The following is a 60,948-nucleotide window of genomic DNA, read 5'->3' on the forward strand; positions in this document are numbered from 1 at the left end:
CTTTTTCTTCTGATTTTTCCACTCTCTGGCCTCAAGCCTCCAGCATCTCTTGGGAGGCGTTCTTATTATTCTCTTATGCAATTGTTTTAAAACCAAGCTAATCCAGGGTAGCAAGTTTTAAAGAAATGGTTTTGTCTCAAGGTGCAAAATATTTCATTAACATAAACTCATGATAGAGTAGTGACAGCTGTGACTGTCTGGGTTATCAGCCACAGTGAGAGTGGTCTGCCTTGCCATGTGGCATCACGGGATTCAAGCTGCATGTACTAAACAAAATGACTGGGTCCACTGTATCAGCTACATGTATTGGAGACATATATACTGCTATTTATCTTCCATAGCAAAATCAGCTGCTTGATATACCTTGCAGTCCATAAGAAAAAATTGCCAAAGTACATATTATATAGTTCTATTAATTTAATAATTTAAAATAGTATCACTTGTTCACAAAGAGTTCAGATAATAAGTATTATAAGGGGTCAGAATAATTGTAATGATAAATACTTTACACACAGGAGAAGTTTGGAATATTTCCCCAAAAGAAAGTTACAAGAAAATAATATGCTTTAACTTTCCAAAGGAAAGAAAAAAACAAAACCAAAAACCAAATTACTGCCATTTTATCTCTCTTAGATCTTTGTTAACTGCACCAAGAGAAGCAAAAAGATCTCTCTTCTTTTTTATTACTGTGTTCAGGTTTGATGCAATGGCTCAAGGAATGCAGCTCCCCTTAGTTATTCAGTAACTGCTTATGGCGGGTACAATTGTACACTTTGTAAGAAACTCATGGGTTTTATTTGAAAAAGATAAAGCTGTTCAATAAAGATTAGGGACTTTGCGGGAGTATTATAAATAGAGACAGTCAAGTACTGAAGTGCTACACACCCGCTTGTGTCTGCATAGTGATAAAACAGTGGAGAAACTCTGCATGGTAACAGGGTAAGATGTCTGTTGCTCTCAGATACCACATGAGCTGAATCCTTTGGGAACCACCCATGAATAAGCTGTCCAGATTTTGTGGAAGGCCATGGCTGATAAAAAGTTTCAGTTATTATTATGGAAAAGATGCTCGAGCATCTGTCCTATATGCAGCTGCTCCAGTTGAACAAACATTCATTTTCTTTCTTTCATTTTAAAAGTTATCATGATTATTGAACAGCATAATTATTCTGACTAATCATGAGAAGCTGTACATACAGTCTCATCCTTAAGTTTACTGAAATTTGATTAATTTTGCCAAATTAAGATCAGGGAACATGGAAGCTGCAGTAGTTTTTAAAACTATATATAAAATACAGTAGTTTTTGTAGGTATTGTGCACTGAGGCTTAGGTATTAATAGATACCAGAAGCCAAGAAAGAGTTCAGAGGGAGAAGAATCCATGGAGTTTTCAACTAGAAAGACTTTGAAAGAATCTTTGAAATTGTTAGTTACTGAGCTTTAAATTAATGTAATTACTCTTTTGCATATGGCTGAGTCACTTGTGAGCAGCTTCTAGTGCCCAGGCGTGGCTGTATGGAAATGCACAGGGACTTAGTCTGACCTGGCTTCAGTTTCTAACCTCATTCTTCCTTCCCCACAACAAAAATGAAAGACTTAGAAAATAATTCTGTCTTCAGGATAAAAAAAAAGGAGTTTAAAATTCTGTGGTTTCCTCTCTGCCTATCCCAGCTTTGAATTAACTCAGTACTAGTATATCTGTGCATGGGCCAGCACAAAGGAAAAAGCACAGAACAGCAATGATTGCTCAGCAGTCAGCACTGCACATGAAGCAGGGATTTTCCAGGTCATTTTTATCCAGTCCATCACTACAATTTGCTGGTCCAATTCTACCAAATCAGCAGAATTACTCCTTAAAAGAAAGCCAAACAGAGTTATGCACAGGCAGCACTCTCTGAGTTTGCAGTGTTTCTAGCATTTTTCATCAGAGATCCAATGTGAATTGAATTTTAACTAAGGCACAAAAAAATCAGAAAAATCTCAGTGCTGCTGGACATCTGCATATTCCCAAATCATTTTATAATATCTGATGATTTTGCTCAGTTGAAATAGCAATACAGTTCTTGCCCTCATCAGGCTGAGACATGACCTTAATACTACAAAAATATATTCAAGGAAAGGTTGCATCAGGTCTCCCAAGTTCTTCTCCACGGAGCTGCTTTACAGCAGGTCAGCCCCCAGCCTGTACTGCTACATGGGGTTATACATGCATAGGTGCAACACCCTACACTTGCATTTGATGAATCCCATTCCTCTACTCATAACCCTCCAGCCTGTCCAGGTCTTGCTGAATGGTAGTGCAGCTTTCTGGTGTATCAGCTGCACCTTGTTTTCTGTGCCATTAGAAAACTTGCTGAGAGTACACTCTGTCCCTTCATTGCTAAATATGTTGAACAAGATTGGACCCAGTAGTGACCCCTGGGGAACACCATTAACTATAGGCCTCCAACTAGCCTCTCCACCACTGATCATGACTCTCTGAACTCTGCCGTTCATCCAGTACTCAATCCACCTCACTCTCCACTCATTTAACTCACACATTCTAAACTTACCTGTGAGGATGGTATGGGAGACAGTGTCTCCATACCAAAGCAACAAAAACTTTTCTTAAGTTGAGGTACACATCTATTCCTTTCCCCTCATGTAACCAGCTAGTCATGCCATTATAGAAGGCTATCAGACAAAGAGTTCTACCCCCATCCTTAAGTACTCCCAAGGTGGTTCCACAGCCTCCCCAGGAGTTATTGTCCTCCAAACCAATTCTCTGCTTCAGGAGACTGGTACAGATACATCCCATGCAGAGGGAGATACCAGCTGATGGGCAGGGGGAAGCAGCCCACCTGCAGTCAATGCAGGCAGCCCTGGGTGGCTCTTCTTTGCCCATGTAGTCAGTCCATGCCTGGCAGCACACAAGGCAGCCAAAGTAGCTCAGAAAATGATCTCTCTGGGTTACCAGGACTGTTGTTGTTTTAGGTAAGTGCTAAAATGCCACTGCACTGCGTCTCCATAGTGATAAAAAAGTGGAGAAAATCTGCTGAAGCAGGCTAAGGCATGCAATAGTTTCATGTACCTGGTGACCTTTAAGTCTTTGTTACATACAAGGTGTTCTGAGGGACTAGGCTGTGCATGAAGCCTCTCCAGAAGCACAAGAGCTCTTTGAAAGACATATGGCATGTGTCACACTACTTTTCCATGAGTGTTTTGACCACTTTAGGGAAATCTTGCGTGTTGATGAAAGCATACCTAGGGGACAAGAAAGAGATCCTTGAAACAAAGGTTAAACCTGCAGGAGGAAGTAAATATCATACTGGGAGAGCTGGAGTGAAAGGGAAAAAAATAACAGTGTGTGACTTTCTCTGTGCCTTCATATCCAGGGAAAAGCCCTGAACTTTCTTTTTGCATAACATTGCTAGACTGCAATCCATTCTTTCTAGTCCAGATGGTCAGCTTGTGTCTTGTCACCATACCTTTTCAAGGTGGTGTTCTGAAATCATTACCCTGATGTTGCACACTAACTGTTTTCTTCTCCTGAGATTCCCCCTGAGACTGCTGACTCCTTCCCAAATGCTTCTCTGACCCTGTGATGTCTGACCTTGTAGAGTCTTTCTACACCTGCCCTTTCAATGACTTGCAACAGATATAATAGTTCTTATTTTCAATGCTATCAAATTAATAGTGGTATTTTCAAGCTGCACAGCGAGATTATAAAATAAATGCAAACTGCTGTTCACATAAAAGTTGCCCCTTAAAATAAGTCATCTCCATGCTGAAGCATTACAACTAGAATTTTTTCAATTGGATCTGATTGATAGTATCATGTATTTTCTTGTATTTGTGATGTATGTAAATTCTCAGAAATGCAAGCATCACATAAATCTCTTTAAATAGGTTTCAAATAAAGTTTCCCTTAAAATGACTGCAAGTGTGGACATATCTTTCTACCATACTGGATGCCCCTCTAATCATCTCAAGCTTGGTCTGAGTGTAAAGGTTCATCTGAGGGTTTGGGTCATCACATATTCAGATCCCCACTAATGCAGCCATGCTGGTCCTGGCATATTAAACTAGAAAAAATGGTTTAAATATAGGTCAGGTGTGGCTACAAAAATGGTGGCAGTGCAGTGAAAAGAGTTGTTGTTCAAATCTCACTGACAGCCTGGCCCAATATGTGTATGATAAGCTAAGTTAGAACACCAAAATAAGGTGCAAAAAAGATATTTATGTACAGCATGATGCACCAGATGTTTAATGAACACTTATTAGCAAGTATATACCACTTCTCCCTGATATCATTAATTTTTCTTCTCTGATTTTTACGTGCATATGTAGAAACCTGCTGATCCTTACATTGACCCTCTTGTCTCACAGAAACATTGAAACATTCATTGAAATAGTCTACCTAAAGTCTTGAATAAATTCTTTAATTTTACTCTTTCAGAACTTACATTATGTTCCTAAATAGTATTCATAAAATGCCTCAATTCAAATCCAAATCTGTCTGTTATTAGGTTATCACTAATGTTAACAACAATGTTCTCATATCTAACCATTCAATGCTACTTACTATAATGTGAAATTCTATTGCTAATCTTTTTTTTCAGATCTATATGGAGTTACTGCAAATAAAACAATTCTCATACAGTCCAGTGGACCTGAATCAATAATTCTGTTAGCTGATGGAATGGTCTTGCATGTTCCAGGTCTTCTTTCCTTAAACTGTGATATGTGGCCAGACTCTATTATATTGTCTACTTAGCTTGTCATAAACACCTATGCTATAAAAGTATGCTTTTGTAAATGTCCATGAAAAACTGGTCATAAGGACATAAAGAAACCTTTCCTTTTAAATAGATTGCTGGAAAACATTTCTAAGTAGTATTAGAGGTTCTTCTATTGGCAAAAGTTATTAAAGTCTTAATGGGATTGAAATTTCCTTTGCAATGTGCTCATTATGAGTTACTGTTGTTCATCTTTTGAAACAAAAATGCTAGCTTGGGAATGCTTTTATTTAAAATCTTTAAAAACGAAGTGCAGATGACAAAGTTCAGATAATTGGACAGAGCAGCAGAGCTGAAGATAAAAATGTTAGCTTAACATCATATAGACATGTGATGTCTTTTGAAATCTCCGTAGGGTCTTTTAGCTTACAGTTAGCCATTGCAGAACCCTGGACTATTGCAGCATAAAGGGCTTGAACTAATTTCCAGTGATATAGTTATCCTTTTTCAGCATCTCCTTTCCAGCACATCAATTCCTGTTCTGCTTGGTAAACATACAGGTTTTTACATACCCAGTCCAGAAGTCTGAAAATTATGCCAGAACTATAAATAAATATTAAAAGCCAGAAAAATGCAATTAATAGAGTATCAGCATGATCTGCCATTGAAGTACACTGTTCTCATTAGCACATTAAATCTAAAACTGGCAGAAAGCAAATAAAGCAGGGATTGGGGAAAAAGAGTGCTAAAAATGAGGGTCACTGGCATAAATAAAACAGAATCCCAACAGCTGGCTTCCTGACACACTGGGTATCTCTAGTAGACCAGTTTCTCAGGGGAATTGTGTAGCCTTTGATTAAAATACCTACTATCCAAATGTAAGGTTTAAAGTACCAAATTTTAAGTTTTAAAGACATTCTCCATGACTTACAGTCTGGCTGTTATGAACTTTGCCCCATTCCCCAAGCAAAAAGACCATCTAGGGACAGGCTCCTGTTCCAGCACCATTTTTCTGAACTAGGTGGAACTGAGTGGAGGGGAAAAAAAGAATATTGTTATGTTTCCACCTCCTAATGTGAACAGCTGTATTCCGTGTGTATTGAGCCCAGTACAATTTCTTTAATTCTTAAGTGAGACTGAATGCTGAACTTTACCAGGTATTAATCTGAAATTACTGGCCGGATGAACCTGCAGCGATATTTAAAAAGATATTGGTTTTGCAGCAACCTGGTGGCATTCCAAATAACAGACTGGTAAGGCTTGTGGGCAGATTTCACCCTATCCTCAGCAGGAATGTAATGTACAGCCTTTGGAATTTTGCTTACTACATCAAGCAAAGTTGTAACTCAATCAAATCTGCACCTCACTGAACTGAAAAATCTCAAAGAAAGTCATCTTGTTCAAGCCAAGCCATCAACAAGCTCAGCCTCCTGAGGTGATGGGAGCCTCTCATCATTGTAAGACTCACATTGTGAAGACAAGCTAAAGAGAGAAGCGATATATTTGAACAGCCATGAGAGTGAGAGCTGAAATTAGTATTTATTGCCTAAACCAGCAAATATGTTAAAAGAGATATAGGTATCCTAACAAGTTGGAAAGAATTGGCAACCCTATGGTGGCCAGTTAACATACATTAATTTTGTCTCCAGGAAACAAAAAGATTGTGTTATACTCCCTGTGTCCTAGCCTCTGTGGCCATATTTTGAAACAGGAACTCTTTCCCTCTTCTTCTGACAAGAAAATGAAACAAACAAAACAAAACAAATCTCTTCCTTCTTACCTGACTCTATGGTCAGATATTGAACCCACCGCAATAAATCCAGCAAGCAAAGCTCTGTCAGTCACAGAGAAGATTCTTTTTCACAGCAGTGAGGAAAACCACATGTATGCTGCTGTTCCCTGTGTTGTGCTTTTTCCATGACTGGAAGGCCATCCATAGCTTCCAAATCTGATTGCTTAACAGCTGATATGCATTCATATTGAAAGAAATGGGATGATGAGCTTAAATATAAAACAGGATTTTTTAAAAAGTAAGTCAGAAAGTCAACCAAATCAGGTTGGATTAGGATATGTGTGGAGAGTTTGGTTCAGAAAAAAAAAATGCAACCCTGAAAAAAAAAAAAAAGAGCAAACCAAGTTATTAGCATTTTAAAAATATTTAAAGACTGAATTCAATGCAAGGGGACAGCAATGAAAGTATAGCAGCAGATGTTCTGAAGAAATGATGTACTGAGAGAAAGTGCCTTCTGTGGGCAACAAATCTGAGGGATTTCTTTTACACATACTCTAGTTTGGCTAAATCAGGACAAATACACAGAAATACAGCCTAGTGCTCCTGAAGCAAGACTGAGGGCTTGATTCACTCACTGCTTCAAGCTCAGTTTGAGCAAAGCTGGAGTTCAAGCAGATCTGGAGAAGGCAACTGTAAGGTGAGACAGCTGGGACTAAAGAAGCACCAGTAGACATTCAGGAGTCACTGACCATTGTGTATTCATACAGTCACATGCCTAGAAGTGTCACATAAGACACCAATGCACCCTATAATGTTTTATGATAGAAGAAACTGCAGTGTATACCCTGTACAGACACAAGAGCAACTGTACAGAAACCAGCTACGGGGCAAGTGCTAACCATTGCTTGGGAAGGAATAGAAGGAAAGGTTAATTTGCTGTACATTTCACAACATCTGCCTTTCTCCTTGATGTGAAAGTGAGAGCAAAGTCAGAGCAAAGCCAATGGCACTGACCTTCTAATATCAAAGGGAGATCAACAGATTCTTAACAGTCTCCAAGGCAAAACAAGGGACACCTTGCAAACCTCTCTCTTTAGGGGTACTAAACAATAGCAAAAGTTCTTTCCCAGGGTTGAATTTCTCTGTTTCTTTGGCACATTTTCACTAAAGGGCTGGGTCCTTTGAGGTTATCTGCAATGTGCTTTTGCTCAAAGCTCTAATATGCCTCCTAGCTCTGTAACCTTAGCATACTTTTACTGTTATTAAAGAGTGATTAAAACTCAGAAAAAGAGAACCTCAGAGATGAGATACTGGACTGAGGTGAAGAAAAGCAAAGCTCTAGGCTCTTACCTCTTCTCATGCCACTTCAAGTAAGCAACATTCTTCACATTTCTATTAACCATATATACGTACTTCAGAAAACCTTTGAACAGAGATGATTTTTCCCCCTTTATCTGTAGGTATAAACCAGTAGCACAGTCAAGCAATGACCTAAGCCTGAATGCCTTGGTTTTTGAGAATACGGAGCATCTATATAAGTACATAAGATTTTGGCTGCACTGCTTCATCTGGGCTGATCTTCAAAAAAATAAGTGCAGATTTTCTTGTCCATGTTCAGAGCTACTGGGTTTGGATACAGCTGAGGAGCACAAGGGTACTTTAATTGCCTCAAAAAATGAAAGTAAGACTGCATTCAAGATTATGTCACCAGCTCTCAGTGTGCCAACTTCAGAAAGCTCAGGGGAAGACAAGGAAGACATTGTTAAATAATTTTAGTAGTGGATAATAAGTGCTATTTTGTACATGATATTGAAAGTGAATGGATGTGATATCAGTTAAAGAGTGATAGCCTTAGTAAATAAGTTACAAACTTACTGTCCATTGGCAACCACTTCCAGCCCAAAGGCAGAGCACAGGTATAGTCCCTTCAGCTTCAGGTCGATTCAGTACCTCATGGCAAAGTACTGCAGGACCACTGCACTTCTCCTCTCTGGACTCATCAAATGAAAATTCATGGAGGAGTTGTGGACAGAAGTTCCCTCTCTCTAGGCCACATATACGCTGGAAAATGATAGCAGAAGGCTCTTACAGATTTGCAGGAAAGGCCATGCAAAGATGCAGTAGATCATGACACAATGTTTGGTGAATTACTGTCAATGTGTTACATGCCTCACATTGCAATGCTTCAGCTATTTAATCTAAAAAAAAAAATTTAAAACCTGCTTTCCTTTTAAACCAGTGTACTTAGCTGACCTTTGTCTGTGGAAAAGTATCCACTTTATTTTGACATGTTATGCACGAAATTGATTCCTTTGCATTAAGGATGCAAAAGTGATGGAAGTGCACGATTCATGTAAGCAAATGACCTGATTTAAACCCAGCAGAACTACTCCTTCCTGTTCCAGTAAGCTTTCCACAGCTGCACAACTGCACATCAGTATAAGAAACCCAAATTACTGGATAAAATAAAGGGTAAGAATTATGGAAATCAGTAGAGTGAATCATCCTCGTGACATGGAGGGAGACTATGCAAAATAATTTATAAATTTAAAATACCATTTCCCTTATTTCCTAAATACAAGTCTGCTCATCCCCTTGCTGTGTGTACAAGCTGTGTTTCTATTTATCATTGCTAACTTCTCTCAGAACCTCTGCTGATCCTAAGATACTATTGATGGACAGATCAAATATGCTTCTTTAACCAGTTTTGTGAATCCTGGGCTCTACAGTGAAATCATTGTCTGTATGATTCACTACTCAGCAGAAACTGCAATTATTCAGCACTTCTACTGAATAAAAATTGGGCAAACAAACTAAACTATTGAAAAATGTTGTTTATCCCAGACTAAAATCAGCTCATCTACACGAGGTTACCCACATTTGAAATAGAAAGAATTGGCCTATTGTGGCAGCTGCACAAAAGCAATGGGAAAAAGAACAAAGTGTATCAGCACCAGGAATATTTTGATAGAACTAGGATTAAATTTAATTGTAACATTTTAAAAGATCAGTTTATCAAATCTGCTTCCTAACTCCTGGTTAAAACCCAGTCAGTATGCCTCTGGCTCTTTAAAATGGGAAGAGAGCACTTTTTTCACATGAAGGCAGGCAAAAGTAATTTCTGCTTTACCAGGAATAAACCATATGTGAGATGTGTTGCTCATTTGCCATTTCTTCCAGCCTCATCTGTGAATGTTTGTGGCTGTTGAAGCATGAGTTTATGGCAGCATGTTTCTAGGATGATTGAAACTGATGAGGCTGATGATTCCTTCTTTACCTTTACTTCTTTATATAGAGGAGAGTAAGAAGCCCCAGGTGTCAAACACCCTCTCAGAGTGTAAGGATCTCCTTCACCTAATCCCCAAAGGGCAAACGTGAGGATTTAATCAGTCTTTACACTTTTATATTTTTTAAATTATTTAACTTTTATTACTGTTGCACCATTTATACAATTACATATAATTTCAATGCATCCATTGTACATTTTGTTTTTTTTTCATTTGTTTCCAATGAGTGTGTGTTGGTGTCTGTGACACAGAATGGAAGAGAAACTGGAACTGCAATGAACGCAGACTTTTTCATTTCCACTGACCAATAAACAGAACTACAGGTGCACCCAACCACGGACATGCATTAACTCGTCATGAGAAATCTAGGTAGGCTAAGTAGGATGAGAATGCTTTTTACTCCCAAAAAATATTTGGAGAGGAAGAATTGGAGGATTGGCATTGAGAAATATGTGGACAGCTAAGTGGGTTTTGTCTGAAAGTTGGCATTCATCCACTGCATAAAAAAAATATCAAAATAAGAAAGGCTGTAAATAAAAAAACCACAGAAAATACTGCTTTCATAAAGATCTGATTGCCTTGGCACAAACCCAGTGGGCAGAATCAAACGCATCACTCCCAAACCCCATTACAGAACAAAAAAGAGATTTTGATACATTGGTGGAGTGCATTTACAGCAGTTCAGATACAAAAGATGTGCTGTACTTTCAGACATCCATTTATTTTATTTCTTTATTCATTTTTAATCCAAGACTTGTGTCAAGTTGGCAGAAAGTATATTAGATATTTCCCCACAAAAATACTATTTGGATTCTCCCCCCTCCCTCCCAACTTGATGGGACATCCTTTTCATTTTTTCCTTTTTCTTTTTTTTTTTTTTTTTTTTTTTTTCTTTTTTTTTTTCTTTTTTTTTCTTTTTTTTTTTTTTTTCTCCTTTTCTTTCTGGGCAATACATATTTGTTATTTCAGATCCGAAACGAGTTAGTAGAGCTGAAAAAACAAAACAAAAAAAAAGACACAGGTTGTTTTAAGTGGTTGTTTCAACAGGCTGTCCAATTTAATCTTGCACTGCTATGGTTTGATCCGAATTAGTCGCTGGAACTTCAGAAGGTTTGGCTTCCTCTGGTGGGCCTGCAGGGTCCGAGGCCTTAGCAGTGGAACTAGGGGCTGCTGTTGGTGCCGCGGTCTCCTTGGAAGAAGGCGCAGCCTCGCTGCTGCTAGGTTTTGAGTCTGAAGCTGGGGCCACTTCACTTTTAGTTTCTTGGGCTGCAGGCGTTGCGGGAGCCTCAGTCTTTTTGGCTTCCCCTTCCTCTTTGCTCTTGTCATCTGCTTTACTGGGAGCTGTGGCTTCTGAAGGCTGGGAAGCTTTTGCGTCGTTGCTAGGCTCAGAAGCTTTGGGCGCTTCGCTACTGGCAGCAGGAGCAGAGGCTGCAGTTGGCTCCTCTTGCTTGGGTGCCTGTTCCTTGTTCTTCTGTGGCTCTACTTTCCCATCGACAACAGACTCTGACTTCTCTGGTTCTGCTTTCTGGGTTTCTTCCTGGGTCACTGGTTTCTCCTTCTCCCCTTCTTTTTCTTCTGTCTTATTGGCAGCGACCTGAGTATCCTTTTCACCCTTCTCCTCCTTGTTGTTCTCCTTCACTTCTGTGGTCTCTGTGGTTTGCTGGGCACCCTCAGCCTCCTTTGGAGTCTCCTCTTCCTCAGTCGCTGCTCCTTCAGCCTTCTTGTCTTTGTCCTTAGCTTTTTCATCATTGACACTGTACCCCTTCTTCTTCTTGCTCAATTTGCCTCCCATGTTGGAGCTCTGCAATGGAAAAGAGGAAGAGGTGGTTACCCAAAGCCCAGAATTTGTCACCGAGAGACTCATAATCAGACCATCTGAGCTTCACGAGAAAAACTGCTGCTGACTCCTGAAAACAAGACTACAACAGGTTTGGTGAGACGTTATCAGCTGAATGCCCTGATGCTACTGAGCACCTCTGAGATCACATCCCACTCAGCCCTGCAGCATTTCAGCCAGCAAAACCCCTTCTGCCACATCCCTAGATAAACAGTTTTTCTCTGAAGTCCTCTAAATGTTCATTACTTTTCAGGAGGGAGGGAGAGGAGGGATTAGCAAGATGATAGAGGCCTGACACGTAACAGTGTTATGATCTGTTGTGTCCTAAGAAAGGCATATAAAGGCTGGAGGAGAAAAAATGCTTCATTTATATTCAGAAGGGGCACAAACTGAATTTAACTGTCAATCTTGCCATCCACCCCTGGATAACACAAAGTCCACCATCACTCTAGCAAAAGCTATGAGAAAGCTTTGCATGAAGGTTTGGAAAGATTAAAGTGAACCTAGAGACAGCGAGAAGGCTGCTGCTCTTCCTAAAACAGAAGACTTCATCTGCTCTAAGTGCCAGCTGCCCACAGAGCCATCTCCCACTGCATGTGCAAGCCTGCCTGCAGGGTTGATGGTGCCCACAGCCCAGCAGCGAGGGCTTCCTTCACCTAGAGAGATGCAGACACCATGGTCCAGCATGCCCAGAAGTAGAAGCAGCTCCCAAGGTACTCACATAAGGAGCCCCCACCCAGCCCTCTCCCACCCCACAGCCCTTACAAGGGATCACCTGCCAGGAGCCCTGCGTTCCCACAGAGAGCAGCCCCTCACAGTGGGATGGGCAACACTGAGCCTGAAACACAGCCAGCCACCCAGTAAGACAAGAGAAGCAAATACAGGCACTACTGAACACAGCTTATGTGTAGCATGTGACACTACACAATAAAAAGTAGGGGGCAGGGGAAAGAGGGCTTCATGCTCCGTAGCCTTTGCTCATGGTTTGCAAGCATAAGTGATCAGATACACAGTTACGTTGTTTAAAAGGAGATGAGCATCTATGTAATTATATCATTAGTTACATATCTTTGTGTGGCTGTCTCACCTACAAATACACAAATTTTTCCGCAGTACTTCCCAGAACAATTTTTCTCTTAAAACAGGAGACACAGATAATTAAATTTATAATTCATACTCAATGAGATGCTAAGACAAAAAAATATTTCCTGGTTTCATACCATTTGAAAACAGTGGAGAAGGTAATTTTAAAAAATACTTTTTCAAAAACAAATGTTTAATTTAAGAACTTTTCCAAGGGAGATGTTCTGCAAAGGTGAGTAGTCTCATAGGCCCTGTATTTCTCATAAACTTGCCGAAATTGTGAATACAAACCAGCAAAATTCATAGAAGTGCTCCTAGAAGGTTAAATGATAAATAATTTTTAATATCACTAAGAACTAGCTGTCTCTCAGTAGATTTTCTGCTACCACAGATACAAGGCACAGGCACAGCCCAACAGCAGATTTTCCATGACTTGGGTAAAAACGGTATGTTACAGTAAGCAGAGAGTTCTGATGTCAGTTCTCAGAAAGAATAACAATTTCCAAATGCTGTTGAAGAGTTAGCACATAGCTCTGCAAAATGGCAACCTAATGTTACTAAAATCCTATTTTTTTGTCTGAAATTTTATGGAGAACAGCAATAAAAGGATTAACTTCCACAGAGCCACAGTGAAGCAATCTAATCTCTACCTTCATAGCAGAGATACCAGCTTTTTAGGTATTTAGGGCAGCCTATGGACATTAGTTTGTTATCTGACAAATTTACAGGCTTCTTGATACTCCATAAATATTGCTTCATCTTATTTTTACATGTGGTTGAAACCAAATACTTTGAAAAAATTTTTGCAAGTCATCAGTATCAGAGATTTCTACCGAAGTCATGCGTGTATCCCAATTTGCAATCCCTAATTAAGCCTGTAATTTCTTCCCAGCAAAGGCCAGATAGTGTCAGCCTAATTTCATTTGTTGCATCTTTTGTGTTTTTCCAGCTTTTGCTATTTAATGGATAGTAGTAACTCAACATAATTTATATTTTCTTCCACAAAATCTTTTAATCTCAGATACTGCTGGCTACAGAATGTGTACACAAATGGGCCTTTAAGTATCAGAGGAACACGCATATGAGAAATGTGCTCCCAAACTATGAAAAGAAACATGCACTGTCTGCTCAGAGGAGTACTGTGAAATGACTGTGTCTCAATTTGCATCCCAGCCAGCTGGCTTGAGATACTGAAGCAGAGGATGAGGAAGAGGTTCAGAGAGACTCTCATTATGCTCTATTAGTAAACATTTACGGTTACAAATGGACTGCCACCTTCTAGCACAGTTTCAACAACTTTATACAGAATAGATTCAGTCCTTGTGACACTGAATCTTACATTTCCCTATTTAAAAGCCTTCTAGATCATCATCATTGTAGCTATGCTCGACTATCATGCAAAGCACAGCATTCATCGGGGTCATCGCCCAGCCCTGTGGGTATGCTACCCTGTTCTTTTCCCCCTTCATCTGAATTACAAATACTCCTCTTTCTCTCCCCAGCCTCCTCATAACATATTTGGGCTTCCCTGTCACATGCTTCAGAAACAACCCCCATGTGCTTCCCTGTCTCAAACAGATGTTGATCTAGCCCTTGCCCCAACTTAGCTGTGCCTAAAGCACAACTCCAGTGCAATGCATCTCGGAGTGGAGCCGACACAAAGCTGACCTTAAAGTATATTTTAAAATTAGAAGCAGCTATACCTGAAAGAAATGTAGAATGTAGATCAAGCCCCATCTCTGTGACTGAACTGTCTATTCTTTCAGGGATAATCCTGCCTGGTGTCACATGAAAGTGAGTCTCCATGAAATGTCTCACAAATGAAACAGACAGCAAAGTGCATGAAGTCATTGAGGTATGTATTCACATGGTGTTAAATCCACTCCGTGTTACTAACAACACACTAACACATGTAAGAGTACAGACCTTTTTGCCCCATCCCCACCCCCACAGTGGACTAAGGGCTAACAAAAAGGAGATGCCCTGTCTGTACCAGAGAGTCTGATGGCCCTGGCTTTCTTGGTCAGCCTGCCCTACTCCCCTGCCTCTCCCTAATGCCCATCACCATTGCATCCACCCTGTGAATGACAGGCCCCTGACAAAAAATTGCCTCCAACTATTTACCATACCAGACTAAAATCCAGAATGCTTCAGTTATTTTCACTACTGTTGACACACAGTGGTTTTGAACTATCTCCGGCAGCTACTGTCCGAGTGCAAAGCAAATCCAAAAGGAAGATCCTTGAAAATATTTTGGTTGACTACCATTCCTGTAAAATGGCATAGCATTTGACAGCTATGCCTCTTCACTACTGGATGGAAAAGGGTCTAAAGAGGGACAGTCTAGAAGCAGATGTTATACAGAAATTGCAATCTAACAGTTATTTTCAGGGAACTTTATTGTACCAGTTGGCAGGCCAGTGAATCAGAAGAATAAGGTTAAACACAACACTTGGAAGTTACAAGAGACTTCATCTGATTCTTAGTATGCTCTGTATTCTCGAACTGTATTGCTTATCTCATAGAAGAAGAAACAGATCCAGAGAACACTACAGAGGACTTCTACAGCAGTACCAAGTATTTCTTCAGTGTCTAAGAGGTGTTGGTCATTGTGCTCATTTGAAGTTTCCATTCACCTCCAGAAAGCAAGCTCCTAGAGAGCTTGCATGGGTATCCTTTTTTATCGCTTATTAGAAATAAGATGACTATACTTGTATTACAAAATACCAAGTCTACATGTCTAAGTAGGGCCTCTTAAGCACTTTGACAATTGAATATTCACGATAATCAGAATTTCCTGGTATAACTGTGTCAAAAAAAAAAAAAGGGGGGGAATTGGTGACCACTAGACTGTCAAGAAGCAGACAGAAGAACCACAAAACATTTCAGATTTTAGGCTTGAAAACTGAGCTAATCTGATGAAGATGACTCCCTGGAACACAGGCAACATACATTTGTACAGTCTGGGACAAGAAATAACATTTTGGATTTTTGTATTTCAAATTGTGCTTCTATACCAAAAAAGGCTCTAGGACTAGACTTACTGTCTCTCTCTATTGTCAGTAAAGATTTGTCTGCTCAGTTAGATTTCTTACATGCTTATAAATTTCTAATTGTTTCACTCACCATACTCTTTTCACATCCCAATAAAGGGTCTGGCTATTATAGGAATAAACTTGCTAACACACTCATTCTCACTAGAGAGAACAGTACATCATGAAAGAACAAAACCCACAGATACTACCTGTAAATTACCATTATCGGATTCTCAAAGTTAAACTTCCAAAGTTCCTGCTCAATTTCATGCAAAGTGTGGGGACCACAGTCCAATTCCAGAAAAACCGGTTCAGGAAGATGATGGCTATCTTCTGAAACCCCCTGCCTTCAGTGCAATGTAAGCACATGCAGTAGGTCAGGCCAAAGTAGCCCTTGCACAAGCCTGTTCCCAGGCATGAGTTATCTCACATTGCCTCCAGACAAGAGCTGTAAAATGCACATCATTCCCAAGGCAGGATTTCAACACACCAAAACAAAGGAAATACCATCCCAGAAATTGCCCTAACCACCAGCTACTCAAAATAAAGGAAAAGATCTTGAAGAAATCATTACATCTCTCTACTTCATTGATTCATCCTACACCACTGGATTTTTTTAAAGAAATGCATGCTTTTATGAAGGGACATATAGACAAACATAAGAGAGAAAAGAATTTCCAGACACAATATTTGATGGGTTTTCTGGAAAAAATTATTTAAAAACACCCAAACAAAGAAAACAAAATTTAAAAACCCAACCAAAACCAACCAAAAAAACCCCAAACCAACCAACCAAAAAAACCAACCCAACAAACTAACTTACTGTTTCTTAAAATATGCACTACAGCATTATGCTTCCCATTACATACATACACTCAAAGACACACTCAGAGACACCTCTATCTCACCAGTCCAGGTCAATCAGTTTACCAGGTTAATGCTAGAAGATGCCTGTAGCATACACCACAATGAATTAAGACTTGCTGGACTCATCTTTTAGCAACAAAGGTATATTTTTCTGTTCTTACTTATTTTCACATCTTTCATTTCCTCTGATGTTACCTGCAATTAACAGAACAGAAATGCTGGGTCTTACACACTTCCAACTATCATCACACCTCACTAGTAGTGACCTTTCCTTATGCTTCTCTTCTCTTCTCTTCTCTTCTCTTCTCTTCTCTTCTCTTCTCTTCTCTTCTCTTCTCTTCTCTTCTCTTCTCTTCTCTTCTCCTCTCCTCTCCTCTCCTCTCCTCTCCTCTCCTCTCCTCTCCTCTCCTCTCCTCTCTTCTCCTCTCCTCTCCTCTCCTCTCCTCTCCTCTCCTCTCCTCTCCTCTTTTTTTTTCTCTTCTTTCTTTTTCCTTGCTGCTTTTCTAACCTACTATACTCTACCCAGCCCTCTTGTTGTTTGGGATGCTTAAGAGTACTGCTGGCTCTCCTGCAGCCAGGCAGGTTGTGCAGCTGATGCAAGGAAAGCAGGAGGAAATAGACATGTGGCCACCTCTCCCCCCAAAAGGCACAGCCAGGGGTGCCACTCAGTGGTGCCCCTGGGGGCTGGCCACCTCATGCAATTCCATGCCTGCAGTGCTCTGAGCAGCACATCACCTTCATGTGGTAGGTACGTACAGCCAAGGATAACAGGATGCCAGTTCATTGGAACCACACAACAAAACATGGCCTGAGGTCCCCACATGCCTCAGTTGCTCAAGCTGAGTCCTTAACATTGACCAATTTGTTGTGTTTATTGCTGAAAGACACACAGTAATAGCCTGGAAACATCTGGGCTTAGCACTCGTGCTGCTTTTTTCACAGAGCAGAGATATTTTTCTCTCTTTCCCTCAGCCATGTGCAATCCCATAACTACTGTGCCTCCTTTCCTTCCTCCAAAGCCGCATGAGTCTCACAGTTTAGTAAAGTAGTATAGAGTAAATGAACAGTGAATGCTAAAAACACAGCAAATGTGCTTAGTTGATTTTCTAACTTTGATCTTTGAAAGAAGTCAATTTGTCTTTTGGCACTGCCCTGTTTTATTTTAAACTCTAGCCAGTAAAGAAATTCTAAGTAATACTGCCAAGTCTAAGGGTTTAATTCTCAGAAAGCTTTCATTTCTGTTTTCCTCCTGGTGAGAAGTAGAATACATTTGATGCAAACTTCTTTAAAAAAAAAATAAAAGTAAAAAGAGAAACTTGGACATTCGTATTGCTTTAAAATTCCTGGGGATGCATATACCACACGAAAAAGGGAGAGATGCCATACTTTTTAAAATATGGGGCATTTTTAATTAACATACATAAATTATGATGAGTGATAATAGACTCCAATTATGAGATTTATAATAATTTAAGCACACTGCAAGATGTTATTAAATTGTGCCTGGCTATTTAAGAACTTGTACCTGAGTAACTGCTTCATCTGAGAAACATTACTAATAATACAGAAAGTTATCAGTAAAGTTAATTATCACATAATTAATTTGAGAACAAGTTTTTATAAGTTATACCTGAGATATCACTGAGAGTCATATGAAATACTTGAGCTCTGTTGTATATAATAATTAATCAATTAGGAATCTATTTTTTCAGGAACAGAACAGGATGAAGACCAGTAGTTTATTACAGGCAAAGGTTTTGCCAAAATTATCGATTCATTTAGCATCAACCTGAGATCACATGAACTTCACATGTTTATTTTACCTGCACCCTGTCTGGACAGTTAAGGCCCCATTCCTGGAAGTGTTCAAAGCCAGGTTGGATGGAGCTTTGAGCAGCCTGGTCTAGTGGGAGGTGTCCTTGCCCATGGCAGGGAGGTGGAACTAGATGATTTTTAAGGCCCCTTCCAATCCAAACAATTCCATGATTCTATGACCACCTCTCTTCTTCTTAGACAGCTGTCTATAGCTGATCCATCTCAGTGTTAGCATTATTTGATACTTTCCTATTGATGCTTTCAATAGGGAATAGGTTCAGTCAGAACCACACTGGTTTTGCCACAGCTGTGTGGTGTGGGGTTTTTTTTCAGTGATCCAACACAACACTGCATTGCCCAGCAACACAGATACAACGGCCAGTGCCTCCAGTTTTATCTCTGGCAGCTCCTGAAAGGCTGCCTTGCTGTTTTGCATTGTTTGTAACAGAAATACTAGCCATAATAAAAACTGAACAACACAGAACAAGCATAAAGTAGGTTGCTTCTCCAGTTGTTGCTCAGCCTTCTATCCAGTTCACCCAGTGCTCTGATTGCTTACGTTAAAAATGCTGCCCTTAGTCTCTTTTTTGCTCCTCTGGCCCATTCAGTCTACCTGCCTTCCTACAGACTTGAGACCCAGCTCACATTCAAAGAATTCCTCCTATAATCAAATTAACTGCATATGTTCTTTTTGTTTAATAATAAAAGCAGCTTGCAGACATGCTGATGCAGGTACACACATGCAGCCAAAAGTCAGCCTGCCCCAGATTGAGATCTTAATCACGGTATTGTTAGGCACACAGTTGGAAGGGGAAATTGCTGTAAACACCTGTTTTGCAGAGACTGAGAATATTTTTACAAGAATACTTCTTGTAGAAACAGTTTGCAGACTTCAAAATAACCTGAAAGGCTATCACGTGCCTCCTCCTTACTTTTTCTAAGTTGCCACATTACTTCGAGGTTTGTGCATGACTCCTCAGGAAGCAGTTGAATAAATACACTAGTCAAAGCTTTTCCATCTGTATCCCAGAATTAAGTTCCTACATAGGAAATGATGTGAATTTCAAAGGTGATTATTACCCACATCTTTCAAACTGTTCAGGTCCCAGGAACGTGCATAGTTGAGGGGGAGGCAAAATTCTATACATATTATTCCAATTACTGCCAGCCATTTTTACTTCTGTCAAATACTTAAGACACAACCACCATTTCTAATTACCAAAACACACAAGGTCGTAAATGCCTAGATAATGAGACGATATCCTTTGAATTCACATTTTTGCTGAAATTTGATCCCTCTCAATTTCACAAAGATGCTTGGCTATTAATCCCCCACTCTCCCACCCCACCCCCCACCCCTATCTGTTTTCAGTTCCTCCAAAAGATGTATCAGTCCAACAATGTATCAGTCAGATGCTAGTAAGCAATTAAAATATTTGCCTCTGCCACACTACAATCCTAGTGACAAGCACACTGGGAAAGGGTTGGTTTTTTTCAAGGTGAACACCTCTTGCTTGTATTTCTCTAGTCTCATATACAACAAAGAGCATACAGTACAAGGCACATGAGAAGATTAAAAATTCATGCTTTCCATTAAAAAAAAATACTGTATGATCATCATTTACAGGTTTTCTTCAATAGAAATGGTTCTCTGTTAATGTTTGTGTATGTAGCAAACTTACCTGCCAACAAGGACATTGGGAGCCACATCCACTCTTTGAAAAAGGTGTTAGGGTATTTTACTAGGGAACTGTCACTGGAGACAATTATTTATGGGGATCTACATTTACATTATAACTGATTAACATACCACACTTTTAAAAATCTGTATTACTTAAATGTCTGTTTAACTGGTCAAAACAGTTTTATAAAAACTTGAGACAGTCAATATAAATTAAAGTATGCTGTAAGAAATTGATACATTAACTCTGGAATCTTGGAACCACCAGTTTTACTTTGGAAATATATTCTCCAGATGACTGTAGCTGCTTTAGTTCCTGGTGATGTGCCCACTCTCCTGAGAACCAAGGCCTTTTACACTGCAATGGCATTTTTCAGAAATAAAGGTATATGCAAGAGTTACAGAATTAAATCAGTTACATCCTCCAGTTGAAACATTATTGTTCGTGACAGTTAAATTAGTAATCGAAATGTTATTCTGAAAATACTTGCAAGTTTAATATTGCATTAGAAAGGAGTGTGCCCTTATATCATCTGTAAGAAATAATCATTCTGCTTATGATGGAAGGAAACCTACTTACCACCTTAGCAGCACTTATAGGGTCTTTCATAAAGACTTCCTGAAGAGCTGCTGCATTTCACCTTGTAATAACTACTTTTGAATTTTAGACTTGTGTATGAAGTCTCATTCTAAATGAAAAATCCTACACTGAAGGCAATGTATACAAGTCAAGTCATGTTTTGCATAACATCAAAACTACCAGTAATTAAACCCTGCAGGACTTTGTAATGAATTACAAGTATTTTTCAAGAAAATTCCTCCTTGTGACCACAGTACCAGTGTCAGCACCTTACCAACTCCTGGTTTCTCACAGCTATGATGTAATCGTGTCTTGTAGTAAAGACATGCACAAAAGAAATGAGAGAATTACAACCCTGAGTACTTGAGACTGTGAAAAAATGTTTGCATTCATGTCCCTGAACACTCATTTGTGTTATGCACATTTTCTAAGAAACTGTAGCTTGGTCTGTTCTATTAAGTTTGTCACTTTGGTCATTCTCACTTCCTGGTTCTCACACCAGCACAATATGTGTTTTTTTCAACAGCATTCATTTAACACAAAAGAAGTCCTGATGCTCCAGAATTTCTTTTTTTGATCTGTATATTTATACCAAATTTTTACATTTTGCCCCTCCCTCTATGTTTTAAACAAAAAATTGCATTCAGACTACAAGCTTACCATTTTCACTTTAGTCACTGAGGGAGACTATATAAAAATATAGAGAGGCAGGCAAAATAACATGGAACTGGTACACAACAATCACTGGCAACCAAAGAGCACTAAGCATCTGATTTCTATTTGCATCTTACAGTAATATTTGTCCACTTTTCTCACCACTACTCATTTACACTCTGCTAATAGTTGTTCAAAATACCAAGACATCTTAGGCAAAGTTTCAGTAAGACTGGCAAGAATTCTCCAAAATTTGAGAAATGATAGCTGTATATCTTGGCCCAGATGAAAAACCATACGCATGCATCAATGAGGGCTGCCATGTGGAGCCTATTACATTCCTGCAATGCCACATTTGGTAATAAACTGAGATGGATTCATATTGTGCCATAGATGGTTGAGAAGAAAAAGGCAGAGCATGTTTTTCAGTTTCTGTAGTGCAAACTGACAGAGAGGACTGTAGAACAAAGCCAATCTCTATTAGACAGTTTTGTTTTGTGTCCCAACACAATAATGTTTTCTTTGACATATCCACTTTGAAAATGTAAAGTTTTTCTAATAATCCCAAATTAAGAGCTAAAGCAGGAAATAAACTGCACCATGTGATGCATTAAGCTGTTAGATATGTCACCTTGGATTCAAGATTTGAAGATCCACCTTGATAGCATCTTTACTAACTATATCTTTTCTTTTCCTTGGTGTTATATTCGGATGGCTGAACAGACCTGCTGCAGGAAAGGTTATGTAAGACTGGAGTCTAAAGAGTCCACTTGGAAAGATATAAAGTGAGCAGATAGTGCAATCTATGAATTACATGAAGAAATTTATGTTTAAGCCAGGCAAGGCAGAAATCTGATTTAGTTATTACTCATCCAGAACTATTCCAAGCTAGCAACTACCCCGAAAGGAGAAGAACAAACAATGTAGCAAGAACGAAATGAAAACTAGAAATCAGGGAAGGTGATCAGGTGTGTGCATCCTTTCAATAAAATAGGTTGCTTTCCTTTTCCATTGAAGAGTCAGTAGCAAACCTGTCCATCTTGGAGCTATCGAATTTAAACTCATGAAAACAAAACATGAAAGCAAAAGAGCAATAACTTTGCAGGGATTTCTGTGGAGCTGGATGTAGTCCTTCTCCCCACCACCTCACCTGACTTACATTTTGTGTCAACAAATGTAATGAATACTTAATATGGGCACAATTCAATTTCTGCAGTTCAGAATGCATATCAATTGCCTTAGATTATATTACTCTTGATGTACACTATCACTCCATCAGGGATGGATGTATGGCACTTTGCAATTTTGGTCAGCTCAGACCATATAACACAAAAGAGCTTACTTTCCAAGGCCCGCATGCTGAACAGAAAGCTATTCATAGAGGACTCTCAGAATCATTTCTTCAGCTTAAAGAGCTTTCAAGCCCATGGCTAGTTGAAAAAAATATAGGAGGTAGGCAAATATCAATAGAAAGTATAACTGAGCTATTTCAGGATTTCAATAGGAGAAGTCTATTAAACCAATGGAGACCTGAGAAATATAGAAATTTGGGTTTAATTTCTCAAGAGAGAGTCATAAATAAAAAGAAAAATAGCACTAAAAAGGTTGTGTCAACTCTTATAACGCTAATACATTTCAGTATGTTTAATGCTATTAACAGAACATAGCTGCCAAGACTCCCAGCAACAACTGTGTTTTTTCCAGAGTTTTATTTTTATAATCAGTTCTCCTGGGTTGTTAGGTAGCAATGGTCAGACTGAACAGAACTACAAGGGTTTTTTTTCCTTCCTGCTCTAGTGGGTGAGTTCATGTGACAGGGCCCCTACATTCCCCTATGAGATCTCATCAAGGAATGGGAACCAAATGGATGCCTCGGTTCTGGCCCCTAGGGTTTGGCAATCCTTTTGCCTGTTGGGCGGGGAGATGGAGCTGTGTTTCATAAACTTTAAGACATTGGCTGTCACAATCCAAGAGGGACTCAGCTCTGTAGAAATCACATGCAGAGTTCCTCTCACTACAGTGTTCTGGGTAATTCCCCCCACATGCACAAGTTGAATGCTAAATTCACACGTCCCAAACAAGGAGTCCAAATCTGAATATGATTCAAGAGCATAAAAGTCTCATATCCATATTTGGAAATATTACTTTCAAGATCTCATGCTATTTCAGAAAATGCTAAGTGAGCCAGAAACAAGAAATATGTCTTAAGAAACACATAACTATTTTAAGAGTATTTGAAACCCCAAATCTTCATTTAAGCTTCTTATCTACTACAATATCTTACTCTCTTATATTTCTTCCGTTTTTAGTCATAGGTAACTAGTAAGAAATACCAGAGTTAAGCTTATTCCATGATTTACACATAAAGCAGAATAAAAAACTTTTTTCCATAAATGGCCAATTTCACTGCCCACTTTCAGCTCAGCAATTCATCTCTGTAAGAGGGAAAGCCTTCTATTTCAGTATTTATAAGATTTTGCAAAAAAAAAAAAAAAGTTTCTTTTTAAAGTCTATTTGGTATGAATATAGGGTGCTAAAAAGAGGGGTTCTTTTATGCTAGTTGCCAGTGACCACAAACTTCTCTCATGCCACATAATTCTCCTGACAGCATTTGACATAAATCATGCAAATGTGAAAATCAAACATAGATGGAATTATTTTCTTCATTCAGGATAATTAAGATAAATAACACACAACTGTTCCAGCTCTGCATCTTTCTGCAAGTCTAAAGAACCAGCCTCATATTCCTAAAATCACAGCATGCTCATTTGGAGCAGGAGTCATCTTCTTAAGGTGAATTTGGCATCCTGGAGCGGTGAGACAATATGCCTGGGTTTAAATTTCTAGGAGCTGCCATAGTACAAAAAGAGCTGTGGTAAAAATGACAGATGAGATTTCTCCTTCCAAAGCCTAAATGCAGACACATATAACTGTAATAAAACTGTAACCAAATTGTACCAAATCATGAGAATATCTCTCTCCCTGTTTTCAGGGGACCACAGCAGTCTCTTCCAGTTGCTGCTGTGTGGAAGACCACCTCATTTGCAGCCCAGTTTCCCCATTTGCAAAACAGGATAATATCACATTTCATCCTCGGAAAAGCTCTTCCTGATGCCAACAGGTGCTATAAAGGGTAAGAGCTACTTTCCCTTGTTTTAAAAACCAAATTAATTCTCTATAACTTCTTCACCCCAAGTCTCTGTCAGAGAAGGTAGGTTTTCTGCACATTGGCACTGTACTGAACTGGTCCCTCTGAAGCTTGACATTATACCACACGTACTAGAAGAGCATAAAAAAGAAGTCACTCATCTGGATTTTACTCTGCTAACATTGTAATATGGAGCTGTAAAGTATCTCTGAAGATTTTCAGGTATTGCTGAAAGTGCCTTCTGGAATCAAGTCCCTTCACATTTATGCCTCTAGGCTAAGAACATCTGCCTATGGACATTATGATTTATAGTTCCAAATACACACTTTAGTTTAGTTTTGGTTCACTTAATGAGAAATACTTTTTCTCAAGCTTCGAAAGCTCAGGTGTATCCAGCTGGATAAAGATGAAGCTACTGCTTGGCAGACATCTTAGTGTTTTATTAAAGACAGCTGTAAGGGAAAAAAAAGTAATTTCCCTTAAAGAGAACATTGTGAGTGCTTGAAAAACTACAATAAACCCCATTAAACTGATTTCCCTAGGTTTTTAGGTGCTGAACTGAAGGTGCTGAACTGAATTCTGTTTGTTAATTAGATCCATGTCTTTGTTGAAAGGACATCTCTTTTAGGAGTACTGATTCAAGTTTGAACAGATGCAAGAGGAAGCTCTAAACTGGTTCACTAACATTCCAAGACCTTTTTAAAGATTACACAAGTCTGAAAATTCTATTTCTCACATACTGCAGAAGCTGCCTTTCCTACCAGCAGATTTGAGCTGTAGCAACTACATTATTACAGTTACAGAAAGTAATGAAAATTAGAAGTGTCTTCTCTTAATGTGAGATTAAATATTAACCAGACATAGAAACACAACACCGCCAAAGATGATGCTCAACAGAGTAGGGTGCAAATGTATCATATGCAAGGAATTAGAGATTTGAAGTTAAATTAAAGGTAAATTTGAAGGTAAATTCTCCTCAGCAACAGCATTTTCACATCATACACTCAAACTGGTTTGTATTCTGGAATTTCAGAAGTCCTGATAAGTAAATTAAGATCAGCAGTGCAAGTTTGGCCAGGCAAATAATACCAGGGGTAGGAAGAATGCCCATGCAGGTCTCAGTTATTAGAACCTGCACCATGGGGCAAGCAACTACAAGGAGCCACAAATGTGGGCTCGAGGTCACAGACTGCATTTGTGAACCTCTAATTTTGTACCTATTGACTTTGATGCAATTTTTTAAACGTACAGTTTGATGTAATTTGGATTTTATATGATCCAGTGAGGGGCATAAATATCTTGTAGCAAAGAATTACCTATCAGTTGAACTCTGCTTCTACACAGGTTTTACAGTGGCAATTACATAAACAGAAGGTTTATGAAAAAAATCTCATCTCTGTGTCTATTGAGCAGGTTGACAACCTGTTTTGTAATCCCTGGTTGGAAAATAAATTTATCTTGGGAGCAGAAAAGATTTTGGATGCATTTAAAAAATAAGAATAATTTTCATATAAAAGTTCAAAGAACTACTTACAGAGGAAGAAAAAAAAGGCTGAGGGAGTGTTTGGGTTTTTTTCATTTAAACTAAAACAAAGCTACCTGCATTATCATATTTGTCTGACACCAGTCAGAAAAAATGTTATGTGTGCCAAAAAATCTTAAAGATACTGGCCTGAGAAAGAAGGGAGGTTCACTTAACTAAATAATATAGGAACATAATCATAAGAGACCCTCTTCTGAATTAACTCAGCTTCGATGAACTCTTATATTTCTAAATTGTCAACTCATAATTTTATCGTAACTGTGAATATTTGGAATTTTTTTATAGCATCAGCTCTAACATCTATTTAAAAAAAATCTAAGTTTTAAGTTATAATCTCATTTTAACAAGAAAATCTTAAAAGAGTCCTAAACCTAGAAGGTGCTTTTGACTCTTTGTTTCTTACATCACTCCTTTTAAATGCTTAAAACTGGGAACACTGAATGCTTGCAAGGAGAGAAAAGTATCTGAAACATTCATATAAAACATTTATGCCAATTTATTTCAGCCATTCATACCTGTTAGCCTGCTATTCACATAAATTCAAGAAACACAAGAGAAACACAAGAAATTCAAGAAACACTTTACATTTACTTTAAAACTTTTGTGTTTCTCCTTAACGTGCTTTATTCTGAGAAGTCAATCTTCCATGTTCAGAAGACATCGAGCACCATCTGAAATAAACCTGATAAAGGACCATACAACAAGTCCACAGGGAAGAGAATTGTGGATGGTAACGTGTATCAGGAGTGCCGAGATGGGAGTCTGTCAAAACCAGTACAGAGAAAGGAGGCACTCCCAGCATTCTTTACATTTCAAACCTACATGGAAAACCCAAAATTATCCTAAAAACTTTAACTTTAAAATGAAAAAAGCTGAGAATAATGTTGTTGTCTCCAAGCTAGCTGCAACAAGATGGTCGATGCTATTAGCTCGTCATCTACTGAGCTTCTGGAGTGTTTTGACACAAATTCCTTTGCTCATTTGTACTTAACTGGTAGTTTTGGTGCTTTGAGTGGTATTCCAGCTGGAGCACTATAACAATCATTTGATTATATTTATGTTATTTATAGCATAGCATTAATCCACAAATTAAAACATTGGGATTTAAAATTGGCTGCCTGTAGGCTATTTCAACTGTTTTGCCTAGTTATTTTTGTCCATCTTTTTTCCTATCTCCTTCCTATTTTTAACAATGGGAAAATAACTATTTGCTACCAAACTAGATTAAAACAAAGGAAATTCTAAAACTTGTAATGTACTAATAATGCCTACTATGCCAAATGATTCAGATAAAAACCAATGTGCAGTTGCAATGTTGCTGAAGAATGGGAGTTTCCACACTTCTTTTTTAGTTCCAAATTGTATTTTCATGCATTAAATTTTCAAAATTCAGTTAAGTGCTCTCGAGAGTATTTCCTTATGATCTTGCTCTCAAAGACAGCTTTAGATAATGCAAAGAAAGAAATGTCTTTACAAAATGTCACTATAATTAAGAATATTTTGCAGTTCCACTCAAAGAACTAGAAAGTAATGTTTAGAAATGCTAAACAAAAGTTAATCTGCAATAGGAGAGTGAAACTTAACTGATCTTTGATGACATCCCTAGCATTTGCCAGTACAATTCTCTTTCAATAAAAAAAAACAGAGACAGAAAGACTCTAGCACTGATTGCTAGCCCTATGAATAAAGTTAGAAGTCGGATCAAAGAATACTGAACCAGAGGCCCTGAAGCCAGTTGGTTTTGCTGAATCTCACATTCAACATGTTTTTTAAAAATTCAATGTTTTATATGCAGCACAATGTGTGACTTTTACAGTTACTTGATTACGTTTCTCAGTTACCAGAAATACACTCATAGTAGCAAGCAGCAGCTGGAAAAGATTAGCATCAATGTCAAGCCTGGATGTTTATCAGTATCTGCAAGCCAACAGCCAGAGAAAAGCAGTATTACAGTTGTATATGGTCACCTGTCTATATAGATTAAGGGCTATTAACTCTCTTCTCAACTGAGTGTCACCCTTCTCAGACTGCTTTAATGACTCTAAAAAAAGTGTTTAGAAAGTTAAGGAACACATATTCTTTCCACCTGCAAGGTACAGTACCATTTTCCAACTGCAAATTTCTGAGATTTACAGCCTTCTGACTGACACTGCAGAGCAGAACTCAACCTGGGCTTATGGAGATTCAGCACACGTGATAAAGCACGATGAACCCAATGCTCAGATTCAAAAATGTGAAACAGTTAACTAAATATTTGACTACAACAGGATGAAATTCAAAGCATGACTTTCTCTAGCACTTTAGGATAAAGCCCTGTCTTCCTCATGTGACATTTTCACACAGTTGACAGTTCTGTTAACAAGCAGACAGGAGAAGGGAGCAACAGGAGAGTGATTCTGTGCACGTACACATTTTTTTTTTAAAAAAGAGAGACATTAGACCATGACTACAGTTCAGTTTTCCAGGAAACAAAGTCTGGAGTCTGTAAAGATGTAACAAGATCTGAAAATAGGGTGTTCTTTCCCCTTTTTATAAGATCCTGGAAAGGCAGAAGGGAAAAAAAATTTAAAAAAATTAATGTCAATCTACATCCTCATTCCTCATTCATATATGGGGACACTCATTAAACCTGTCAATCTGTGCTCATACTTAATAGATGGTTGTCCACAGAAAATGGGAATGCATAACAGAGCTGTTTAATTTCCTTTTAACACCCCATATAGGAAGATCTGAAAACCTGCAGCTCTGAAAGGCTCTGTGCTCTACTGCTGATCTTGCTGAGATTTGAGAGACCACCAGCACTCGGGTTCTATGCAGGTTTATAGGTACTTTGGGCTGAACAGCCTGAAGCCTTGATATCTAGATGAAGACACTTCTCTACAATTTTAGTATGAACATCTCTAAGTTGTACTTTTGTTCTTGGAGTATGATAATGCTGGGAGGTTTCTATAGTACTAATAAGACTCTCTGATCAGACACTAGCATAAATTTGGCACAATGCATTCATGGAGTTTATTATTTCTTTCCACCTTAATCCTCCCAAGATGTAAATCTTCAAGTCTATTTTGAATGCCAAAAGAACAACCTATACTTGCAAATACATTCTGTGGAAAAGAGGCATAAAGATTGCTTAACAGTCCTTCATTCTTGGCTATATTTTAATTTTTTTCTACAGCAGTGTTTTAGATCTCAAAATTATTAAGGCATTAGGGGACCAATCTGGACATCACAAACATAGCTGCCAAGAAAAGCTCATATGTAGAATCTCAGAGTTGCATGTATCAGAGGGAAGTTAAAAAACAGATTTAAACTAAGACTTCTAGCCAGAACATTAGCTACTGAACTAAAAAAAATTCTTTTAATTCAGAAAATCAAACTACTCACTGACATTGTCCATACTGAGCATGGTCTAGCAACAAATGAGTAACAAGCAATGCCAGGAAAAGGTTACTTAATCGGTTCTTATGCTCTTCCAATTGTCTGTCACCATCTGACAAATGGTAGACATCTTTGTGGTCCCCAGAATTAGCAGTCATTTTAGGATGCCATTGATTATGTCTGAAGTAAATCTGTGTAAATGTTGAAGATTGACATTGCTTTTATATCCAACAGAGTTTGCAAGAGAAGGAGAAAGGACAAAAGGGCAGCCCTTTACCTTTACATTTCTGAAGAAAGGATGTCTTTTATCAGCTTCTACAATGAATACTGGAACATGGCAGATCATCTCCCTTTCACTGTTTTTCCCCTGTTTTTCACCACGTTCCTCACTGAAGGAATATCTGATAAATTATCCTATCATGCAGGATAGTGTGGACCATCACACAGAGAAGGGAAGATGTCCTTTGTTCTAATCAAGAAATCAGAGCAACTTATATGCAGGATTAGTGTGCTCTATATTTCTGCTTAGCTCTCCGTTTCCATGAGAGACCACCTCAGATCAGTAATAGCAATTCCAGCACTGGAGCTTGGAGCTTGTTTGGACTCAAGCCTGGTTTGCCCAAAGTGCCTGCTGCCACCAAGGCAATGGCATAGTCTGAATGCACAAGATTAGGCCCAGCAAGACATCATATCAAATGTAACAGAAAAATGTACAGAAAAAAAGCAGCATACTTAACTCAGTCTTTGGTGAACAACTATTCAGTGTAGCTGGGTTGAGAGGCACAGCTGACACAGGAATCTGAGCAATCTACACTTGCAACCACATTCAGGAAAAAAACGGTTGAACAGGTTGAAAAAAATCCTAGAGGTTAATGTAGAGCAGATAGAAAATATGAATAGTTCAGTAATTCAGCCACATATTTTTTATTATTATTATTTTTCTTACAGGTATCTGAATTAGAGGTAATAATCTACAACTCTAAACCTACTCTTACAACTGTTTATATTGCTATAATTACATAAATTGCATTTACATCCTGGAATTAATCTCTGGGCATTTTTTCTGTGATAAAGGGGGATAATAAATTGCACAGCTTTCACCATCACTTTTTGTTGTGTGCCTTATTTTGGTTTATACACTCCCTTTCATAAACTACCCTTCTGCTTCACTTCCAGTGGCCCTTCGCTTTTATGAAACACAGCTGTCAAGGACTTCAGGAAAAAAGAAATTCCCAGATTCTTCTAGTCTTTAAGCATTTTCCTATTACCCTGCTTACAACATTAGAGTGGTATTATGTGGAGTAAGGCTGCCTTAAGAGTATAGCTGTCACTGGCTATTGACATAGGACACTTTAAAATGAGAATGTAGTAAAAGCCAGAGTTCAAGAATCATACTCCCAGTCCAGCTGGATAATATACAAACATCTTACAACTCAGTCTTATTAAAGGAGTTCAGGGAAAGGGCATTGCTAAAAATGAAGAACAAATGTCTTGATTTACAGATCTACATGACATTTGCTGCAGTACATTAAACAGTAACAGAAACCATTTTTAATGCAACCTCTTTCACTGAGAAGCACATAATGACACCACACCTCTGCTGCTAAGGAGGCACCTGGAAAAGACAGTGTAACTCATACCAATAGAAGGTAATGATGGTAGTGTGTTGATATGCAAAATATTGCTACAGTTATTTAAACCAGGATCCTCAATCCTTTCTCTTCTTTTCTGATCACCACAGACCCAGGAGATGGGCTGTGGAGAACCCAGGAGATGCTCTCAACAACGACTAAGTAGCTCAATGTACTAAGTTTAAGAAATTCAAATTCATGCCTATAAACAACAGGATAGAAAATCAGAGAATCAGAGACTATACATTCTTATTTGAATGACAAGAAGATGCTGATACAAATCAGAGCACTGATTTTACCAGTTTACCAGTAAAAGCCAACTGGTTCACAGAAATCATAATTGTTAAATAAAGGGGGTTTTTTGTTTGTTTTTTTTTTGCTGAAGTATGCACAGGTCTGTGAAAGAACTCCATGTCAGGGCAATTGGTTCTGAACTGCTACTCTGCTTTTTTTGATGATCCCTAAGCAACTTTAAGCACCACATTTCATTCCTCGGCTACTGCAAAAAACCGCGAAGCATCCAGTGCACACCCCCAAGTCCCCTTGGGGTGGATACAAAACAGTATCGAGTGCATCTGCCATGATGGAACTGGGTCAAAATCCCTGCTGTTGATTCCAAGGTGAGCTGCTTTGATTTGGGACTTTGGGAGAAAAGCAGCAGCTCATTCATCAAATCACAACACAGGGGTCTGAGAAGGTAGTATATGCTGTCACACATGAGATTCAGTGTCAAGTTCCTGCTCTACATAATTCAGGACGACTGGGAACAAAAGAGCTCCATCTGGACAAATAGTTTGAACTTTGGACCTGCCACATCCTAATCTGCCCTTTAGCACACATGTACAACACGTGCCAGACAGCCTTCCCTCTTCCCACAGCAGGAGAGGACCCTGCATGAGTGTAAAGAGATGCAATTAAATTTCATATGAAGTGGTACAGCCATTTCTCTTCCACACACCTCTCTGCGGAGAGGAGGAACAGGAGGAACAGGAACAGGTGGAAATGGGAAAAACTCTGCAGTAACATCATAACTCCCAGGAAACTCCCCAACTCTGTAAGCATAAAAAACAATAGCACCAATCCCAGTATCTTCTGTCACCTTGGTGCCAGCTTGTTATCCAGAATCTGGCAGAGAAATTGAGATCTCATAAGCAAGCATGAAGAATTTGCTTTCTCCTTTTCTCACCTGAAACTCTGAAGATACTAATCTTAATCTCATTTTCACCTGCATAACAATTTCTCCAATTTTAGGCACAGCATTAGTTAACATTCTGCAGCTAAGCAGACAATCAGAAAAAGACTCACAGGATTATAAGGATCATGTATCCATGGTGATTTTAATAAGAAATCTTACTTGCAGTAGAATAGATAGAAGCAAGAAACAGAATCAGGCTTCACGGGTGATTTATTTTAGTTCATCTCCTAGGAAGTGGGATGTTATTGGTTTGAATTGAAGCCAAAAATTGTAAGCCTGGATCAAGTTCTTGAGATTCAAATTCAACTTTATTCTGCCCTCAGAAACCAGGACCGTTTCTGTCTTTATCTTCCATATACCAGTTTTCTTTCATAAATTGCTTACAACATATTAAGCCAAGTTTTGACAAAGTCATGCTGCTAACATTAATTTCATCAACATAAGTATCTTACTTCAACTGTCCTGTTTCTTTTCCTGTAACTTTCTTAAAGAGCAATATTTCGGGTACTTCCCTTTCTCCCTAAGGCCACCAATGTTTAACAGGGCTCAAGTAAAGTAGCTTACTACACATATACCTAACTTAGTCAATTCTTCAGCCAGGAAAGGAGAGGAATTTTGCAGAGTATTCATACTGTGTCAAAAAGAGCACTAAAGAGTTACAGTTCTAATTTTTATACATACAAGTATGTATGTGTATATTTACATACCTAGGTTCTATTGACTATGAGCACTCCTTGTTTACAAAGCTGCTTCTTCCCACAGCTGCTTCATGCCCCTTGTTCCTTTTTGAATGGTTGCTAACTTTTCCGGAAAAAAGTAAGTTTATTATTTCTATCTATTTTACTAAGCTATTCTATCAAGCATTTTAAAATTGCTCACCATCACCTTATTCCCTGAGATCCAGAATAAACAGAGCATATGGGCTCACAGTACCTATGGGATTCTGTGACTAAGTTGCCCAACTGCAGATGTGTCCTAAGCAGTGAACCTATTTGTGATGCCAGAGAGGCTATTCAGAGCCCATTTGTTTTCCTCTCTTGTCTACAGTTATATTTTATTCAGTGTTCTTGCTCAGTCAAGGAGGAAGAAACCCTGAGAAAACTATGTCAACAAAGTAGAATTTGACAGAAAGGCTTGAAAGACTATGAAGAAAAGAGACCTGTTTGCCTTGAGTCTGTCTATAGGACGGAGATGCCACAGTTAGGCTTTTAGGCTTGAATGAGCTAACAGCAGAATGGAAATTATGTTAAGACTTCTGAGAAAAAGACTCTGACAAATGGCAAATCAGCAATGAAATGTTTGCATTCCTTTTGCAAGGTCCAATAGCACTGTTCCCATAGCTACTGTATGTTGAGATGGATGATGTAGCTACAGCAACAGCTACAGCCAACATCCATGTTCACTGTAAAATTCCTAAGTCATGACTTCATCCTTCTTTTACCTCCTTCTGAACTTCTAAAAGAGTAGAAAATAGGGTTAGCTTGTTATCTGAATGAATTAAGGTTATTTTAAAAATATTATCATTAAAGGGTCTACTGCAGACAACTAGAACAATAATTTGCTTCCCTGGCACAAAATGCCTCACATTATGTTTCCTCCTCTCCACACTGACTGGGGGCATTGTTGTTTTGCTAAAAAGAGAGATGTCACTGTTTCACTCAATGAGTGATGTTTGGCAATCTGCAGCTACTCCAAGCCCCACCATATTCAAGTACAGCCCTCAGTCATTTAAGCAAGACCTTCCACCAGGTGTGCTCATTTGCTTCTTATCTCCCATCACCCACCATCTCTATCTCACTGTTATTTTGAAGAAATACTTCTACTCAGAAAACATGGCAATTATTTGTCTTCATTCAACAGCGCTAGTTCCCTACATAATTAAAAGGGAAATACTGCATATAATACAGAAAGAGTTCTTTAAAGCACAGAGTCTTTTTATCTTCAGCATGTTATTTGCCATGTGCTTGCCAACTGGATAATATTTGGCAAACCAAGGGCATGTTTTGTTTTATGCATATGCAGCTAAACGGAAAAGAGTTTAAAGTTTAACCTACTATAGTGATTTCTGCTTTCATGGCCCAGTTCCATTTTCACCAAAAACAACTGGAGTCTCACATAGTGGGATTTATGCTGGGTCCTTAAGAGGAACAGTCAGCACAAGCCCTGATTTACTAAGGGCCCTACCCAAAAAGACACCTTATCATTGAAGAATCCAAACATGGAGGTACCAGCAAAAGTCAGCACCCTGTGCTCTACTCGGTTTTCTTTCAAAGTTCTATTTTAAATGTTGTGTTTTTTTCAAAACTGTTTTTTTTTTCAAAGCTACATAATCTTACTCAAATGATCAGTCTTTGCTAGAACTGTAAAAATATTAAGCAACTCTTAAGCCCTGACATAGTGCAAATTAATCTGTAACCATTGATTAGAAAAGCAATGAAGATTGAAGTTAAAAAGTCAACCCTGGAATATTCTCAATTTTAAAGCCCCAGCCTCACTGCTCAGAAGTAATCTCACAAGAGTCCAAAAAGCAGCAGAATCTCAGTGTAAATATTTAAAGTTCTAATAACGAGATGTTTATGCAAGCTCATAAATCCATGTGTGGCATAGCTACCCAGCATCTTCACTGACATTGCTAATTTTGGTTTGTGTGGACAGAAGGAAGACTCGAGTAAATATTGCAGAGTTTTTCCAGAACTGTCTTTCTGTCAGTGCAGAATTGCTAAGGCTTGCAGAGCCATTTGATTAATATCAGGACTTTTTTTTCCCTGTTCAGGAAAAGTAAAGAATAGGTAGTACATACGCAAAGATACTCCATCAGCAACCATCATTAGTCAATAATCTTTAATCAGCAATCAAGTGAAAAAAAATTAGAAACACAGCCCAGGTTTCACCTTTTTCAGAGCAGATGACAACCACCCAGGTTACGATGATGCTGTGGGGTTTTTTTTCCCTCCTGGCATTACAACATAGCTTTCCCACTCCCCGGGGTACGGGTTCTGAAAGAGGAAAGTTTCACAACCCGGCGCCGGCTGAGCAGGCACACATACCACACACCAGCCTGGGACGACTGAAATTGGGCAGGAAGTGAAACTACCGTAAGCCCAAAAGTTTCCAAATAGAGAGCTGAATATAGATACAAGCTAGCTGAAAAGTGGAAGAAAGTAGAGCTGAAAAGGTTCATATGATGATGCAGTGAGAGACAGGAAAATGCACAGTAAAGAATTTATGGTTTTTTTCTAATCTGGATCTTTTTTAAAATTTTGGTCACTCCACAGGTTACTTCACATGTTGATTCAACTTTATTGTATCTTCAATAAAGAAGAAAAAAAAATACAACACTGATAGGAAGAATATTTAATCAGTAATTTTGTGGTGGAATCAGCCATGCCATCACGATGAAAAATAACTTTATTCAGACAGCTCTAATTTTTTAGTTCTTTTGTTTGTGTGCATCATCAGTTTAGAATAGAAAGGCCTTGAAGTGTTAAATGGATGCAAACACTGTTTACAGTGAGTGGTCTGAAGTGACTGCAGGTACTCAACACTGTCAGTGCCAGCAGTTAGGTGATTCAGGAATAGGAAGGAAAAGAATTAGGAGTTCCTGATATGAGAAAAGTAATAAATTTCTAAGAAGATATCTCACAAGGGAAGATGCAAAAGCAATATCTGAAAATGTTCACTTAAGAGTGAAAAATCTCCCAAGAAATGATAGTGGGAAAAATTTGTAACAGATCTGGATGCTGCCAAGAGATGACTGATCTGATACACTTTCTATGTTTTCATCTGCATTTGCAAGGTAAAAACATAGAAGTTTAATGAAGCAGAGCAGGATTTAGAAAATTCAGGTCTCCCCACAAGCCTGTGAAACTCCTATGTAAGTTCTCTCCATTTCACATACATCAACTTTTCACTATTTCCAACACAGAAAGCATATAGAAAAATTTCTGAGTATTTCAATGAAAGCATTTGACAGTTAAAATTAATTATTTTCTTCTCTTACCTCTTCTCAAGGAGGTAATCCAGGGAGTGAGAATACTGCTCTGAGGTACTCATTTGCAAAACACCAAAATCTTGAGGAGGAAGACAACAAACTACCTCAGAGAATTTCTTAACCCACAAGAGAATTTCAACTCAATGCAAGTGAAGAAGTGGCTAATGGTCAATGTTTAAAAGGAGCTCCTTTCTTAAGTATTTGCTGCACTTGTCTGGAACTTAGTGCTCTCTTACCAGGCTCCATTCATTCCTATAGTCTTCAATGGAAAAAACAATGAGATAAAACTTAGGTAATGTAAGCGAGGAATTTAAAATAAACCCCAAGTAAGGAGGGACCAGTATTTTTGGAGATACTACAAGTATTGGTGCCAGCTGGCAAACTATAGGTCATATAGCCTGCCAGAACAAACTCTCCTGTGCCCTGGCACAAGGTTTTGGCAAGCTTTGCTTTGTCTCTTGGAAGTATATTTCCCATGAGCCCTGGAAGCACCAGGCAGGCTCTCACCTAAGCTGAGCCTCGGCAGGCAGGAATCAACACTGGAAGAGGGGACGAAGGAGAAGAAGGCAGCACAAATAGGACTCTATACTCAGGAAGGGTCAGGGACCACCTCGCATCTGAGAGCACAAGAAGTAGAACTGAGATGGGAACTGCCTAGAGGAAAATCCCTGACATCTAAAGACATGAAGGATCAGGGTGAAGGATGAGGAAATCACACAAGAAGGATTCCTAATGGCAGTTATCCGTGCCAATAATTAACTAGAGAAGGCTTTGCACATTGAATCAACATCTTTGAAGGAGACTGTTGCTGTGATAAGGGATAGGACAATGGTGCCACACTGCAAAAGCAACATCCCCAGAGCAGGAAGACAAATGCCAGACAGGGGAAAATCATCCTGCTGGGGACAGGAAGGAATTGAGTACTGAGCCAAAAGTCCCCTGCTGGAAACAAACTTGTTAACTGGTTTTGGTTTGGGGGACGCAGAGTCTCAGGGGGTAGGAAGATAAAAGGGGAAAGATATTGTTCAAGGCAGTAAGGCAATCTTTAATTCATACAAACAGGTTTTGGTCTCTGTTTCAATCTCTGAAGAAGTGTGTCTGTGCCTGCCTGCTGCCTCCCAAAGGGCTGACAAAGGTTGGGTCAAGATTCAGGAGCTGCAGTAGCTCTACCACTGAAGAGGAGTTAAAATCAAGTTTTGTACAATCAAACTTCTCTCTACTAAGCCTTCTCACCTGTGTTTTTTCCTTTCCTATTATCCTGAGCTGATGAAGAATTGTCTATTATGTTGGTTCAGCCCTGAAGCAGTTGCCCAAGAGGAGCAGAGGTGAAACAGTCTCCAATACAGCAAAAACCACACATGTTGGCAGAGAGAAAAGGATTAAATAAAAGCGAAGGGTTCATCTGTTTTTCCATTTACTCTAGTATTTAACTCTATTAAGGTTATTTTAAATACAGAGGTCTCACTGCTGTAGTGAGATATTTTTTGGAGTAATTCCAGAATATTTTTACTGTGTTGCTTTTTTACTTTGTTTTTCCACTCTAATGGGAAGGCTTCACCAGAAATTAAAAAAAAAAAAAAAAAAAAAAAAAAGAAAAAAGAAAAAAGAAAAAAGCCTCAATTTTAAGAAAACATGTCAATTATTTTATGTCCTCAAGGACTTGGCAAGCAGGCAGATTTGGCAAGCAGAGTCATGGCCAGGCAGTAGCTTTTAAGTTTGTGGACAAGGCAGTCAGTGACACGAGGCTCATACACCCTGTATCACAGCTGCCTGCTACTGAATTTCCACAGTGGGTCAGTGACTTGATTACATAAACAGTGGAAATAAAAGATCAAGTCATTCCCAACACAGGGAGTCTATTAATAAAATAAAGTCATGTTGGGTATGAAAAATCAGGAATTGGCCAAAGAAAAGCTAAGAATACTCCCTAGCTTAAAAGCAGCACAGACCAGAGTTTGAAGTTACTGGCTCTAATAAACTTGGCCTAAATCAATGTTCAGGATCTAACTCTTTGAAAAACCATGCACAGCTTCACTGAACCCAGGGTGTATTAGGATTCTGGCCTTACAAAGAGGAAAGGCAGTACCTTACAGAACCTGTTTCTAACTCGCACTGAGATTGTTGTCATCTCTGTGGCATCTGAGGTATGATAACCATGTCCAGGTATGGTCAGCTAATTGTCTTCAGTTGATAATTAAGAGCACTGAGGAGCTTGGGTTTCTCCAGCAATGGTGGATGTCAAGGCTATTAAATCAGACATTTAACTTTGCTTCTTAAGCTACTCAGTGAGAACTGAAGCAATAGGTTTTCAGTTCTTATAAAAACCCTACAAAACAGAGAATATAATAATGATATAATAATGATGTGTTTCAGAGTACTGTTAGCCCTGCAGTGAAAGAACCTTCACACATGATGAACAAAGGCTTTAAAACACCATATAACCCTGGCATATAGCTGTAGCTGAGTTCAAGTAGCTGCTAACCACAGTTAAGTTACAATCCTGTGCTAAACCCAGGTCACACTGAACGGATAAAAAGAAGCAACACAATGGGAAGATTTAAAGCATCCTCTATAGTAGTTAGCTGAGTATCTTAACCAGCTGCCTTGTAAAGAGGGATTGCTTGGCCTAGGTAATTTGCTAAAAAAAGTTGAGGTTTCATTTGTGGTATGGGAAACAAAATTTCAGGTGCCAGTATCTAACTATCTTGAGACATAATAACATAATATGCTTTTCTGGAAGCATGGTCAGGAAATTTCAAATTGCTACCAAACTTTGTAGGAGTGAATCCTTAAATAGTACCTGGAAGACACCCTCTGAAGTGCTCCACAATTGTTAAGGCAGCAGCTGGTTAAAAACCAAAATATACTCTGAGCATTTCTTTATTGATGACCTGCATTATGTCCCTCCTTTGGCTACTTTATCTTTTGTTCTTTGCAAACAATTGAACTATTTGTCTGGGAATAGAAATATTCTTTACTCCTTGAGAAAATGGTCTAATTTTTAACTTTCTTTTAAGATGACGTGAGGAAATTATTTTCGAAGCAGTGCAAGTTACACATACAGTTAAAATGGAAAATGGAAACATTGTTCCAAAAGCAAGAGGAAACAGTCTCAAAATACTTAATGAATTTTCCATGCATTGCTCCATCTGATCAGCTGTACTAATTACACTGTACAAGATGCATTACATCCTCTTACCCATGTAAAATTGAGAAATAGTAAGCCCCTGAAAACAGGTCTTTAAAGATTCTTATCACTTTTTCAGCAGTGTTAAGTTTGGAGATCTTGCTCATAGGTTGAGCAGACACTAGTGACTGATTTGACTTGGATACTCAAAGCTGGGGGTTTTTTGCTTCATTTTTTTGACAACTTCATGGAAGAAATAATTGTACAAAATGTGTACTTGTTAGCTACGACAACACACACAAGCCAGTTGCTGAGGCCAACAATACCCTTGAAGCAATGCTTCACCTCTAGATCGCAGATATAGCAGAGCAACCCAAATGAACCCAGAATTTCAAGGCAGCGTTCTTTATATGCCTCTAATTGGGTGGACACATCAATCCTTGTTAAAGCACCTCAGTGATTCATTTGTTGTTTACTGAGGCATGTGCTGGAAGAGTCCACTGGCATGCCTTCAAGGGTCACAGAGAAGCCTCTTCCATTGAAATTAAAAACCTAGTTGTCTTTAGCAGTATTTTAATAAACAGGATTTCCATTTGACCCACATTAGAAGCTTGCTTTGTTGAGATTTAGAAAGAAAAGCTTGTCCTTACAGAAGAGCAGAAGGGGGTGTTAATATTTAGATTAGATTTCTGCAATGATTAGGTAGCATTAGCACTTGCATTTCAGTTCAAAAGGGGTGTAGTTTCTCCCTTGTCTCAAAAAGTTCTTCTCAAGGAGTGACCTTTCTTCCTCTCAGATGCAGCAGCCTTTACAGCACTAGTCTTTTTATCAAACAGATTTTCAATCAGACCTGCATTAGGTGAGAAACTGGAGTGCTCCAACACCTCCTTGGAAATATGTTTGTAGAAGACCATCTTCAGCACAGATGCACACTGCCTGCCTTCAACACCAGCTAGGGCAAGTGCTGGAAGTCATGTGGGCTACTGCAAAATTCAGTGCAGGCTATTTTTGAATTCACATTGCCATTTGCACAATTTCTGTAAATTGCTGAGCTCCAACACTGCCGTGCAACTCTAGAACATGCCTTGAGCTAACTCAAAACCAGTGGTGCATCCCAACACCACCACAGCAGCTCCAGCAGTGTAGACATGACATAGAATTCACAGGCAGAAGGGGAAGGAAACAGTTTTCAATCCAGCAGCACAGTTGTGCAGCTTGCCCATCAGGGACTGAGGATAAGCCTGGAGGCATAGCCCCTCATGCCCCTTATGTTGTGCTGTAGTTTTCCCACCAAGAAGGTCCATGGCTCTGTCCGGACATGGTTGGGCCAGAAAATTTCATGAAATCACAACTTCACTCCAAAGCAGCCTATTCTTCTTGATGGCTTTTAGCATTTGTATGGGTGGTGACATGCTTAGTCATATGCTTGTTATCTGAGTATAAGTTAAATCACATTTTTTACAAGCTTCAGTTCCTTTGTTAAATGTGAGTTTGTTTTACAGAAGCAAACTCACTGGAAAACAAGGGTCAGTAGCATGTTTGCTGTAATGGAGGTAATACTGGTTTACTACAAAAGGCATTTATGCTATCTGTGCTGTCATAAAGACCCACTAACATTTATATGATGGATTCAGTCTCCCTGGTGCCATTTATTTGTAGAAGTATGCAAATATAAGGTAGTGGAATCTTCATCATTATTGTCATCTCTCATGCTGCCATTTTGTTATTCTTCAGTTATTTAAGATTGAAGTTAAGAGGGATTGTTAGATTTTACAAGGATTTCTGAAGAGTTATGTGCACAAAAAAGCATTACAATGAAAGGTAAAACTGGTATATTTAACACTGATGCTTTTTAATGCTATTTTTACTCAATTTAATTCAACTGAAGAGTGGAATGAGGATACTTACTGCTCCAGGCAATGCAACACTGAAGCTAGGACTGAAATATCCAGTTGGAATGCAGAACTGTGAGGCCCAGAGCAAGATAACATACTGGTGCCCAGATTAGTGGAAGCAATAGGGTAAAATACATGAGAAATCCTACAAGAGGTGGTTAAACATTTTCAGAAGGATAAAATTAGTTCCCACAGAGCTTTGTCACGAATCCAACTATGGTGCTGCTTGGAAGAATGCTAACTTCACAGTTCTACAACTACCAAAGGCACTTGGGACATATTCCCACTTTTATGGCTGCAACATAAATGAGCAGAAAATTGTGGATCCATAGCTGTAAACCTGATGGATTAAGACTGGTCCAAGTCTCCTCCACTTCCAGCTAAAATCAGAATAATACATTTACTTGCAGTTGGTTTCTCAAAAATCCCATCAATAGTCCTTTCTTTTTACTATATTGCCTGAGGAGAGTTCTCAAGGAGTTTCAGTTGGCGGAAAGAACCCGATGAGCTACTGTATGAAAAGATAAAATGACAGCTGGGCTCACCTCAGAAAATATAGCTTTACACAAGAATAGCACACTTACCTCGCTGTCCTGACAAGCTGTCTCAGATCTGGCTAACAGTCCTAACTACCCCTCCCACGAGCAAGTGATGCTGCTTTCCTGCAGCCAAAAGGCTAGCAGAGTAGACATAAATAAGAAAAAACCTGTACAAAATGACGCTCAGTTTTATAGCCATCTTGTAAGCACACTGTGAGAAAACTACAAATATTAATAAGTTATGCTGAACAGCTATCTAAAGGATAAGACATTTCAGAAAAAGTGTTAAGTTCTTGTTTACAATATAAATGATTTCTTAAGCAAGCACCAGTATAGCAATTTGTTATGCACAACACTTTTTGCTTTCTGCTGTATTAATCTAATTCTATCAACAAGTACAACCTGTACTCTCCTCACGGTGTTTTATATTGGGAATCAAGAGTAATTAGAGATTAAATCCTTGAGTTCAAATTTTCAGCTTTTGAAGCAAACTATGAGTGGCTCCAATAACAGCAACTTACGCCCCCTCTCCCCTCCCCAGAAAAAAAACAAACCAAAAAATCCAACAAACAAAAACCCCCCAACAAAACAGAAAATAAAACTACTTTGAAGATATCATAAAAATATATTAGGAACTAAAATGTAGTTTCCTTGAGTAAAACTGATGGAAATTCCCCCAACTCCCCCCAGTCTACATTAAACGAACATTAAAAAACACTTGAAAGCGTGAACCCAAGTTTTCAGTCTAACATAACAGCTTTATCATAACAACCTACTCACTATTTTTGTTATTTGATTCAAAAGAGAACATTAAAGTAAAAATTTGGTGAGCCTTCCTGCAGGTCTCTTGCAGTGCCAGGATTACAATATGCCTTGAGAGGTCTGGCTGCTGCCCAAGGCACAGAAGTTGTGGATGCTCCAAGGCATCCCTTTATTCTTAGGATGAGTTTACTCACACCTGAGTTTTACACATCAGTCTCCATTCAGGTGTAAACAAAGGGACTGCAGCCTAAACTATAAGGTTTATTGGGCTACTGCTTGTTCTTATGGGAATTGGAATGATTTCAAATTAAAAAAAAATAAAAATTAAGCTTAAGATTTGAGTCAGTTTTCATTTACACAAAACAGACACAGATGTCAGAGATGATAGATGTAGGTGGTCATTAGAGGTCACAGTACAAGTTAGCAAACTTCTGATTTTCTACACTGGAAGTCCCTGTCAGTTCTAACATATAGTGATGATTGGGCAGATTTAGCCCTTTGGCACAGAAGTTCACTTACTAGATTTAAAACCAAAAATCGCTTAATTGGAAGATTTCATAATGTATTTTAATCTGCAAAAGTTTGCATAATATTATTTCAAATTCCATAATGTGATATTTCCATGTTGTAGTCATAAGATGGAAAGTCTTAAATATGGGTTTAGATGAAAAACATGCTTAGAGGAACAGCATTCAAAATCACTAAAGTCTTGAAATGAAGATGCAGTTGGGTGATACAGCTAAGCCAAATTGCGTTTCAAGTGGGATGGACCCACTGCCTGCTTCCCTTCCCTTGCAGCTAGTCTGGCTCTTGGCTGAGCCCAGGGTGAGATGGTTCAGCTCACTGAGCTGGGAGAAAAGGAGCCCAAGCAGAAAAAGCAGAGCAAAGAGGAGAGAGCATGAAGCCAGCCCCCCCTCACCAGCTGCTGATTCAGTTCAGCTGTGCTACCTGCAGCCATGAGGTGGAAGCACCTAAGATTTGGTTGAGATTAGGTCTCAAATAAGGAAAAAGTCCTATCCATCATAAACTAAATTTAAAAAATTTTCACGCTATGTAATTTGCCTCTAATATAACGTAGTGAGACCAGCTGCATGGTTAAGAATCATGCCAGGCACTTAATTGGCAGCTGAGAACTTGAACATCTTCCTGGAAACTCCTACAAATAAAATACTGCAAAACGACTGAAGGGGTAGATATTTTATTTATTAATCCAAACAAAGATAGCTTTATATTGGACCTTCATGGTATAAGATGGCCTGTGCCCCAGAAGACTGGCATTTGTGGCATTCTTATATGAACTTTTGCAGTCAGACACGCAAAAAATTAGGTACAGGTTTAAACCCTTTGTTAAAGAGAGTCACTTCATCTGTAAAGGAGAATGTTTCAACTCTTCTCTGACCAGTTCAGATCTGAGCCTCAGTTTTCAATACCTTGGTGAGTGCTTTGACCAGCGACATTAGTCTTGCCAATTGGTAGTCTATCCAGCAGGGATAGACATGATGGAGCCAGCTACACCAGCAGAGTATGGAAATGACCCAACCAAAACTGAACCAGAAACTGCTGTAGCATATATTTAAACTCTTCCTAGCAGTATTACACTTCCCATTCTGTGGGGGAAAAAAAAAAAAAAAAAAAAAGGCAAAGAATGTGGTACTACACAGGAAGCTACAGAAGCCATTTAAATGTATTCAACTTGGAAATAATTCACATCAGTTTTTGCACAAGTTTCCCTATTGCTTCACATGCTCAGGGTGCTTTACCAATAGGCATGTGATGTAAGCCTTTCTTTACTTACCATTCTTTTGTCCACAGGCTTTGTATGCTATTGGATGCCTTAGGTCTTAAATATCAAAATTCTATGAACTGCCATCTTTATTAAGTTTTCTACCTTATGGTAGAAAAGTGGCAATGTTTTTACTATACTACTGTTGCAGATAGCAGTCTTGAAAGCATACTCTAGTCCTGAAATATAAACCTGAGGGTTGATTTTAAAGTTCATGTTTATTTTCATTGGCCTGTAGAAAAGGTGTTTGTAGCAGCAGACTAACTATGCCAGCCATATCTCATTCATACAAATCAGGTATTTCTCTGTGACAAATCAGGCCAGCTGTGGAGTTTAAACATTGGCCCACACATAATACCTGAAGATAAAAATTATTTTCTAGGGTATATCAACCCATGAATAAAGTTCCAGCAAGGTCATTTTTTAGCACTTCATCTTGTTTACCCATTGCTCATACTGCAGAGATCCATAAGGCAGACGATGAAACCAGTTTGGTTGAAACACTTGTGAACAATCTTGATTGAAAACACATTTACCAGCAAAATGCAGCTGAAGCCAGGTCTGATGCAAGATGAGGACTCAAACCCAGTACCATCAGTGAAAGCCCCACAACCATACTAACCCAAAACGCTTATTCAATAGCTCCCACACAAATCTGAAGGGAAAGAAGAGAGCACTGCCCATGTACACACTGGTATATGCTCCCTACCTACCCTACTATATACTGTTATATAGTAGTACTCATTTGCATGGCCTAGTATATCTAGGGCATGGTCCCTTCCCTCACTGCTGTAGCTATGAGGGCTGCTGTTTCTTATGTACAGGTCCATGCACTGAAAGAAAATTATCTGCTCTACAGACTATTCTGCAGCCCTTTGTGCCAATTTATATGAGCCTATTAATATTAATAAGACCTAGTGCCAGTAATCTTGTCTCTGACCAAAATAATCCTAACCCAAGGCATATTTTTTCTGTCACATCTACTGAACATGAAAACTGCAGAGCTGCACACACACTCACCTTCTACAGATTAAAAAGATAAATCCTTCTTCCTCTTCAGGCAGTAGGAAACTCACCTTCAACATTAATACTATCCATCTTAACCTATCATTGGTTGCTCAAAGGAACCAAGGAGAAGAGAAGAAGAAAAGTAAACAGATGACAGAACATTAGGATTTAATGTTTTGGCAAATGCTTAGGTATAACCATGGCAAACACAAGCACTGTTATATTACATAAGAGCATCAGACCCAATCAGTGCTGCCCATCCAAGCATCCAAACGGAATTCTAGCAGCTCACAGCTCTGTCTTTATTAGTACAGCTCAACTAGATTCAAAGCAAATACTCACTGATCCACAACATAAATAAAAACCAAATCAAGCCCACAGCTCTAGTTCTGCTCTCACTCAACCCACCCTCATTAACAAGTTCACTTTAGAAAATGCCAACACATGGCTCAAAATCCATACAGAGCAAAATAATCTAACACTTAGCAGCTAAACAAAGGTGAGCATTTCCTCATCTCTAATAACATCAAGATATGGGCAACTAGCCAAGAATCCAGATCATTAAGCAGAAACATACGTACAAATCCTGCAAGTGCTTCTTAAGAGCACAACACTAGTTCCAGTAAGCACACATAGAAACTAAATAAATCTCAGGTTGCCCTCGAGATACAAAAAGGTTGACTTCAAACATATAGACCAAAGCATCCATGGCATGGATAGCCCCTGGTATTGAACCAGGAACTTCAAATGCAGCTGCCCACCTGCACACAAAGGACAGACTGCACAAAGATATTTGTTCAGCTGAAAGTTAAGTCTATTCAAAACCATTTATGAATACACACCAAGGATTTAGAAATTAGCCTAATTTATATCAGACTTAACCTTCAAAGCCATTGTTATGCCATTAAGTGTGAGCAACCATGTGTGGAAAACGTGTGTACAGCCTTTATTGCATAGTTAGATTCTCCACTCATCTGTGGAACGAGCCAGTAAATATCTTTGCAGCCTATAGATTAAGTAACAAAAGACATCCTAGTGTCATATCAAGCTGAAGTACACAGCTGTCCTCAGATACAGTCACAAAATTTCATCCTGGGCTTGCAGAGTAAAATTTTTAAACATTCCCACATGACTACCTATCACTGTCTTGAAATAAAATTTAGGAACTGAAGATCCTCAATAATTTTTGTAAGCTTTACTCCCCTTCTTGCTCTCCAAATCTCTGTTTAATAAGTTGTGCTGTTCAACATAAATAAGTTGAATCTTCTAGCACTGACTCTAGAAGTCTTTTTTTTATATTTCTTTCCAGCATATACAATGTCTATAAAGCATCTTGGTGGAGGATTTTAACAGAACTCAAACATACTGCCAATAAATTAGTGTGCTTCAGAATTATTTTGTTCCAGCCAAACTAATTTCTTAGCACTTAAGAACAAGCTTTCTCCAAAGGTTTCCCATGTGCCTGATCCCACAAATCATAGGGCTGGAAGGAACCTCAAGAAACTCTAGATAGTCCCTCTTCTTGCCCCAAATCTGAGTTATTTTTAAGTTATCTCTTGCTGAGTATATTTTTGCCTCTCATTAAAATACTCATTGTCCTCTTTACACTGACCAAAACCAATGTGTTCATTTTGCCCTTTCAAAGGTTGTTTGATAACTCTTACTGTTTACTTGTGCATCCACTTGAACAGTATTTCTCTTTTATGTGGTGTATGACCCATGCAAGTAATATATTTAAATGTCCAAGGCATACATGAAAGGAAATTCTTAGATGTCCATTTTAGGACAGGTAAAAAGCAATTTATGCTATTTTTGTAAAAAATGCTTAGCACAACTAGGGAGTGGACGTGTATTATTCTGGTCAACAAAATCTTTATGGTAATTCTGGTCACGTATTCATTATGGTTACCGCATACTTTCTTCATTAGAAACTATTACACAGACCAGTAATTTTTACTGTGATTTATTAATTTAAAATTATTCAAATTATTTTAACACAGGTTTTTCACCATCTTCCATCTCTTACAAAGCAAACAGGAAATATTTTACATATTCAGTCTAAAGGTTTGTTTATCTACCTGGGACAGTGGAAAACCCATTTCTTGTGTACAGCACAGTTACTAGCAAGTCCTTAGTGACAGAACAGACAAAGATGTTTCCTTGTTTCTGTGAAAGGCTTTAGTGTGACTGTAACTTCTGAGGTGTTTTTTTAACATTAAAAAATATTCCACCATGTTAATTAAGGTGAACTCTCTGTACTTTTTCTTTCTGACAAAGGGCAGCTTGGAGGTATTCCTGTCTGTGGCTCCATAACTTTGAAATACAGTCTCTTAGGAACTGTGAGCAGATTTAACCACAACTAGCTAAATGCACCCAGATACATGAAGTTATATTTAACTATCTCCTTAGCTAATTAGATCAGGGAACCAGAATCATATGGGTGTATTAATTAAGAAGAAATAGGGCATTTGTAATAATTAAGTTACCTATTTGCTCCCTTTTCCAGTCAGGGAGTCACTGAACATCATGGCTGCACCAGCCACTTCAGACTGTGTATGCCCATCATGGATGCAAACCCACAAAGCCACTGTTTGCAAGACAGCACAGATGGTATCCATGGATAGTATAATTTCTTTTTTATGTTTATTTAAGAAGACACCAAGTGACCATAGGAGTCACAGAATCACAGGATGGTCTGGGTTGGAAGGGACCTTAAAGATCATCTAGTTCCAACTCCATTGCCATGGGCAGGCACTCCTCCCACTAGGCCAGGTTGCTAACACTGTCCCTGAGTCTGCTCAGACAAGATTTGCAGGCAGCAAGATAAGAGGCAAGAAATGCAAGCCAGGGACCATCAGCTCAGCAACAAAACTCATAAAATTCTGCAAGAAGCGTATAGCAAACCCACAGTCAGCCCCCAAAAGTCTTAAAAATGAAGTTCAGAACCAGGGAGTACTGTGGAAATCTGCTGCAACACAGAAAACCACTCTGTTCTTGAAACCAACATTAATATTCAAAAGTTGCAAAGGCTCATGGGCAGAGATAAGGCTGTAAATAAACCTGTTATCTGTTATTTTTGTTCTCTCATTGCTGTAGGTTTTCTCTATTGAAGGAGTTAGTTAACTGAGTTGACTCATTGTAATCCTAATGAAAATACTTGAGTTTTTAGGTCTCCTTTGGGAGCTTAGTGTATAGCACATGGTCTAGACCAAACCACTTCATTTCTCTGCCCTCTACATGGGGACCCTTCACAGCAGCCCAAGGCAATTTTGTGCCTTCACTCTGTAGCCACAGACTTGTCCTTCAGAAAAAAAAAAGGTACATATATTTGCCATCACGAGCTCATTTGGCCTGAATATCTCACTCACCTTGAGAGCATTCATAATGAGTATGTGCAGCAATCATGTTTTTGCCTCCATAGATGTTATGCTTTATTTTGGCATAATGAAAATCTCAAGTAATTAGAAGTGGATCTGAAGAAGTGATTCTCTATGAAAGCAACTCAGTCCAGTATGACTCTGACTGCTACTGGCCTTTATGCAATATGCAGCCCAGCAAAGCCACAGCTTGATAGACAAGCTTTGTCTATTATAATAGCAAATGTTTTCCCTAAAAATGTCTTTTGAAAGGTTTTGTCACACAGTAATGTAGTTTAATTATGATCTTGCAACAATTTGTTTAATGTCCTATGGGAATAAAACAAATCTAGTTCTTCCTGAAAATAAAACTGACAATATCACATATGAGTTTTCAGGCGTTTTTTGTTTTGTTTTGTTTTGTTTTTTTCATTTATACAAGAGCCAGTTTTGCTTAAAATGAAAACATCATGTAAAAAGGAAAAAAAATATATACCCTTTCAGTCAGCAGCAGCAGAAATCACATTGTTATTTCTTCAAGTGATAAGAAGGTAGAAGTGTTGAATGCTTTTGGTTGGCAGAGCTCCAGGACTTCTGTATTGTTCCAGGATTTGCATAGAACTTTCTCCAAGATCAAGTCCTCATGTTGATATGATCTCACTCTAGTGAAAATGATGATTTGGGAGCCATATCTATGCAAACAGTTGGGGTCTCATAGCATGAGTTTTAGAGTTTGGAATTCAAGTTTTGCAATAAGTGGCTTGGTTCCCTTGCTTACCACACAGGAATGACAGCACACACTTAAGCTTGTGACAGAGATCTTACTGTGTCCTGCACATCTTCTCATGCAGGTTACATGTTACTGTGTGGTTAATATGTTCTCCGAAATGTGTCACTTCACAGCTGAAAACATGGACTTCTAGAGAGAATAATCAATGGAAATGGCAGCATAACCAGTGAGACAGTTTAACTGAAATAAAGAAAATTGATCTTCAGGGACATGAGAAGGAAGGATGCAGAGCCAAAGGTAGATGGAATGTTACTAAGAAGAACTACCTTGATGACACAGGAGCTTTTATTACTGTGACATGTATACAAATATGCAGGAAAATAACAAGGTATGTCCCGCCATGTCAGAATCCAAAGTTTCTATCAAAAAATGTATGGCTTCTTCAATCAGGAGCAAATGTGCCAAAGAACTTCATTTCTAAAATAGAAAGAAAAAAGCTGAGGAGAAAAATATTTTAATTGTCAGACCAAAATTACTATCATTGTTTCACAGCAAACTTTTGGACAGACTTTTTTTCTGAACCACAAATTTGTTAGTGCAGAACTTATTCATTCCCTATCACCTTGGTGTTTTAGATGGTGAAACACTTAAGCATTCAGTCTCTTGCCTCACAAAGTCAATAGCTGTGGCAGTGCATTCAAAGCCAGCTCGTTTCCTTCAATACCATCCTTTATGTATCAGCTTCCAAGTTAGAACAGAGATGGCAAGTATTTAAAGATTCAATATTTATCCTGCTTCAAAAAGGAGGATCCATTATATTTGCCATTTGTTGACTGCTATGTTTGGTTTGCTCCGTAACACCTTTGTGACAGCATTGTTTCAAGAGATGTTTACAAAAATACTCGCAGGTGATTTGCAGTACGGTTTGAACCCTTGGAAACAGATGGTATCTCAGCACTGAAGGCTACTTTCAAGACATTGTGCCTTGATGGATGTTCCACACAGTGTATTTTTTGGTCACAGTTATGACACTGTGAAGAGTGCCACAGTGCGCTTGCCATCACCATCAGCAATTCAGTAATGAACCTCTCAGTCACTAACTCTCCACAGGAGAGACTGACAGCTGAATTTTCAGAGACCTAATAATTATTCTAGTGCTTATAAAAAACTACTGTAATATTACTTTTCTTGAGGGCTGTTTAAGCTTTTATTTAATATTACATGCATGGGAAAAGAGTACACTTGGGTGAGCTATCATGTTTCAGTGCACATGGCAACTCTAACTTAGCTTGGAAGTATTATTCATTAAGGCAATGTCATCAGTTCAAGACAAATGGATGTAAAGCATGGGACACTGCAAAATGCTGAATGTTCCTCCAAATATCACAGAGGGAAACTACCACTGAGGAAATCATTAAAAACTACAATACTGTTGGAAAGTCAGATGGCTTCAAGCAGTTTTAAGGGGTTCTGCTGGTACTTCAGCACTGTGGGGTAGTTTTCTTCAAGGTGAAGGTCTTTAGGGGTAAGAAATGAGAAAAGGAAACATCCTACTGGGAAAGAGAATAGATAAATCCTTCTCACCAAAAACTTTTCCTGTGAGTGATACCAGAGCCATAAGAAAAAACTTCATGCATGGGCAACTTGTCACTCTCTTTGAACTCTCACAATCTACATGCAGCTTTCTTGAGGCATTATGATGCCCTTCACTATGAATGCTGGAGTTAGGCAGAGACTGTGTGGACTACAAACAGGGAGTTTCCACGTTTTCCCATTTGCTAACTTAGGCATTGAATTATAGACTATGGGGCTACCCTGAGCACTCAGGAACACTACAGAGGTCTCCACATGCTCCAAGTGCAATCTACTGAAATGAAGTCACAAACCAACAATACACTCTACTCCATCTCAAGCAAAGTACGGGGTGAAAAACCCTTGAAAACCTGTCCAGGTTTTCATTTTTACATTTTGTGGAGCTGTTGTCTCCTTTGCTTCACGGGGCTCATAAAGGAAAGCAAGAGTCAACAGGTATTCCCAGTACAAGCTGTACATTCAACATTCAGAGTTTGCACATAGGACTGAGCAATGATGCCAAAGTTGAATAAGCCCCACTCTCTCAGCCCATTCTAGTTCAAAAACCTGTTGGCTAGCACACCTTGCCCATTTGCCTCAGTTGTTGTGGTGATGGAAAAAAAAACAGAAGAGCTGATTTCACCACCTCATAGCTCACTGAATTTGCTTCCTTCCAACAGCTCAACACAATTAGTAGCAGAAGTCAGTCGTGCACTTACCAGTACTGGCAAAATACAAGAAACAGAAAACTTTGTGTATGAATGAGGAATGCCAAAACCATCTGAACACCACATCTAGGGGTGACAGGTTTCACCCTATCTTTTTTCAGGTTCCTGCTTTCTTATAACCTCAAGCTTGTTTTGGTTTTGGTTTTCTTTCTCCCTGAATGACATGCTCCACTGCTTTGAGGCAGGATGATTTCAGGAAGCTGGTGCAACAGTTCTCAGGCACTAGTTTATCTTGGACAAACAGATGTACTAAAGAGTTTCTCATGGTTTTATTCTCCCATGTTGATCCCATGTTTGCAACCAAGTTTTCACTGTTTTCTACATCCTCATTTGAGTTTGGCTTGTGTGTGCTTTTCTAAGGTGGTAGGCAGTGACAGAGATGTGTACCAGCGAAAGAGACGTGTATCAGTTATATTAATGTTGATCCATTCTTTGTTTTTTCTAGCTTTGCTTCATTTCTTCACCATAGTTCAGCAATAATTTTATTTTGTCTGGCAGATGCACAACTACAGCATCCTGCTGTATGACCATCTTCTACTTCATCCTAAAGCAATTACTAACATCAAGCTATAATATTGAAGATGAGCCATTCCTTCACCAGCCAGTCACATCAGGAAAACAGTAACAGCAGAAAATAAATTGACAAACTAAACACAGGCTCTGTCCTTTCTCAGGGGCTAGGTTCTACATCCCATTGAGTAGTTCAGGGCTATTAAAACAGGAAATTGCCAGCAGCTCCCTGATTTTACTACCAAAATTAATAGTATGTGAAGCTTCACCATTATAGTTATTACGCTTTTGCCTGGAGTAAAAGGGAATGCTTCAACATGGCATCACATCCTTTTCATGCTATGCACAGATACAGCAACCACCATCACTACATCATTAGCAAGTATCCATCAACATACCTTTATAAGTACAAAAGACAGCTGGGTGACAATCTTATGACACATTCATTGTTGTACCCTTCGTATGGGCAGCAAGTCTCTAAACAAAATGAAGCTCCTACCATCAGCTCTATAGTTTATATTAGGCATTGAGTATAGGCTGCTCTGAAAAACTGTTAGGGCAATGTACATAAAATGAATTATTTTGAACAGACACTGAAATTCCTAGAGGGGGAAAAAATCTAAAATCCCTGGATCAGCAGATCCCAATCATATGTGGCACTACTTATCTGGCTACAATCTAAACTATGCAACATGTGACTAAAAAACATGTGGCTTTCCCAATGCTGCAGCACTGGCAAGGTACTTGGCAGTCTATACCCCACAAGTCAGATGAACTGTATAGCCTACTTAATTTCTGCTCTGCATAACAAATACCAAACACATCAAAAGAGATAGGCCCCTGATTCAGATCCTAAGACAGAAGGTTTTTATTAATAAAACTGTTTCCTCGGAGTTAAATTCCATTAACCATACTTAAGAGGGAATTACTACACATCTTGCTCCCAGGCAAAACCTGACCATTCCACATGTGTTACAAATCAGTATACTTTTACATTTATTGGTGGGCTGAAGAAAGCAAAGGATTTTATTTTCAGAATGTGGCAAGTCAGGAATCTTTCATGTTTGAGGAAACACAATGCTATCAATGAATTTCTATTTTAAACTTACAAATTTTCATATCAAATAACCAATAGCTACATTTTATACCAACCACATTTCTACATCTTGAAGTAAGAAGCTTAGCTGGCATCACACTTCTAAGATAGACAGCTGGGAGATACAGGATAGTGTGGAGAACACATTAAAGGCCTTTCTATTCTGCAGAAGGTGCTTCCCCTTCTCCCCCCCATTTTTTTTTTTTTCCAATCTTGAAAGCATTTCCTACTAAGGCATGATACATCTATTGTGCTGCATATGGTTTCTCTTTTCAAGTCTCTAATGCTTTCAGGAATTTCTTTGATTTCTCTAGTTGTTACCTCATTCTTGTCATTCCTGATTGATAAGGAAGAAGCAACACAAGCCCCTCCTAAATTCTCTTTCCTTAATTATGAAGCTGTCTCTATAAATCTGCACGGTACTTCAAAATGGCCTCTTTACTAATCTTGTAGAAAACAGGGTAGGGCCTTGAATACTGGTAGGCAACTCTTCATTATATTTGAATAGCATCTAGTTTTCTTACATGAAAAACTCAGATTTTAAACACTGCATTTATAGCACACCTGAGGACACTACACTTACACCTACAGACTTAAATCAAGATGAGTTAGCACACAAATGTGCACATACAAATGTAATCCGCTTCTTGCAGATGGAGAAAAAAAAATTAAAAAATAAATTCTCTGAAATTCTTCTTTTCAAGATTAGTACAAAATGTCAGTTTCCATATAATTATTAACTCAATGGTAGCTGAACGCCTGAATATGTAGCTGCACAGAACTTTTTCAAGATTTCATGGGAAGGCCTCTTCCTGCCCTGCAACCAGCTTCTGTCCCTTAGTCTATCCCATCCAGGCCTGGGTAGATGCCTGCACAAGGGAAGAATTCAGCATTGTTCAGATGGAAGCTGTTTTGTACACAGGAGGCTCTGCTGAAGGACTTCATGGTTCACTGCATGGGGGAAAGCTACCAGTGGAACACAGCACAAACACAAGAAGCTTCACTTGGAAAATACAATTTATTTCAGACTTCATGTTGAAAGACCAAAACACAGACACTTAAGGACTACAGATAGTTCTAGAGACAGTTGTGAAATTCCAAAATGTGCACAGTCTATAAGCTCAGGGAAAGGGTATGCTCAAAAGGTATGCTACTTTCTGAAATAAATCAATTTTTTATGACCATGTTGCTTCAGTGCATGTTGCATTTCAAACACAAAGAAGCATGGAAGGAGAGTCTGGGGAAAAAAAAGAAAGAAAAAAGGAGAAAAAAAAAAAAAAAAAAAAGCCAGATCATTCATCCATGCAAAAACTGGAACAGTAATTTTAACAGTTTTACCTTTTAATGCTGAATTTATTTGACCTGGGTACAATATGCTCAAAGGTTGATATCAACAGAGGAAAACTGCTGCATGATTGCTTTTTGGCTGCTACATACAATTTCCCCAAATTACACAATCAGTTATTTCATATATGAAGCACACAAGAACAGGCAGAGCCACCATGAATTTCCCAGTGTTTTGGGTTTATTCTGTCCATAGACTAGAGTGGGTGCTCTCCAGTGAAACTAAAACTGCCAGACAAAAAGAAAATATTCACTGCACACAACCCAGCAGGTATGAAGATCACAAAGCAAAGCTTCTCCCTCATATGAAGTTCTGTGACACAATGAGTAGAGACAGCAAGCAAAAAAAACTTTTGGTCATAGAATCATATGGTCATGCCCATACTTCTTCCAGGTCCCCCACTAGAGCTTTAAGGGTCTGCCCAAAATTCTCAGAAACACCCTGAAAACAAAACGATTGTTTGGGTCAAGATTATCTCCACTGGAAACAACCGTAGCAGCATCTGCTGCATCTTCCCTAATACAGCACTCCCACCTCATGATCTGACTGCTCCCATGCTTGATGAGGAACAGCTACACTGGGGAAAAAAACCCAGTGTCTGAACACTGACCACCCGTCTAGGTGGTGCCTGGCAAGCATCAGGCAAGCAGAGAGGGGCCATTAAGACAGATTTTAGGGCTGATGACAGTGCTTCTTCAGAAGGGACCTTAATTGAAAACACTGGAAATACCAAGTAATTTGGGAGACCTTGGGGTGTATCCTTTCCAGCTTATGTCCATCACCCTAGAGGGGAAGCAATAAAACCCACCCCCACATTCTCCTTTGAAGCCCGTGTGCAATATTCTTCTGTTACCTTTAACTCCAGCTTGCCAAACACACCAGTTCTCTGTGGTCAGAACCTAAGTCATTAGTTTTGTAAATTACCCATTTACAACAAGTTTAAGCATGCTCATCCTAAAGAGAAACATCTATCGTAATTTGGGGTAAGAGCATATGCTGGGAAGAAAAAGGGGCGGAAGAGGAACGAGCGTACTAATGCCAGGAGATGCAACAATTCGAACAAAAGAGATTTCAAGATGTCGCGCACACACACTCACACACACACACAGATCCTTCCTCTTGAAAGATTGCTCCCCCGGGGAGGAGAGAGACACGAGTGTATCCCCGAAACAAAGCCCGGCAGCAGGCAAGTCCCTACGGCGTGACTGCTCCACATCCATCCAGCTGCGGCACGCAAACTGCACCCACTTCCCCCTCTTTTACTACTGGGACCCCACAATGGACCTGCGGCATCCGCGTTGCAGTAGAGAATCCTCCTCCTCCCCTTTTTCTGTGTGTCCTCCCCCAAGGCACTTTTTGGGGGGGTGGAAGGTTGGAGCCTGAGGTGGAGGGAGATCTGCGGGGACTCCGCAAGCCCTCGCCTTCTGCTGGCGGGGATGGGCAACACCGCCTTCATTTTCCACTTCAAAAATGCCAGATTTAGTCTCGGTGAGAATAGAGGGAGCAAAAGGGGGAGGGCAGGGGGTTCCGCTCCGTTGTCGCGCACGGTACCAGATACCAAAGCTAAGCCGGGCGCAGTGCGAGAGCGAAGGATGCCGGCATGCCGCCCTTCACCTCCTCGGGTGAAGCCCCGGCAAGGCCTGGGAGTGGGGGATAAGGAGGGGGAAAGGCAACCCGGGGGTCGTAGCGCAGCGCGGCGCCTTTGTTCCTCCGGCGGCTCCATCCCCACCCCCGTCTCCGTCTCCGCGCATGCGCCGGGCAGAGACAAAGGCTCGGGCAGGGGCGGCGGTGCCGCTCGGGGGGTACCGATGAGCGAAGCCCCCTCCTCCTCAGCGCTGGGCCACGGCCCCGGGGTGCGTCCGGCCAGGCGGGAGGGTGGGTGGATGGGTTCGGTGTGACTGTGTCCGTCCCCCCCTTCCTTTGCGTGAGCCACTGCCACGCCCAGCTGAGGCAGGGGGGGAAGGTTCCTTGCGGTGAGCCGCGTTTGGGAGACACGCGTGTGCGTGGGGAGAGGCGACACTACCAAGGGACAAGCGTGGGGATTGGTGACACTGCCAGGAGGGGCGGGAGAAAAAGGAAAAAGGGCAGTAGGGAGATATAGCTTGATTTCGTGAGGTTAAAAAAATAAATAATTAAAACGGAAAAGGGGATGAAAAAAGGGGGATCTGCGGAAAGAGGGGTGGGGGTCGCATTCGATGAATATTCATAAAATCAGCACGTCGGGGCGCCGAGCACTGTGAGGAGAGCAGCACCGGGGGAAGCAGCGGCGGTCCCTGCTAATTTTGAGGGGCGGTGCGTAGTCCCCAGGTGGGACTGGGGCGGGGGAGCTCGCCCCCCACACACACACACACCTTGGCCACGACGCCCACCCGCCGAGAGCAAGGGGTAGAAGTCGCCGTCGTGCCCACGCGCACGCACGACGGCGAAGGCATCGCCTCGCAGAACAATCGCATTGTTGCGCGCCACAATGGGCACGCGCCGCCCCGCGCCTCGCTGCCAGCGCGGGCTGCGCTCCTCCGCGCCACCGGCCCCGCCCGCCACCCCCACACCCCCTCACGGCACCGGGAGGCGAACCCCCCCCCCCCATCTCAACCTCAAGCTCCCCGAAGCCTCCCCCCCCCTCGCCCCACACCACCACCCCCCGCCCAGCCGCCCTGCCATCTTCCTGGCGTGGTGCGTTTTCTTCTCCCAGCGATTCATTTCGTGGAGACATTTGGGGATTATTATTTTTTTTATGTTCTTTCAGGTTTCGGGTGGGTTTTTTGGTGTTTTTTTGTTTTTTAATGCAGCCTCCCTTTGGAAGCAGACTGAAGGCATCGAAAAGAAATGGGGCATAAACCGCTGTTTTTTCCCACCACACCCATCGCTGCCCTCCCTTCTTCCCCAAGAAAGCGTTATCGGGTATTTAAATTTCACGGAACAGGCTTCAGTCCATTTTGTGCCTCGAATCCTCTCCTAGGAATCCTCCTCTCGAGGAATCGAGCTTGTCCCAGCGATGCTCCTAAAATGTGCCTGGGGAGGCGGCTCCCAGTCTGCTTCTCTCTCCCCCCCTTTTTTCCCATTCAAACGTACATCTCTTTTCCCCACACCTGAGACACCACGAAGGGGGGGGCGGAGGGGGGGGGGGGGGGGACGACGACGGTAAAAAGATACAAAGCTCTCGGGGTCTGCTATGTAAATGGCATAAGCGAGATATACCGTTTCTTACCTTTTTACGCTTTTCCTCTCTCCCTCTCTGTGAATTTGTGTGCTGGGGTGTCACAAAGAGAGTCCCAGGTAGCCCCCGAGCCCGCTCGGCTTGCTCTGAGTGCTGTGGCTCTCCCCCGCTCGCTCGCTGGGACCGGAGTGACTACTGCCTGCTGGAGCAATGCCGCCGCTACCGCGGCTGCTGCCTCTGCATTTCTCACTCTCTCCCCCTCCCTCTTTCCCTCCCTCCCCCCTTCTCTGTGACAGTCTGTGGGCAGTTCAAAAGCCACACGCACTTATTTATTTATTTTCCAGGAGATGCGCTGCTCGAGGCTCACGCTTAGAGGGCGCACGCACCCAAGGTTTTAAATATTAGCCCTGAGAGCTGCGCGGGGACTCTCTCGGAGGTCAGCAAACACACCTTGCAACCTAACACCCCCTCCCTTCCCACCCCCCATAAAAAAAAAGCAAATAAACCAAAAAAACCCGGCATCTCGGGGATCATCCCGTCGAGGAGGGAACGGGGAGCGGGAAGGTAGAAGCCTGGCTTCGTTCCCCAAGGAAAACTGCCGCGGCGCGGGGCCACCCGCCGAGCCCGCGGGGCTGCTCCGCCGCCTCCCGCATCCTGTGCGCCGGCTGTGCCCCGTGGGGCGGTGGCGGGTCCGTCCCGCTCTGGGAGGTGCGCAGTAGAGGGAGTGGGCCAGAGGGGCTGCTTGCTGACACTTGCGGGGCCTTTCGGGGAGCGCAGGAGCCCTCTGGAGAGGGGCGGCACGGGCGGAAGAGATTGAAAAATCTCAGGCGTTTATGCTTTTGGGACGCTTATGGAGAGGGTTTGTCCATTAAAAACAAAAAGGAAAAAAGAAAAGCAAAAAAAAAAAAAACCATCAACAGAGGAAGGCAACCCGTTTCTCAAGAGAATGGATCTGTTCCGGGCACTCCTGCAGCTGAAGAGCTGGCCTGAACATCGCTGGGGCTTAAGGTCTGGTGTTTGCCTGTCCAAAACCGTCCCTGAGGCTGCTACAGCACCTCTGCACCCTCCGCCACAACTAAGGACACTACCCGCTCCTTCCCACCTTCCTCCTATTAAACCTCTGCTGAAGCTAAGCCGAGGTACCCTGTCCGCCTCTCCGCTCCCGCTCCCCCCTACGGGATCCCGGCATCGGCGGCTCATGCGCGGGGCTGGGGCGCCCTCTGCTCCCCGAGCTGCAGTCTGGCAGCGGCCGCTCTGCCGGGTGGGACAGGGAGAGGGATCCCGGGAGGGTAACCGCCCCCCGTGTCCCCACTGCCGGGAAGGCTGCTGAGACAGTCCCACTGGGAGCGATCCGCGGTAGTGGCGTCTGCTCATGGGCGCTCCGGTTGAGGAGCAGGGAGGGAAAGGATGCAGCTGCGCCACGGCTTCAGAGCCAGCAGCACCGTCTTTCAGCGGGAACAATGAAAGCTATGCCCCATTCATTCGGCAACGAGCACCGAGTGAGAAGTACGTGATAAGGATCATTCCGGTTTGCACTTTTGATGGAGATGGAGCGAAAAGGGAGCGAGGCATGTGGAGAGGGCAGGAACGGCGGACTGCGGGCTCGGCAGAGGCGCCAGGAGAGATGTTTTGCTACAGGGACGCGGTGTGGGGTGCAGTCTCTCTTCCCGTACATCCTCACTTAGGAAAATCACCGGGCAACGAAATGAGTTTGGGGTTTATACGTTTCACGCACCGCATCCACAGCCTGTGGCCGCACCGAGTTTACAGCCGCTGCCGGGGCGGGGAGGCGACGGGGGCTCAGGGACGGGCAGGCGGCGGGACAGGAGTCCCCGTTTTCCCCCTCCCGCCCCGCCCGCCGCTGTCCGGGGAGTGGAGGGAGCGAGCGAAAGAGCACAGGCACGGCAGGTTCCCCGGGTGCCTTGTAAAGACAATTCCTCCAGATTTTCGTGCACACCTTCACAGGAAACGATTAGTTTCGCCTTTTTTTCTTTCTTTTTTTTTTTTTTTTTTTTTTTCACCTCTCTCCTTTTTCCCCCTTTTTTCTTCCTTCTCCCTTTTAATTCTCCTCCGCATCACGTTTTGGGTTGGGTTTTTTTTCCTGGTAGTTTAACCCTCTCTCTTCAGCTGCAGGGCGCAACAGCTCTCCATGCCACACCTGCACAAATGCAGCATCCCACCCCTCCTCAGGCGCGATACGGGGCTGGCTGCGCCCTGCCGCAGCTGGGGGGAGGAGGGAGGGCAAGCGGCACCCCACCACACCCCCCACCCGTGACATCTTCCCGCTCACGGCAACGCGCTGCAGGGGGGACTGCTACACCACAGGGGGAAGGCAAGCAGCATTTACTGTTAATCTGGGTAATCGATGAAAAAAAGAAACGGGTGAGAGGGGGTGGGGAGCGCCCTGACATGTCTCAGCTGTCGGGAGAGGGAGCTACGCCCCGGGGAGCCGAGGCGCGTCCCGCCCCCGCGCTGTCTCCGCTGCTCTCCGCGGGGAGCGGCGGGACGAGAGCCCCGGAGACCGTGGTGTCTGGCCGCCTCCGAGCAGCTCGGGGGAGCAGGGATCCATCCGCTCCCGGGAGCACCCCTGTAGAGGGAGCAGAAATGTCGGCGTCTTCCTGTCGGTGGCCTGCTGCAAGGTCAAGGGAGAAAATCCTCCTCCCCGGTTTTATTTCTAAGCCACACCTATTTGTGAGGAAAAGTGGAGAGAAGTGACAGGTAAAATGGGTCCAAAATATAGCCAGGGACAGGCAGAGCACAGCACATCCAAAGAATAGCTCAGTTATGGACTGGGGACCTGGGCTGGGCTGAAATGGTGTCCTGGAGCATGGGTGATGCTCAATGGAAGCTCCAGGTTAGACTGGGCAGGGACAGTCAGGGCTGACAGTGCCATGACTTTTAGGCTGTTGAGATTGTCCTATAAAATTTCTCAGCCACCACAGAACCAGTGTGAAATAATATAATAGAGGGAAAGAAAAAAGCCCATTTGCTTGGAAAAGCCTGTACAAGCAAAAGTGGCACAGAAATAGTCATTGTAGCCACCAGTTTGAGAGAGAGTGGTTTTAATCTTTTTGCTGTTTTCACCAGCTAAAGAACTGAGAAGATAACCATGGTTTACGAGCTAGTATTTTTTTATAGCTACATGCTAAATTAGGTATCTCTGAA

At 40.6% G+C, this 60,948-nt stretch overlaps 1 protein-coding gene across 1 annotated transcript; it reads right to left on the reverse strand.

Moving 5' to 3' along the window:
- Nucleotides 1-9,849: 9,849 nt before the first annotated feature.
- Nucleotides 9,850-58,041, reverse strand: BASP1 (brain abundant membrane attached signal protein 1). The gene is made up of 2 exons (XM_008498033.2): nt 57,835-58,041; nt 9,850-11,538 (listed from the first exon to the last, which is right to left on the reverse strand). Exon 2 carries the CDS (start codon nt 11,527-11,529, stop codon nt 10,795-10,797), a length of 735 nt encoding a protein of 244 aa, XP_008496255.1. The 5' UTR covers nt 11,530-11,538; nt 57,835-58,041; the 3' UTR covers nt 9,850-10,794.
- Nucleotides 58,042-60,948: the final 2,907 nt, after the last annotated feature.

The sequence above is a fragment of the Calypte anna genome, chromosome 2 (genome assembly GCF_003957555.1).
Source record: "Calypte anna isolate BGI_N300 chromosome 2, bCalAnn1_v1.p, whole genome shotgun sequence".
Classification (NCBI taxonomy): Eukaryota; Metazoa; Chordata; class Aves; order Apodiformes; family Trochilidae; genus Calypte; species Calypte anna.

What these genes read in the sequence shown, in the direction of transcription:
- BASP1 (XM_008498033.2), bottom strand. Translation starts at nt 11,529, where the DNA reads ATGGGAGGCAAATTGAGCAAGAAGAAGAAGGGGTACAGTGTCAATGAT.